This window comes from Telmatherina bonti (genome assembly GCF_933228915.1).
Source record: "Telmatherina bonti genome assembly, chromosome: 5".
Taxonomy (NCBI): domain Eukaryota; kingdom Metazoa; phylum Chordata; class Actinopteri; order Atheriniformes; family Telmatherinidae; genus Telmatherina; species Telmatherina bonti.
Window position 1 is genome coordinate 20,871,008 of NC_136623.1, and position 67,686 is coordinate 20,938,693.

The 67,686-nt window shown below is 38.6% G+C and overlaps 6 protein-coding genes across 7 annotated transcripts in view; 3 read left to right on the forward strand and 3 right to left on the reverse strand.

Annotated features, from left to right (window-relative positions):
- Window positions 1–8,234: 8,234 nt before the first annotated feature.
- atp8b2 (ATPase phospholipid transporting 8B2) lies at window positions 8,235–27,377 on the forward strand (the record flags this gene model as incomplete). The annotated part of the gene is made up of 29 exons (XM_079241082.1): window positions 8,235–8,343; window positions 10,985–11,043; window positions 11,170–11,283; window positions 13,337–13,435; window positions 13,573–13,634; window positions 13,762–13,834; window positions 14,148–14,218; window positions 14,318–14,397; window positions 14,947–15,105; window positions 15,211–15,299; window positions 15,522–15,718; window positions 16,920–17,040; window positions 17,665–17,752; window positions 17,842–17,876; window positions 17,964–18,123; window positions 18,212–18,400; window positions 19,255–19,370; window positions 19,624–19,788; window positions 20,051–20,162; window positions 20,547–20,652; window positions 21,106–21,343; window positions 21,537–21,720; window positions 24,342–24,565; window positions 24,673–24,756; window positions 25,071–25,316; window positions 25,420–25,562; window positions 25,874–26,000; window positions 26,596–27,195; window positions 27,288–27,377. 29 exons carry the CDS (start codon window positions 8,235–8,237, stop codon window positions 27,375–27,377), a joined length of 4,140 nt encoding a protein of 1,379 aa, XP_079097208.1.
- A 3,498-nt stretch (window positions 27,378–30,875) lies between these two features.
- Window positions 30,876–42,804, forward strand: il6r (interleukin 6 receptor; the record flags this gene model as incomplete). The annotated part of the gene is made up of 12 exons (XM_079241083.1): window positions 30,876–31,215; window positions 31,655–31,778; window positions 32,123–32,304; window positions 32,404–32,561; window positions 32,758–32,902; window positions 34,665–34,693; window positions 34,788–34,845; window positions 35,114–35,228; window positions 37,611–37,657; window positions 42,413–42,474; window positions 42,696–42,717; window positions 42,797–42,804. The coding sequence occupies 12 exons, from the start codon at window positions 30,876–30,878 to the stop codon at window positions 42,802–42,804; spliced, it is 1,290 nt and encodes a 429-aa protein (XP_079097209.1).
- Window positions 42,805–42,945: 141 nt separating this feature from the next.
- On the forward strand, window positions 42,946–51,678 carry otoa (otoancorin; the record flags this gene model as incomplete). Its single annotated transcript, XM_079241084.1, has 25 exons — window positions 42,946–43,004; window positions 43,321–43,423; window positions 43,708–43,761; window positions 43,851–44,044; window positions 44,136–44,269; window positions 44,693–44,811; window positions 44,920–45,059; window positions 45,402–45,507; window positions 45,625–45,840; window positions 45,915–46,082; window positions 46,193–46,333; window positions 46,501–46,550; window positions 46,888–47,008; window positions 47,346–47,464; window positions 47,568–47,709; window positions 47,943–48,136; window positions 48,221–48,311; window positions 48,438–48,564; window positions 48,683–48,885; window positions 49,338–49,487; window positions 49,565–49,707; window positions 50,068–50,204; window positions 50,342–50,439; window positions 51,109–51,268; window positions 51,596–51,678. The coding sequence occupies 25 exons, from the start codon at window positions 42,946–42,948 to the stop codon at window positions 51,676–51,678; spliced, it is 3,252 nt and encodes a 1,083-aa protein (XP_079097210.1).
- Window positions 51,679–53,062: 1,384 nt separating this feature from the next.
- On the reverse strand, window positions 53,063–61,425 carry znf687a (zinc finger protein 687a). The gene is made up of 11 exons (XM_079240921.1): window positions 61,390–61,425; window positions 58,998–60,938; window positions 58,438–58,690; window positions 58,140–58,309; window positions 57,308–57,492; window positions 57,016–57,192; window positions 56,767–56,929; window positions 56,420–56,641; window positions 56,203–56,315; window positions 54,465–54,567; window positions 53,063–54,376 (listed from the first exon to the last, which is right to left on the reverse strand). The coding sequence occupies exons 2-11, from the start codon at window positions 60,915–60,917 to the stop codon at window positions 53,762–53,764; spliced, it is 3,921 nt and encodes a 1,306-aa protein (XP_079097047.1). The 5' UTR covers window positions 60,918–60,938; window positions 61,390–61,425; the 3' UTR covers window positions 53,063–53,761.
- A 651-nt stretch (window positions 61,426–62,076) lies between these two features.
- On the reverse strand, window positions 62,077–66,354 carry LOC306755799 (26S proteasome non-ATPase regulatory subunit 4-like). 2 transcript variants are annotated; one of them, XM_079240326.1, is made up of 10 exons: window positions 66,294–66,354; window positions 65,214–65,354; window positions 65,017–65,131; window positions 64,569–64,655; window positions 64,359–64,454; window positions 64,061–64,276; window positions 63,803–63,911; window positions 63,562–63,699; window positions 62,941–62,996; window positions 62,077–62,857 (listed from the first exon to the last, which is right to left on the reverse strand). In XM_079240326.1, the coding sequence occupies exons 1-10, from the start codon at window positions 66,317–66,319 to the stop codon at window positions 62,687–62,689; spliced, it is 1,155 nt and encodes a 384-aa protein (XP_079096452.1). In that variant the 5' UTR covers window positions 66,320–66,354; the 3' UTR covers window positions 62,077–62,686. The 2 variants fall into 2 exon arrangements, with proteins under 2 accessions (XP_079096452.1, XP_079096453.1); XM_079240327.1 differs by having other exon boundaries at window positions 62,081–62,857; window positions 64,386–64,454.
- An 898-nt stretch (window positions 66,355–67,252) lies between these two features.
- LOC306756358 (phosphatidylinositol 4-phosphate 5-kinase type-1 alpha-like) overlaps window positions 67,253–67,686 on the reverse strand; it is a gene marked incomplete at its 3' end in the record, with an annotated part of 5,725 nt that continues 5,291 nt past the window's right edge. Inside the window, exon 8 of the mRNA XM_079241085.1 lies at window positions 67,253–67,270. Coding sequence (XP_079097211.1) covers window positions 67,253–67,270 — 18 coding nt within the window. The remainder of the gene's footprint in view (window positions 67,271–67,686) is intronic.

Sequence of the window (67,686 nt, forward strand, 5' to 3'; positions counted from 1 at the left end):
AACCATATTCATTAATGCCCAACACAGGGGCGTAGTCACAAGTACAAATCTTAAAAACATACAATACAGCTTAACTCTAAACACCACTAGAAAAAGACTAAATTACCTCACACCTTATCCTTTTACTTTAATAATCAAAACAAGAAATACTAATCAACACAAATAAAGATTAACTACTTCTTCCCCAATCTCCCCCCCCCCTCCTCAGGCCATATATTTTGTGCCAACCAACTAATTAAGCACACCAGGCCCTTGTCAGCAACATTCATGGGCACGCCTCCATGACACTGCTGATCTCCAAGATCACCTCAGAGAGATAGAGAGAGAGAGAGGTTAGAAGCCAACCAAAACATATACAGAAAAACCAAATTAATGCATCATTCAACTAAATAGGATCCATCTTTAGTGAACAAATACATCAACAGAAACAAAGAAATAAAGGGATATGTACATGTCCGAGAGACAAAACAGCACCTGATTAATGAGGGGATGCCTGCATCTTCCTCACAGTAACCCAGTGTCATTCATTGAAAGTTTAAGTTATGTCACAGAGACTGATGTATAAAATTGTGCAGCTTTTCTTAAACATACTGAAAATTATCAACAAGCTTGATTTGCCGAGGATTCATCAAGAGCTACAAATGGTTTTACACAAAAGAGGAAAGTAATGCTATCAGACTGGATCATCACTATTAGAATGAATGAAATGCTTAAGCTGAATTGAAATGATATATTTGAATATTTATAGTGATTATGACAATATGTTGCTAGTTAACTAACTTCTTAGCTTTTTTTACTTTTTTGTGAAAATGAAAAGATGTCTAAGAATATTTTTTAAAATGCAGCTTTTACTAGTGATTGTAAATAAACTGTAAAATATTAAACTGAAATACTGTAAAATTAGATCAAAGCTTTTGTCATCCTGTAAAACACCAAAATGCAGAGTTGGAATAAACTGAATTTGCTGCATTGAAAATTCCAGTAAAATACTGGTGTTTTGCTTGTATTTAATGGTGAAATTCCCCAGTGTTTTCCTCTTGAACACAGCCAGTGAGAGTGTAGGTAGCTCAAATAGATATTGATTAAGACATAAAGCTGTTTCCATCAGCATTGAAGTTCTTAAGCATATTGATTTTCTCTGAGTAAATTACAGAAGTAATTTTACATTCATATTTTTTTTTAACAAAATACCTCATGTAAACAATATGTACACGGTAAACAACAGCCTAGCAATTTTTCTAGTAAGTGGAAACCGGTGACGTACAGTTACAGTAATGCTCTACAGCAGAGTAATTTCAAGGTGCTTGTTTCAGTATTTCATTTTGAATCTGCTTTGTCCCTTTATTGCACATAATTTCTGAAAAAAAATCTCTTTTTTCACTGTCTACAATATTAATTTCACTAACTTTTGAAATGAAGATTGTACAAGTTTGACAAATAAGCTTTTCCGCATGACACATTAAGGATTACACCAGACTTCAGATGTCTAACATGAAGCAGAGTTCCAGCTCTTCCAGATCCATATTCTGAGCTCATCAAGTAGTCTTGTTAATAACAATGCTGAACTGAATAATAACAATTATAATAATGCTTAATAAATAAAATTAGAAAAGATATGTGTAAAAAAAAAAACAAAAAAAACTTTTTTTTTTCTTTTACTTCTTCAGTTTTATATCAGATATCACAGGCTTGTCAACACTTCCTCAATAATATGATAGAGGAGGACAAAAACTACCAGAGTATTTTTGTGAAAGTCTAAAGTCTCCATATGTTTACAACAGAATTAATAAATCCACAAATACAGTTTATGGTTACAGTATCATACTGCATTTGCATCCTGCTAGTAAATGTGAGTATTTTAGGTGACGTGGTATTAATCAGACAACAGGGGGCGCTGTTACTCAAAAAAGAAATGGACGCGGATACAGATCACACTGCAACACCACAAAGAGAGGAAGGCTTTAAAAGCAATTATAAAACGATGGTGATGAACATGTGTGCTCTTGTTTGAACGAGTATCAGTACATACAAGTAAAAATTAGTCATTAAACTAAACAAAGAAAGAAAGAAAGAAAGAAAATAAATGAATGCAGCCTATTTATGTGCTGCCGAGCTGCATAAATAAAATAGCACAAACATTTTCTGAGCAAACTGATTCTCAGTAGATGTATTTCCTGAAAACATAAAGTTCAGGTGATGGTGGAGAAGGTGAAATAGCTTTGCCTACACCTCCTTTCCCGTCTCCCCCTCCTCCTCTCTTCCTTCTCTCTCCTAATCGAAGCAACCCCTCCCTCATCGCTCGTTTCTTTGCATGCATGCATGAAGAGCATCTCCTACCTCAGTGGCCTTACATCACCTCCGACTGAAGCTGGACCTCGTTATGACCTCCACGTCAGGGAAGTTTCCTCCAGAAACATATTTCTAACACCAAACTGAGAAGGTATGACTGTTGTTTCCTGAAGTCTTGCAGCGGTTCACCTCCCACCATCAGTAGACAGGGTTAGGGTTATTGCTAAACCAGACGAGTTGGTTTCATCTGCACAGTGACCAGTAGCTCTTATTGATGCACCAGTGCTACTTATTCTAATGCAGAAATGATTACTTTCAGGGAATTTTAAATAAGTCACTGTATGAGTCAGGACATTACTGAACTCAAAGTGAAAGTTTCATATCACTTTAAAGCAAACAGACACCACTGGTTTATTTCTTATATATGTTATTATAGCGTGGAAATTAAGTTTTATTTTATTTAATAAATATAGGCTGCAGATCAGCTCTAATAATGTCTTAAGTTTGTTATAATTACTTGCTGACTCAGAAGTGACTTTTCTTCCAGGAACATAAAGCATAATCTTTGGAGGTCGTGTAGACCATGCACTGAGCTGAGTGCACAAGGCACAGGAAGCTGTTATTATTATCAGCAATAATATCTAAAGAAAACCAAATATTACTTACATGCTTATTGTAACTCAAAACAACGTTTCTGCTCTTGTTTTCTAATGCACATTACTTCTGCAAGCTGCAGCACATTGTTTCTCTCACTGTCAAAGGATCTTATGAAGATACTAGAAGAAGCACATTTTTAGGATTTTGTGTAAAAGATTTAAAACAACCTAACTTTAGTAGCAAAGACACACTTGCCTTAATTGTTAATAAGTATTTTGTGTTAATAGGCTGTAATGCCAGTTTTGGCTGTTAATATACCAGAACTGAATGTTGAATATTAAGAGGTGAGGATTATCCAAAGATGGTCTTTTTATTTCTCTGAACTATTCAGCCTGTCATTTCTGCGGATCTGTTTCTTGTACCCTTAATTTTGTTATTAAATGATTTAGTAATGTTTCTGTTTGATATTCTGTCATTAAACAACCACAGTGGCCTGCATTACTTGTGGTTTGCTCTAAAAGTACATGCAAATGAAGGAAAAGAATGAACACATTTTTACAGCATAGTGCACAACATAAAGACAACCATTGCTACGTACAGATGAATGATTACTCAAAACAAACAAAAAAACATTAATTTTGTCAGTACATATTATTTTCTTTTCTAAACAAACTTTTACTCTGAAAAGGCAAAAGGCTAGTTTTTTAATACCAATACTTTACATGGATACAATTATCTGATCATCCTGCAGCTACATCACTTAACCAGCAGCTGTCTGCACATATGCATATCTACAGTTCAACAGTGATTGTTTTTGTCATGCTTAAGATACAGTGCACAGTTGTGGGTAGCAGTTCACAGATCTATACATTATGGTAATGATTTTTGCCCCTCTGAATCCTGTCATGTCAGCCAGATTGTAAAGACAGTGATAAAAGAAAATCTACTTGAAGGCCAGGTGGTCAGTTATTGAGTGCTTTTCACTGGTGTTTTTCATTTACCTGGATGCCAGCTTTAGTTTAGGATGCTGGTGGTCTGTATGGGTTTGTACAAGATGCCAGCCACTGATTGATAACTGCAGAGAGGGAAGGCTGTGACAAGTAAAACGCTGAAGAGAGGAGAGAGGTGAGAGAACATGGCAAGTGACTCATTCTCACTCTCTAGTATCCATTACATGCAAAAGTGCAGTGGCATGCTGAAGGATGGATAACCCTGGTCAATAGCAAAGAGAGTGATAGATTACCAAAAAGCATTTTGATCAAATAGAAAAATAATATTTTGAGTGACATTACTTTGCTTCATTTCCCTAATTTAAAAAGGAAAAAAAGTGACAGACGCAAAGCATGAATATGCTTTATTTTCAGTAGTCTACTGACTCACTCAATCCCCCTTTGACAAATATAACACCTCGTTACAACTTGGTAGCAGCCAAAAATGGGGGATTTCTGCTCCCAGTTCCTGCAATAAGCCTCTAGTTTTTCAGACGCCTTAACTGTTCTTTTGAGACATTTTCATATTGTATAAATCAAATGTTTTCAGTTTCATTAAGCAAAATGTTTAGCTTTATCCATCGAAGTAGAACTCATCATTTTTTCACTCTTCATCATTTTTAAGGTGCTTGTGTGTAGAATGGACTTTTATCTTGCAGATAAGCTTAGTTCTATGATCTTCAGTCCACTGGACATGTTTTTATGCTGAAGCTTACAGATGCGCCATGTCATTCCACCAGAGGAAGCATCGTTTTTGAAGTGCTAGTAAGTATGCAACAAAGGGATTTATGACAGGGTAAAAGACAATGCTGGAACCAGTACATGAAAGCTGATCAGCCCAACTTACATGGAGAAAAGGCAGAGCAGCTCTTTTTCATGAGTATTGATTTGATCTTGGCAGCCTTTAGTCCCCGTCTGCCATGCTGTTTGTAGTATGCATTACTAAACCCAAGAGATAGATGCCTCATCTGTCATCCTCTGATTCTCAGCTTTTGTAATGAGCATGGATAAAATACAATGAATACAAGCAATGTGGTGTGTAACAGTAGCAAATCGACATAAATGCAGAAGAGAAGAGAAGAGAATATGTTTAACTATTACTTATTAATACTTTTCAATCCATAAAAACAAACAATTTAGTGGATATCATACCAAAAATCTACAAAAGAGAAAATGTTTTTCCATTTTGTGTAAACAATATGAAATGCTTAGCATCAACAAAGATAAGATTAAGAAGTTGAACGTGCTTCTAACAAACAATTTCCTAAGTCATTCAGATCAAACTTGAATGAAAAGGCCAGTTTCACTTTGGGAATCACCACATCTAAAACTCCCCAAATCTTGAGCAGTAAAGGACAGAAAACTGTCTTCTGAAGGAGAGAAGAAGAATTATGCTGTTCAGCTGCTCCATTACTGTTGTACAGCCTGTGCTGGAGGAGATTCAGAATCAGACGGACTTTATCGGAAATTTCAGTGTTTCAGTGTAACAGATATCCAGGTCAAAGATAGACAGATGACAGATTCAAGAAAATAGAAACATACACATTATTATACACACATACATACATACATACACATACATAAACATATAAATACTATTTTCAATTTACAAGTCACGATAAACAAAAAATGTCCAGTTAAAATCATGAAAAATGAAACTATGTGCTTCAAGATACAAGACAGGAGTACAGTGATGTATGAAGAAAAGAAAGAAATAAAACAGGAAAGTTAACAACCAGAAAAGAAATTAATTGAGCATTAATAGTGGATTGAGAGTGAATCTGGCTCATGTCTTTAGTCCCCTGACACTGTATTCCACAGAAACAGATACAGCACTCTGCTGAATGTCATTTCCTCATTATGACTTTAACAGGCCATAGATGCTCTTGTTTATGTGTGTGCGCGCGCGTGTGTGTGTGTGTCACGTTGTGCAGAAGAGTTCATGCTTATCTGATTTCGGCTTTGTTTTTCTCGCTCACTAACAGAAAATGAAACCACGACCAAAAATATGCCTTTAATGATTCTCCCCTCACTCGTTCATCTTCCTGTTCTGTATCAACTCAACCCCATGCAAACCTCCTATAGAGAAACACAGTTGGGGTTTTCAGTAAAAGTTAGTGCACAGAGCCATGGCCACAGATGTACATGTAGCACTTCGAGATCCAAGAACAGAGAGTTCCTGCATGGTCTGTCTGTCAGGACAGAGAAACCGTACAGCACCTCTGTGTGACTGGCCTTGACTGGTCCTCTTTTTATTTACAGTGACAGTGGTTAGCACTGTATGGAGAGAGAGAGAGAAGAATGGACCTAAAATGCACTAGAACATTTACACATAGTTTAATTTGCTGTAAATCTTCAAATGCTCAAGTGCATAGATAGATAGATAGATAGATAGATAGATAGATAGATAGATAGATAGATAGATAGATAGATAGATAGATAGATAGATAGATAGATAGATAGATAGATAGATAGATAGAAGGTATTACGTGTTAATTCTTCCCAGTTTATTTTTTACACTGACATTACTTGTCTTCTTCACCTTGTCTTCCCCTCTGCAGACAGTCTCATGGGCCATAGGAAAAGGACACCAGCAGAGTGGAGATGTTCAGAAAGAGACCTCCTCCAGGTCAGCATTAAACCCTTTTGTCATCCATCCATCCATCCATCTTCTGCCGCTTATCCGGGGTCGGGTCGCGGGGGCAGCAGCCTAAGCAGGGAAGTCATCTGTGCATTTAAACTGTTAACATAAAGTAAGCGTTCATATGACTAGATTATGATAAAGGATAAGGAAGAAAAGGGGACCTCATTTGCCTCATTGCCTTTTAGCTTTTGTGATCAAACATGTGGTGACTTGATTATAGTTGAAAAGTACAGTTACATGAGATATGTTATATGTTTTAGAGATATAAATCCACATAGAATATATGATCTAGAAACTCCCATCTGATTATCTTTTTCTCAAAATTATGGTGAACAAGTAAAAAAGCTAAACTAGGAAATCAGAGACCTGGGTCACAGTATTCTGAAGAGTAATATACTTATGAATTCTGAGCAAAAGTGGCCAAGCTTTTAAATTCTGCTGTAAAAAAAAAAAAAAATTTAAAAAAAAAAAAAAAAAGAAGCTTAACCTGCTTCATGAGGTAAACACACGAAAGCAACGTTTAAGTTAAAACTTGACCTTAAAATGTTGGCTTTACTCTTACTGACGTCATCAAACTGTGAGCTCAAGGTGTCTTTTTTTTACAGTCACTTTGACAAAAGGTGAGGAATTCGCTGTCAAAACATGCTTTGATTGCAGTTTACATGGATTTTCCTTGTAGATTTTCTTTTATGCACATTAGTTGTCTCTTAAATCTATCCTACATGCTATGTGATAGAAGCTGCGATCTTTCTCTGACAAAAAGGCTGTTATTCTTCACTTATGCACCCAGGTACACATCTGACGGATTTGCTGTCGGTGTAAATATGAATTGATTGGATTTTTTTTTTTTTTTTTTTTTTTTAAAGAAGAAACTAACAAACTAAACACGTGAAGTGCTTTCTGTTTGTTTGGTTTTATTTGTTTAGGATATCTATTTATTTGTCATCATGATTGGTGCACGTGTCTTATGTAGAAGTTTGGCAGTGAGTGTATGGGATCAGGCACGCGTCTCGCCGGATCAGCACGTGCTGAGGAGCCCGTCTGGCCCCGCCCACTGTGGCGCGCCTTCTTTTACTAAACACGCGTGAGGCTAGGCTGCAGCCCGGGACATTTTGGCTCTTAAACCAGATTTTTGTCTCTGAACATACACATCGCTCTCAGATCCAAAATGGCGCACAGTTTCCTTAGCTCAGTGATGGGATCCTTGCAGAGGCGGTGTCCATGGTAACCCCAACGTGGCCAGTGTGGTTACGTAATGCCCACATTGGCCAGTGTTTATGTTGTGGATGAGACTTGATGCAGCCCCAATCGATTTTTGAGGCTGCAGACTCACAGACACTGTGCTTATGTGCTTATGCGGTGGGTTGGACAGTTGCAACGTTTCGGCACCAGTGCAACACAAACTGGCCATTCTGGTGCATCGTGGTGGTGCTCCGTGGCGCTTTTAATAAATAAGCTTCGCGTTTCTGCAGACGGAGGGCAGAGATATCAGAGTAAGGCACACACCAAGTGTGCACGTGTGAGCATTTGGGTAGGGCAGAGAGCAGGCAGCAGAGAGGAGGGGATGGGGTGGGAGCTGCTAATCCAACTTGACTGAAGTTGGAACAGGATCTTCATCTCCTTGCGGAGATGTGATGCTCGGATTGTTCGGTAATGTCACTGAAACAGGGCACTTCCTACCAAAGTTCTTATGTGGTGACTTAAAGAAATTTAAGATGACAGTGCTGAAAGACATCCCGGAGAAGTGGTTTCCAGTCGTTCTGCCATTGCACAGAAAGAAAAAGAAAGGACTTGAAGGAAGGAAGTCGAAAAAGAAGCCGACAGGTATTGTGCGCGGTTCAGCGGATCATCTGCAGCTGATTTATATGTTCACAGCGGTGTAGTGACTGTCATCCTCACTAAAAAAAAGATGTTTGCACATTATTCAAATAAATTTAATCTCTTAGTTCCATCTCAACCGAGTCCAAGTTTCATTATGTCTTCATCTCACTCACTTCACCTTGTGTCTGAACAAACGTCATCATATTATACATCTGCACCAACCCCCCCACCATTCCCCCCATTCTGTACCACTTATATCATGGTTCTGAGTTCTGATTATTTATCATTATTTATTCAGAGTGAAAGAGAACATCATAGTTTTTGTAACATTTATGCATTTTAAATGACAATCAGTGTTTTGGCTCTGTTTATTTATTTATTTTTTTGCATCAATAGACATTAACCTGTGAAACATGATTCACTTTTTGCTGTTTTCCTGTCATGTGCTGATAGCCAGTTTGTACTTGAGGTGCATGTGTAAGCAAAAGAGTTTATCTGACTCAGAATCTTTTTGTAAATAAGTGGCTGATGTCCTTGTCTCTGCTGCTGGGACACTGATCAATCCTCCAGGCGCCAGCCTCGACTGCTGGATCCTTATTCCCTCTAGCCTAACTATCACAAATCACACTGGATGTGCACCTTCATTCGACCTCCGTTCCATCAGTCTGCCACTGTGTCACTGGCATTGTTTCCAACAAATTAGATCACTCTGTGAGTGTGCACACTCAGGTGCGTGCATGCGCATGACTGCAGATGATTCTTTTCCTCAAATCAGATCAGCCACAGAGAGTGATGATCACTTTTCTGCAGTCTGATCTGAAACTGACTTAACTTCAGTCATGGCAATGAAGTTAGCTTTTCTCATGACTAAGATCGACTGTTATTACATCATGACTGTTATAACTTCAGCCTCTGTTGCGAGTGTGTTGCCCATGGAGCTATAAGGTGTTTTAGTGCAGCAGCTTGTTGGCTCACATGTCTTGCCATGAAGGGAAGAGTGTTAAAGGGACAGGAGGGGGAGTGAACCAATGAGTGCTTTTGATACATTTAAATTGATCATAAATAAATATTTTCTTCTTTCTGCCTCAATTTAAATGCAAACCTTATGCCCATAGTAACCCTGCTACCGGTGCTTTCACAGCGATAAAGCTTTATAGATTTAGACAGACTTGCTGCATGGCATTAAGTCTGCGTCAGGGCTTTTTGATGCCCTTGAAGTTGTCAGAGATGTTAACACTTAGTGGGCAGTTTGCTAAACAGTTGGTCAGCTCGCTCAGGAGTGGTTTGGACAGACAGCCTTGACATCAGCTGCTTGAAGGCTTCATCCGGTGGGGGCATCTTGCCCTCTTCCCAGTCTGAACTCCGCAACATGATGACCTTCAGGTAAAGCAGAGAAAAACAGGAAAGAGAAGGACAGAGGAGAGAAAAGTGTACGATAGATTTTGATGGATAAGCACCAATGCAAACACATGCAATTTGATATTGTACACTAATCACAGTTTAGAAAAAACTGCAACCTCTCAAATGAAGTTTGGTCATGCAATCTAATGCCAGACAGCTGAAACCTCCAAACTCTTCTTCCTAAATGTTATTTTTTTTAACCCCATCATAATGCATACTTGTTCTCCCCGTGTATGCGTGGGTTCTCTCCGGGTACTCCGGCTTCCTCCCACCATCCAAAGACATGCATGATAGGTTAATTGGTCACTCTAAATTGTCCCTAGGAGTGAGTGTGAGCGTGAGTGTGGTTGTTTGTCTCTCTGTGTGGCCCTGCGATGGACTGGCGAGCTGTCCAGGGTGTACCCTGCCTGTCGCCCAAAGCCGGCTGGGGTAGGCTCCAGCTTCCCCGCGACCCTGAATTGGAATAAGCGGTTCGGAAAATGAATGAATGAATGAATGATAATGCATACTTCCATGAAGACAAATCCTCTGTAACAACAACACATTTGATCATCAGCCATCCATAATTCACCACAACAAATTCATCATAAACTAACAATGAACTAGAGCCTTTATTGGCTAAAAAGTCTGTGCTTGTTTGGTGAAACTAAGCACGGCAGGGACAAAGATTTAGGTTATGAGCTGTACATGGCGAGAGGCTTCACAATGCTGCAGATACACAGGAAACCACAGTGTCTTTGTTTGTATATGAGTGTCTGAGTGCTGCCGTGTGATGTCCTTTCCTGTGGCACCTCACCAACTGTCAGTCATCAACCCAAAGTCTTGAGGATCCTGTTGTTTCAGTGTGATGGTGTCTCTGTGCATACAACACATTTTGATCTTGACATTTACTGCATAGCTAGGTGTTACAGCCCTGTGCAAAAACAGGCCAGTTATGTGAGAAGCAACCTCATCACTGTTAGCAGAGAGTCTAGTTGCGAAGTTGGAGGGAAACCCCAAACCTAAATGCAAACTTAAAAGCAGAGAGAAGATAAAGTGCAGGGTCAGGGGGCGAGAGGTTCTCACAAATGAAGAAGAAATCTGACTTTCACTTTTATTTCATTTAAATATACAACTGGATTGAACCTGGGTTTGACCAGACTTAACGTGTCTAATATTGGAAGCAACAAATTATTAAGGATCAGAGGTAAACTGTTGTTATTATTTACTGTACTAATCCAGTTTGTGTTGTGTGTTTCTGTAGAGGAGGAGAGAAAGGTCAAAGCCAATGACAGAGAATACAACGAAAAGTTTCAGTATGCAGTAAGAGCACCTGCTGTTTTCTTTTCGTACATATCCAGAAATATGAACACTGTCGTAAAATTGTGCAACACTTAAAAAGAAATATAATTCGACTTCATAATCCTGTGTTTTCCTCTCTTCATCCAGAGTAACTGCATCATGACATCAAAATACAACATCATAACGTTTCTGCCTGTCAACTTGTTTGAGCAGTTTCAGGAAGTAGCCAATACCTACTTCCTTTTCCTGCTAATATTACAGGTGAGTAGAGGAGAGGGGTTAGAAATCCCTGCATTTGTGTCTCAATGTTACAACATAAAGACATAACGTAAAACATATTATGTGGAACAATCTGCAACATGACCAATTTAAACTGTCTTGAAAAGGGCATGTTTTGTATATGATTTCATACAAGCTGGTTATCACTTTTTTGGGCAAACATCAACTACTCAATGAAGTTTCTCATAAATAAATGCTGTTTTTTTTTCACCACTGTCACATTTAAAACCCTGCCAGCATAGGATGTAGCTTGGAGCTTTGCTGAAATCCAGCTGCGTAGGAAGGTCTCTTTGCATGTGCACATGCAGAGAGTAGTAAGGGTTTTATGTGGCAGGTTACTGTATTCCTGAAGGAAGAAGAGATATAAGTGATTGTTGGAGTTGTGATTAAAATGGAGACAAGCAAACAGATTCAGTCTGTAATTTCCCTTAAATCAGTTGTGTGGAAGCTTCCTGAATGAAAGTCAATAAGATTGTCAGTGGGTGTTATTTTACAGTTTTTTGTTTATGAGATCAGATAGAGGAAGTACTAAATGTGCTAAATCTTTCACTCTTACTTAATAACATTGTATGAACAAACCACTGAAAGTTATTTATTAGTTTAGTCACTTCACCTTGTGGTATGACTCGGAGGATGCATATTTATCATTCCACTGTCTACACTAAATGTTTTACAAGTATTAATGGTTTTCAGAAGCTAAATCTTACATGTTTTAGGATCCTTCCATTGTTTCCTTGTTTTGCTACCAGTATGGTGAAATCCTAGTTTGACCTATGCTTTCATATGTGACCAAATTCATACAAAACTCAGCATTAGCTCTGTGTTGTGCTATATATGAGCAGATAGCAGCACTCTTGCATGAGTGAAAACCCCCAAATCTGCTAAACATCACAACATTGTAGATGTGTTTCAGTATTGTGATGTTTTCTGCCATCTAACAAAGCCACTTGCTGTGGGTGTTAGATTTCAGTCCCACATTAAAGATAAGCAATGATCAATGAGCATGTCAATTAGCATCAATAGACACATTTATTTTTTTATGAGGCTGGTGACTTCGTTTCAGTACAGCATTAGATGTCACTGTCACAGTTTACACATTACGACACTGACAGCAATGGGATTTCGAAGTTTTGTGGGTTTGAAGTTATATTGTCAAGTAATGAAAAGATCAGTGTTTTCAAAATACTTCGTGCCAGCACAGATGTTACAATGTAAATTACAAAGACGGTGCCCAAATTTAAATAAAAGAAATCTAATTTGAGATTTAATGCTTTTTCAGTGTTGTAGGTTGTTTTTATTATTAGATCTTGACATCACCTTCTGGTGCATCGCCTACTGCTTCATGGGCTCAAGTCTGGCCATTAATTCATTCATTATCCTCACCGCTTAATCTGATGAAGGGTCCCAGGGAAGCTGGAGCCTATCCCAGCAGTCTTTGGGCGAAAGGCAGGGTATACCCTGGACAGCACGCCAGGCCATTGCAGGACGCCGTTGATATTAGTCTTTTAAAAAACCTTTAGTTACCAGTGAGTGATGGACGACTAATAAGATTTCACTCCCTTTAGGGGCTTGTCATCTACAGTCTATTTATTCCACAATACATGCACTTCTTTATCAAGTACTCCAGTGCCATAGTTCACAGAATGAACATGCAAAATGAAATTAAACTAATTATTATGTGGATTAGTTTCTCTTACAGACGTCAATAGAAACTTACTTTTTATTGCAAATGCAGGAGCTTCCTTCAGCTGTTTTTTTTAAAAATAAGAATGCATGGTTTAAGTACTTAAATGTTACATTTAATTTTAACTTAGCTACATCTGTCTTTTTCCGTTTTAATTCACTATATTGTTTCCATCATGCCAGTTTTTATTACCAATCAAAACTCAATATCTGTCCAACTTCAAAGTTCAGTGTGTTTAAAACATATTACTGACATAAAGTCCCAGCTGAGTAGGTTCTTACTAGGAGACACTGCATGTATCTTCATTCATCGTAACCTCCAAATGAACACAGTCTTTTGCTTTTGTTTCAGTTGATACCTCAGATCTCCTCCCTCTCTTGGTTCACAACCATCGTGCCTTTAGCTCTGGTGCTGAGCATCACTGCAGTAAAGGATGCAACAGATGACTATGTGAGTGTATTTCTCGCACCACTGTCACAGACACAAAGACTCATTATCTGTAGCAGTTTTAAGCAGCCTTTTGAGTGTAATGCATAGCCAAATTAGCTGTGTGAAAAGCAACTTTCTGTACTGCATGTCTGCTGCAGTTTCGCCACAAGAGTGACAACCAAGTGAACAATCGTCAATCTCAGGTCCTCATCAGAGGCTCGTAAGTCAAAACAACTGAAACCTACTTGAGTTGTTGCCTCTAAAGTTTCTTCTCTGTTAAATTTGATGTGTCTTGGCTTCTTCAGCTGTAATTTTGCAGATACTGTTCATATGACTTGTTTTTGCAGGCTGCAGAATGAAAAGTGGATGTACGTTCGAGTGGGGGACATTATTAAACTGGAAAACAACCAGTTTGTGGCAGTAAGTGTGCAAGAGACACAGTAACGTGCACCGTCCAGCAGAGTCAAGCTTTCTAATTAAACAAGATAGCTTTTAACATTCAATACAGAAGCAGTCTGAAAGCTTTAATGTTAAATAGATTTTCTTACATCATGTGCTTCATTCGGGTCGTGCAGTAAAACTGCTGCAGTTAATCACTAACTTCTTTCCAGTGCCTTCATTTGCAACTGTAAATATGCAGACTATCATCACTGTGTCATTTGTGTTGCCCGCTCTGCAACTGTGCTGTGTTGGTGACATGCAGCAGAAGCTAACCTCAGCTATCTGTTTTCAGGCTGACCTGCTCTTGTTGTCGAGCAGTGAACCTCACGGGCTGTGTTACATTGAGACAGCCGAGCTAGACGGGTCAGAAAACACACTATACATCAATGTCTACTCATAGTTCTTCACTTAGAAACAACAGGAAACTGCATCTAAATTGCTGTGTGTTGTGTTATCTTGCAGAGAGACCAATATGAAGGTGCGTCAGTCTGTCTCAGTGACAGCTGAACTTGGTGACCCAAACAACTTGGCTTCATTTGACGGTGAGATTTTCACCCTCTCATCTTCTCTCAGTTTCTCGCTACGTTCATCCTCCTCCAGAATAGAGAGGTTCATTGTTGCCTTTATGCGTACATTAAGCGTGTATTTTAAATGTCTCCCTCCTACGCAGCGTTGCACATAAATAATGCTAAATACACATAAAACGTTCACCCACACAAACTTTCTGTCCTTTTCTGCCACCGCTGAATGACAACGTATCATCGCCCACCCACCAGTGAAAGAGCTTTGAGTCAGCAAAGCAGGCTCACACACTCCTCACCTGCTGATGAAAATGCATTACTGCAGCAAATCAACACACACTTTGCCTCGTATCATCTTACAAGAGGAGTGTGTTTCTACCTCTGCAATGTGTGTGTGTGTTTATTAATGTATGTCAAAAGCATGTGGATAGGGATTTAAACTCTTCATCATATTTATACATATCTGAGTAATTGGATTTAGTGTTTAATTATCCCCCAGCAGATTTTAATTTAGGTTTGTGTTTTGTTTTTTATTTAATTTTTCATTGTACCACACTCCTTTGGGTGAAGGCGAAGTGGTGTGTGAGCCCCCAAACAACAAGCTGGATCGTTTTTGCGGGACTCTGTACTGGAGAGACAAGAAATACACCCTTACCAACCAGAACATGCTGCTCCGAGGATGTGTCCTTCGCAACACTGAGGCCTGCTATGGCCTGGTCATCTTTGCAGGTGTGTGTGTGTGTGTGTGTGTGTGTGTGTGTGTGTTTGTTTGAATGTGAATTAGTGTATGGGTAATAAACGTAACAAATCATCTTTCTTCTGATTCTGTCTCAGGCCCAGATACCAAACTAATGCAGAATAGCGGTCGCACCAAGTTTAAGCGCACGAGCATCGATCGCCTAATGAACACTCTGGTCCTTTGGGTAGGACACCCCAAACCTCTCACTTTCATGGATCAAAACTATTTTAGGACATGGGCTTAGTGGCTTGAATTCAGTTTCACATATCTGCTCTAGTAATACACTCTATGCTAATTTGAGCTTTAAACCACAGATCTAACTGTAAGATACTTGTTTAAGTGTAATACATACCCCCGTCTTGTTTACTCTGCTAACATTGTATTTCTGTCTGCACATCCCTGTCAGATTTTTGGCTTCTTGGTGTGTATGGGTGTCATCTTGGCTGTGGGTAATGCAGTATGGGAGAGAGAGGTGGGGTCGTTGTTTCAGAGCTACCTGCCGTGGGACCCTCCTGTGGACAACTTTCTATTCTCCGCCTTCCTCTCGTTTTGGTCCTACATTATCATTCTCAACACAGTGGTGCCAATCTCTCTTTATGTCAGGTATGGAAAAAAGGCAAATTAGTGTAAAACAAAAACAAAAGATGCAGGACAATCTTGTGAAAAAGAAATACACCCTTTCTCGGTTTTAAGATTTACATATTGCGACAAATAAAAAACATCTGGTCATTTCTAACCGTTTTTGAATTAGTGAAGATAAAGGATGAGAGATGATGGGGATCATGGAAGGATGGATGCGGTAGAGAAGAGAATACATGAAGGAGGGGGATAAAAAAAAAATGGATGGAGGGAAAGGTTGGAAGAATGAATGGGTGAGGGATGACGATGGATGGATGGATGATGGAGGGAAACATGATAAGGAAGCATTTGTCATTAATTTGAGGGAAGAAAGGATAGACAGATGAGAACGGGAAGGCTGGTTGGATAATGAATGTTGGAAGGAAGGGAAGGAAGGATGAAAGGATCATTTATTGACTTTTATTTAACCAGGGAAAAGTGACGCTGAGATTTGCATCTCTTTTGCAGGTGAGTCCTGGCCAAGTAAAGCAGCAGATAGTTACAAACAGATACAACATGCATCACAAACAAGAGATGAGATGAGATGAGACATGTCATAAGATACAAGGGAAGAGGAGGATAAGGGAAGGGGAAGAAGGATGGAAGGGTCAGGATGGACGACGTAAGGGAAGATGATCGGGAGAAAAGGGAGACAGAATGAATTAATGTAAAGGGAAGGCTGGATCGATGGATAAGGCAGGGGGAAGCAAATGGACAAAGGAAGATGAATGAGAACATGGATGAAGAGGGTGGGGTGAGAATCAATACTGCAAAGTGAGTGAACTAGGTAGATGAAGGCTCACCAGGTCATGGTGGTGTTGTTTCAATTGCTTCCCATCAAAATGGAAAGGGTTATGAAGCCATTTGCAAAGAATCCGTCATTCCACAGCATTTTTCACGAGTGGAAAACACAAAGTCAGCAAACCTCAGAGACCTTAAGCTGCATTTTAAAGTTGCTTGGGTTGTACTTAGGTTGATGATTTTGAATCCAGTGCCTAAGAGTCTCAACTACAGCTCTATTAAACTTAGATCTCAGTTTAATGCTGTTTGATCAGTGCATTGATATCTAACTGGAGGCTACAGTATTACATAGACTAATCAACAGTACTAACTGTGTTATGACCCCATGTTTTAAATTAACTTTAAATGGACTACATTTAGTCCTATCTCTCATCTGTTGGTACAGTGTGGAGGTGATCCGGTTGGGCCACAGCTACTTCATCAACTGGGACCAGCAGATGTTCTGCTCACAGTGTAATACAGCAGCTGAGGCCAGGACCACCACTCTGAACGAGGAGCTGGGCCAGGTGAGCAATCAGCTAGTGTACTGTGTCTATAGAAAGTATTGACCCCTGCAAGGTTTTACTCTTTTATTGCTTTTGTAAATCAATCATGTGTGACGTAATTTGGCTCTTGTGACTGAAACAAGTAATAAAAAATAATCCTCTTTAATGTCAAATGGAAAACTTTTTTCTACAAGGTAATGACAACTAAATAAAAAATATGCAACATAAAATTAGTAATTGCATAAATATTCAACGTGTTTAAGTCAGTATTTAGTAAATGCACCTTCAGCTGCAATCACAGCACAGTCTTGCACATCTGGACATACTTTTTTATAGACACTGTATGTTTGTGTAATGTTTCATGCATGTTACATGTTTTAGCTCCTTGTCTGATGTATATTCAGCACACTCCCATTCTTTTAAAAGGGAATCTAATGATTCTGCTGTAACCAAGAAACTAAGCAAACTAATTCAGTCTGGCTCTGTGCTGGGGACAATTCTGGAGCCACAGCAACTCACTGTCCAGAGGAGAAATTTGATTAAGCTTCATATCTTCAAAACCTAGAGTTGAATCAGTTATGAATGTGTGTGTGTGTGTTTTTTTTATTTTTTATTTTTATGTGGAACTGTATACTTTGTACTCAGGTTGAATACATCTTCAGTGACAAGACTGGAACTCTCACTCAGAACATCATGAGTTTCAACAAGTGCTCCATCAATGGACAGACTTATGGTAAGTAGACCCACACGAGCAAATGCACACACACAGTAACAAAGTGTACACAACAAGTCTTACGTATCTCGAATTTGTTTTACTGCCAGGTGAAATTACAGACCCACTGGGGACACAGCCAAAGGTAGGAGGGCATTTTTTTCTATATTCAACACTTATTGCCATAACGCGATGTATTATTATAATCCCGTGGTCGCCTGTTCATCTTCAGAGGCTGGACTTCACTCCCTTCAACCCCCTGGCAGACCCGGACTTCTGTTTCTATGACGACAAGCTGCTGGAATCGGTGAAAGTGGGGGACTTGCACACTCACGAGTTTTTCCGCCTGCTCTCCCTTTGTCATACTGTTATGAGTGAAGAGAAGAGTGAGGGTGAGCCGGAGGGATGAAGCAATTTAAGGCCAACGCTGAATCTTTCTGATATTTATTGTCTAAATATTGTTTTCATCTGTCTGCACAGGAGAGCTAGTTTATAAGGCTCAGTCTCCAGATGAGGGTGCTCTGGTGACAGCAGCTCGAAACTTTGGCTTCGTGTTCCGCTCTCGGACGCCTGCGACAATTACCACCACAGAGATGGGCCGCACTGTCACCTATTCGCTGCTCGCCATATTGGACTTCAACAACATCCGCAAGAGGATGTCTGTTATAGGTGAGGATGCAGGAGGCCTTTTTCTGTAAATTAGGGATTTTCAGTGTGAATTTCGAATGGAAAATGGAAAAAAACTTCATTTTAACACTGAAATGTTTAGTTTTAGTTTCTGAATTTCCCCTCGGGGATGAATAAAGTATCTTTTATTTGATTTGATTTACACACTGCAAAGGGACACCGTTCTATATGGTTTTGCATATATTTTCCTTTCTTGTCGCATTTTTATTTGAGGGCAAGGGTAAGCCAGTTTGCATAGCTGTGACAAAGAGAAAGGAGGGAACCAGAAAATGTGGAGTAGACTTCTGTAAATGACACCAATCTGAATAGAAGATTCGCACTTAGTACACTGCTGCCAGGAGACTCTGGGAAGTGTGTCTTGATCTGCATTTGTCCTGATTATTCATCAGATGAGAGTGTGGAACCTCTAGGTCAAAGATGGTTTAAATACTTTTGAGGAACCAAAACCACAGTAATAGCAGCATCAGTAGTTTCCTATTGAATGTTTAGAATAGGTTATCAGTTGTTTCTTACCTCTAGCGTTGTCTATAAGGGAACATAGTTGTTAAATCTGCTGCAGCCAGCTCTCACTTCAAGAGCAAAACAAATTCACAAGTTGAGATTTCATTGGTTCTTTCTGTGATTTGCCTTCATGCAAGAGACTGACGACACGTACTACCATTAATACTTTTAGCCTAACTGCATCAGTAGTGTGGCAGGATGTTGGCATCAGCGTCACATGATATTCCTACACTCGGGATCATACATTGTGGTAAATTGTGATGATGTGTCCACTCAGGATGTTTGAAGGTGATGTTTTTTGTTTTTTGTTTTTCTTTTCTGTCATTTGCTTTCAGTGCGTAATCCAGAGGGCAGGATCCGTCTGTACTGTAAAGGAGCTGATACTGTTCTGCTGGAGAGACTCCACCCCTGTAACCAGGAATTGATGAGTATCACCTCAGACCACCTTAATGTGAGTAAACTACAAACCTTTTAAAAGCACTGGTTGGAGCGTGACTGCCATCTAGTGTCTGAAAAGGAGCTTTTAACAGCGTTCATCTTTATGTACTTTCTCTGATTAGTTAATATCTACTTTTTACCACAAACATTTTTTAGCAAAAATTTTAAAGAAAATAAACTAGTAAAAAAGTTTGAAGTTAAACATTAAAATTAATGATGTCTATCAAAGATCACGGACATGTTTGTTTGCTTGTTTTTGATTTTAGGAGTATGCAGCTGATGGGTTGCGGACACTCGCTCTGGCATACAGGGACCTTTCGGAGGATGAGTGGGAGGCTTGGTCAGAGAGCTACCGCGTCGCTGACAAGGCCACCGACTGCAGGGAAGACAGACTGGCTGCAGCTTATGACAAGATCGAACAAGATATGATGGTTAGTCTCTCATCTTACTTTTACTTTCTTTCTCTGACCCAGTTCTTTCATACACATAGTATGCACTGTCCTATAGCTAAAATTAGACTGGTGATTTAAAGAGGGTTAGTTACAGTAGGTTGTATCTCTTCATTTTGTGAGGAATTCACTTTTTTTTTTTTATTATTTTGAATTGCAGAGAGTTCTCACTTTTAAAGTCATCTTAGATGAGATTTTAGTGTTGTTGCAGGAAGTTTCATAATCATGTCTCTTGTGTTTGTAGCTCCTAGGTGCCACAGCTATAGAGGACAAGCTGCAGGAAGGTGTCCCAGAGACCATTGCTGTGCTTTCTCTGGCCAACATCAAGATCTGGGTTCTCACTGGAGACAAGCAGGGTGAGATATGCCAATGTTCACACCTGTCTCCTGAACCTCAACTCCTTGCTGCCATTTAAAAAGTACTACAAACTGCAAAATTCAACCAAATTTGAACCCCATCTTTATGGCGAGGTTTTGCTGATTAAACAGTCGGTCATCTGTACCTTGTCACCACTTCAAACTGATTCAATGGACAAGGACTTTTGCTGAAAAAGGAAACAAATATTATTGTGCACAACCAATATTTAATGACTAAAGACACATATTTTGGGTCCATGTTTCAGAATTAACAAGGTAACTACTGTCACAAATACAACTAGAAAAAACAAATTGTCAATATTTTGAGCAGAAAATGATACAAAAGTACAACCTGAATTTATACATCTCCTTTCCTTCATACAGAGACAGCCGTCAACATAGGTTACTCGTGTAAGATGCTGACAGATGACATGACCGAGGTGTTTATCATCAGTGGACACACGGTTCAGAGTGTACGACAAGAGCTCAGGTCAGTCTTTCTCCATGGACAGTCATCCCAGTGTGTTTGTGCAGCTATATATATATATATATTTATATATACAAATGTATATATATATATATATATATATATATATATATATATATATATATATATATATATATATATATATATATATATATATATATATATATATAAAATTGGAGAAACTTCATTCTATCAAAATTCTGGAGGGTCCAACCAGAGACTGAAACTTAAACCACAGTCAGTCCTGAACTAAGTCCTGAAATCTTTTGTAAACTAGAAAAGTAAAATTCTTTCTCATTTTAGGATTCAGTTATTGATCTCCGAGGTTCCTGAAAGGAAAGGAGGTGTCACAAAGTGGCAATGTCCACCTATCCAGACTTTTTTTTATTCCAACACCTTGTGTGTGTTATTCTCACTTGACCACAGGACAATTTTTATGTGTGTTTTCTTCTGTAGGAGGGCAAGGGAAAGGATGATTAATCTGTCACGTGCCAGAGATGGGGGGAAAGAAGAAGGGATGGAGGGATGGGCAGAAGCACATTTCATGGGTAATGGGTACAAAGAAGAACAAGGAGGAGGTGGAAGTGCTGGAGGAGGAAAACAGCTGCAGTGCAATCCTATAGCTTCAGCTCCCACTCATATGATGGACAACATCTCTGGAGAATTTGCTCTTGTAATCAACGGTCACAGTCTGGTATGAATAGTACGCCCTCACACTCATGTACTGTTCACAAAATCAACAGGAAACACTCAAAAATCTTATAGTTATACATGCCATTTGAGCCACATAACCTTCTCTTATTATGTGCTTTTATTCCAATCTGTAAATTTGACCTTTTACATTTTTACTCATGGACTTCTCTCATCTTTTCTCTGCTTTCTGATAGGCCCATGCACTGGAAGCAGACATGGAGACAGAGTTTGTCTCAACGGCATGTGCGTGTAAAGCAGTGATCTGCTGCAGGGTCACCCCTCTCCAAAAAGCTCAGGTGGTGGAAGTCATCAAGAAACACAAGAAGGCTGTCACACTGGCTGTCGGCGATGGCGCTAACGATGTTAGCATGATCAAAAGTGAGTTGTGCAGAAAGGATCAATGCATAAGGGATTTATTTGCAAGATTTACTTTAATCCAGAGTTTGATTAAATTTTCACCACTATCTTTTATTGATAATGGGAGAGTCCAACCACTGCACAAAGCCCTGCTCCAGCACACCACAAAGACACTGAGATGGGGTTTCTGGTGGCCAATCCATGTGTGTTTAGGACTTCACCGAGCTTGAGACACCAAAGTCCAGGCATTGCTGTCTTAAAAATGCCATTACGGAAGAAAAATAAGTCCATTGATGGAATAACTTGGTATTTTCTGGTAGTCCAATGACCTCAGCATTTGGACACATAATGTTACTGAACATAGACCTGACCAACTGCCTTAACCCTAGATCATAGCACTTCCTCCACAGGCATGAAGGTACTTCATCTTACGCTCTTATTACCCTGATGCTCTCTGCAGTCTGAACCAGGATAAATCTGGACTCATCAGACCACATGACCTTTTCTTGCTCCAAATCTTTATTTTCCCTAGCAAATTGAAGCTTTTTTCACCAATTAGCCTTATTGCTTAGTGGTTTTATTATTCTTACACAGCTGTTCAGACCCAATCCCTTGAGTTCCCACCTGATTTCATCAAACTTTTAAAGAAGAGTACACACATAAAGATTATTGGGTGGATTTTTCTCCTGATTTTCTCCCTTCCCAGCCAAGGACACCTAAATAGGTTATTTTGTAAGAATAGACTGTAGCTGGGGTGTTTTAAGAGTGAATTTGCCTGACAATCAACTCCAGAACAAGTCAGGGCAGAAAGTCGCAAAGTATCAAATGATCACTATCATCCATCATGTCTTTCTGACCAAATTTCTTTTCATAGAAGACCATAGTTTCGAACTATCCTTTCTGTTTTTAAAATGCATTGGACAGTTCTTAACTCAGTTTTAGTAGTGTCTGCAGTCTCCTCACATGTTTTCTCCGCTTGATGCATGACGCATCAAACAGACTGACATCTTTTCCACAAGCACGGGACATGTCTTTCAACATGGTTGTTTAAGAAATGAGAGCCTACACATTGCATCAGTTGGGGTTAAATAACTTGTAGCCAGCTGAAAGATAATGGCCCTTCAACAATTATCCAAGAGAAGGTTCATACTTATTTACTGAGTTAAATCCATGTGGCGACTTTATTTTTGGCGAGGTAGTGTAATTGAATTGGAATGGAAAGAAAGAGGACGGGTTCAGTCACGTGTGTGTTGTGTCTACCTTTAAGCAATGGAAATTCTCAGCAGAAGTAGAGGTTGTTTACATACTGTTCAAAGTTGTGATAGTGGTTGTGTGGAAACGTTGCGCTGGTTGCAATGTCCTCATAATGTGTTGTGGATTAGTTTCTTTTGTTTTCAATGTGACGAGTGTCCTTTAACCCCTCTATAGCTGCAGACTGATCTTTCATTACAAACACACTTGTTGAAAACATCCAAATAACTTTCTTTTTAGTTTTTAATTCTTGTGGTCTGTTTTTAAACATTTCTATTTGTGTTTTTATGTAATTGCTTTATTAGGGATTGAAAAGTAATAGATAATGGTAGTAAGATACTGGATTAATTAATTTCCAGCCATACATATAATTTGATGGAAACCTAGTGGGAACACTTAGTGTTAACAGAGTTGTTCTTCCCCCATCATAATGGTTTGTAAGGGTCTTGTCACTTTTTTGTCTGTCTGTGTGCTTTCACAGCATGGCAACATGTTTACCTGCATATTTCTTCATATGACTTTATGGAATCACAGAGAGGAATGCAACCAGTCCAATAGTTATAGCGGCAGAGTATTTGAACACATTTTCCCTCTGTGCCATACAAAAAGAGCGAGGAAGGGAATGAGAACCCTGAATCAGTAAGGAGGTGTTCATTTGTTGAATTTGAACTCATGTATTTACCTCAAGATGCAAAAGACCAGTGTGACCGTAAACTGTGAATGTAAAGAATTAGTAGCAATGTACCCTTTGATTTAATTTGATTTGTTTTTATTTGATTTGATTTCATTTCATTTCATTTCATTTGGGCAGCACAGTGATGTGGTGGTTAGCATCATCACCTCACAGCAAGGTCACTGGTTTGAGCCCCAGCTTGGGGGTGGAGGGGTCAAATAAGTTCTTTTTGTGTTGTCTTTGCATGTTCTCAGTGTTTAGATATAGGTTCTCTCTGGCTTTTCTGGCTTCCTCCAACAGTCCAAAAACATGCATGTTAGGTTAACTGGTCACTCTAAATTATCCCTCAGAGTGAGTTTTAGTAGGACTGGTTGTTTGCCTCCCTGTGTTGGCCCTATGACAGACCGTGTGCTCGGCCTCTTGTCTGGTATTTGCTGGGACAGGCCCCAGCCCCCCCATCACTCACCCCTCTGAAATGAAGCGTAAAGTAATTGAGATGTTAAACTGAATCAAATGAAAATAATACTGTCTTCCTATAACCCTAATTGTACTGTAATGTATAAATTACATATAAAAACTCCTATAATATGTGTGCTCTATTAGATTGTGAGGTAGTTTAAGCTCTTCTATCAGTAACTCTCGGTAAAATCTAAAATAAATGTACAGTTTTCCCCATGACATCACAATTTGACTTACTCTTTCATCTTTCCAACTTAAGGTGCTCACATTGGAGTGGGTATATCTGGTCAGGAGGGGATCCAGGCCGTGTTGGCCAGCGACTACTCCTTCGCACAGTTCCGCTTCCTCCAACGCCTCCTGCTGGTCCATGGCCGCTGGTCCTACCTGCGCATGTGTCGTTTCCTTTGCTACTTCTTCTACAAGAACTTTGCCTTCACCATGGTGCACTTCTGGTTTGGCTTCTTCTGTGGCTTCTCTGCCCAGGTCAGAAGAAAACTTAATCTTAAGATTGGAACATTTAGAAACCATTTTTGTGATTTTTGACTGTGTGAGCATGTGTTTGTTTGTTTGTGTTTGTCTTTTTGTTGTAGACGGTGTATGATCAGTACTTCATCACACTCTACAACATTGTGTACACCTCCCTCCCTGTGCTGGCCATGGGGATATTTGATCAGGTCCTTTTCATTTAATACAATTGGAAATATTGCTAGCCTGCACCTAGATTGTTGGCAGTCTTGTTGTGAATTGGAGACTTTCCTCTTTAATCTGTTTAGGAACAGCACCCATTGTTCATACAGTTATTGCATCCATCTTAAGAGATTCTCCGATATAAATACTCGTTTGTGAATAAGACTTCTGTTCTGGTGTTATTTAGTATGACTTTTAGCATTTTGCTCAAACTACCAAGTCACTTAGTTGACTGCTTGCATCGCTTCTCTACATTCTTCTTTTAGCATTACGGATCTCTCACTTCCGCCTCTTATTGCAGGATGTTCCAGATCAGAGAAGTTTGGAGTATCCTAAACTCTATGAACCTGGGCAGCTCAACCTCCTTTTCAACAAGAGAGAGTTCTTTATCTGCATTACCCAGGGCATTTACACGTCAGTGGTGCTTTTTTTCGTCCCGTACACCATGCTGTCCGATGCCACTCAAAGCACCGGAGTGCCCCTTGCCGACTACCAGACCTTTGCTGTCACCACAGCAACAGCGCTGGTTATAGTGGTGAGTGTACAGGTGAGAAATCCCAGATTGGTGATACCTTTCTGCAGACATCGTGGCTGTTGTGTTATAAGCACTCCCCATTGCTGTGGCTTGACATGTCTGTTTGGTTTTGCAGATCGTTCTCGACACTGGCTTTTGGACAGTCATTAACCATGTGTTTGTGTGGGGGTCCCTGGGCTTATATTTCACCATCATGTTTGCTCTGCACAGCCAAACCCTCTTCAGGATATTTCCCAGTCAGTTCCACTTTGTAGGTTAGTCACCTTGATTTTGTGTTTTCAAGCAAATATAATAAATCTTCAGCTACACAAACACTGTATTTTTGTGTTTTATGATCCCTCACATGTGGCAATTAGTGTTATCCTATTCAATAAATCTGTAATGCTGATTTTAAACGCTGTATGAGTACAGTGTATTTTAGCAATAAACTTTGCTGTAATGTTTATTACTAACAAAATTCTATTGAAACTGTGTGTAGTTTAAAATCATTTTCACTCCACTAGTGACACTATGAAAGTTATTTAAACACTGACTCATGTTTGTGTCTGTATGTTTGTGAGTACAGGTAGTGCCCAGAGCACATTACTGCAGCCAGTTGTGTGGTTAACTATTGCGCTGGCAGTAGCAATATGCATAGTTCCAGTTTTGGCATTCCGCTTCCTCAAACTGGATCTCAAGCCTCAGCTCTCAGACACGGTGAGAAAACACAACATTTGTAATACTGATGGGTCTGTGGTGTTTATTGCAACATGTGTTTTACTATCCTTCCAGTATGTCAAGCTAGAAACAGACTGCAGTCAGTGATTAACTATACATGTAAAAATCTCTTCATATAAGTGTAATGGACAAGTTCATGAATACCATTTACCATTTAAATGCTGTGTAAAATATGTGTAAATACTAACCTAATCGGTGTACCTAACTGGCACAAGCTGCTTTAGACATATACATTTGAGATCAGTGTGAGGGTGTGTCAGTCAGTCAAGCGAAGCCGCTATGAAGAGGGTGTGAGGAAGTTCCTTTTTGATTTGTGTGCAGTTTCTCTACACATTGAAATGATTTGGCTTTCGATGAGATGAGCATCAGATAATGACTAATATTCTATGTCTAGACTCAACTAAGACTTAATGTAGCTCTAAAACAAGTAGATAATGTAGTAGCTAATGAATAAAGATGATTATTTAAAGGTCATATGACAAAAATGCTAATATCTGTTATAATTTGTGTGATAATTATGTAAATAGATCTTAATAAAAAAAAAATCCTTCCTCTCCGTTTTGTCCATTTTCAGGTGCGTTACACTCAGCTGGTGCGGAAGAAGAGACGAAAGCTGGTCGGTCGCAGCGGCGGAGGTGCCTGGCGAGCTGCAGGCAGTTTGTCAGAAGGCCGTCTGAGTGCTCGTGGTGGCTCCAGGAGGTCAGGTTATGCCTTCGCTCACCAGGAAGGCTTCGGAGAGCTGATCACTTCAGGAAAAAACATGAGACTCTCCTCTATGGCACTGGCCACATTTGCCTCCAGACACAGCTCCGGTTGGATCGACACACTCCGCAGAAAGAAAAATATTCAGACTCACACACCCCCCTGTGCTTCAGGGGAGTCCAGCCCAGTGCCCAGCAGTGTCACTGGGTCAGTTCCACCACTTTCGAGCTCTTCTTCTGTTCTGGGCGGCTCACAAGAAACGCCCATTGAGGAGGAAACGGTCACACCAGCTCAGAACATGCAGGCTGAACCTGCATCCTGCGTACAAACCTCAGCAGCTTTGGCGTCATCTTCAGAGGCCGCTGCATCTCAGGGCTCAGCTCAAGCCATTAGTACTGACATCTCAACAACTGCTGCAGTGAGGCCTCATGGGATAGACTCGACTAGAAGCTTGACATTCTCTCTGGTTCAGGTCAGCTACTAATACAGACGTTTTATCCTGTTTTATCCATGTAACTCTTTTTACACTAAGCTAACGGTTTACGTCTCCTCATTGTCCAACAGGAAGCTCTTGGGGGTTGGAGGAGTATCACCTCTCGTACCGGTGCAACCAACAGTCCAGAGTCATCCTCTGTTGCCAGGGAAACCAGCTAGATTGAGTAAAACTGAAGCAACAGATGGACGAATACCATCTTTACTCTTGTCTACCAGATGTTCGCATAAACTTACAAGACACACTGTGTGAAATCTAGTGCAATTACACAGACTGTGAAAAAAGTATTACCCACACAGTGCTCTCGTCTCAAAATAAATGGATTAAATCAGAGATATCACAAGATCACAAGAGGAAGCAGTACATTTTGATGACATGGACTTTCCCATTTATAAATTAGGATTTTTAGGTTGTGAAGAGCAATCCTCAAATGTACAATGTGCTGTTAAGGCAACTTGGGAATTACCTTGAATGAGATTTATATATATATATATATATATATATATATATATATATATATATATATATATATATATATATATATATATATATATATATATACATACATATATATATATATATATATATATATATATATATATATATATATATATATATATATATATATATATATATATAAATTTAAGTGAAGATCAGAGGCAAATGAAGAAACAGAATGTAAGGTAATTAGTTACGAAAAGACTGATATTTTACAAGCCTTAAAACTACAACTCACAGACTCAGCTGTTGAAATCAACAGTGAGACGATGAATGACATAAAAGTAAGAAATGGTGAGGTGCAAGCATTGTTATCTGTTGACAAATATTGTGTTCATTGTAGTTCTCAGTGAGAACGCTGTTTTACTTTACAAAAGACTTGCAGGATTTGGATCTTTTTTTTTCTCTGACTAATCTGCTACCTTCCTTATATGTACTTTTGAAATTGTTTCAATATTTTTTATTTTGCATCATATTGATGTGCTACAATGGCCTGATTGAGTTGCACATTCAAAATCAAGCTTTTGGTGCTTTGATTTAAAAGTTAGGCCTTTTATTTTCAGTTTTGGTCTGACCAAGACAAATTTATTTTAATGTAACCAAAACACAAAGTGAAAATACAAGCTGCCCCCAAGTTTTTGTGGCTGACCTGGGAAGGCTTCAGAGAAGTTTTGAGAACATCCAAATGGCAGCAAATAAATGTTTAAAGGTGGTTTGTCAAATTCAAATGTGAAACACTGACATTTTGTGAGTGAATTGGTTGTGCTTATTGACACTCACCAGTGAAATATTTAGCTTTTTTTCTTCCTCAACAACAAAGGCAAGGTGGTAGTGGATAATCACGCCTTAATTCTCTTGGTCACTATCTGAATTCTGTTGCATCACGGTGCATTTTTCCTGCAAATGTTCCTGTCACACATTGACCCATTGTGGGCTTGAACAATTATCAAGTAGGGCTACCAGAAGAACTTGCCTTCAGACATCACCCACAATGATCTGGTTGCACTGCATACCTTTTGTTTTTTGCTATTTTGTTTTGGGTTATTTTGGAAAAAAAAAAAAAAAAAATCAGTGTATAGCTCTGGGCTCCCATCAGTTGTTCTTGCAGGATCAGCTTTTTGCTGGAGCATTTTAGTGGTGATGAATAAAAAATAAATATAAAAAATAAACAAATAAAAAAGTTTCTTTCTCATTAAAACACGCCGTCCATGCAAATGTCATTTCATAGCTTGGGCTGAAACGATACTGCAGTATGAAGTGGAATGTGAAAGTGAGACGAAACTAAACATATGATTGAACTGGGGATTTTTTTTTTTTTAAATTCTTTATCTAATGGGATAAATAACCGACTTTGAATAGCGGCTGTATCTTCCATACTTGCATTGATTTTACATAACAAAAAAATATATACAATAAGACAGAACTGAAATATTTATCAGGAATCTGAAATAATGGGTCTATGTTATAATAGCATGACAATGTTCAGGTCTCGTGGAGGTTTAATTCTGACACTTAAGAGGATTTCCTCTGTGTAACGTTGCTGAACAAGGGGAAGAGCGCTGGGATTTCACAATAACGGGTCTTCACAGCCGCCTGTTGCAGCCGCAGGAACTGTTTTTACCCTGCTGTGTGTCTGGAAGCCACGCAGTTGTCTGCTCACAGTTCAGTGTGGAAAACAGCTTCAATGGGAGTCAGCCACCTGCGACTCTTGCTGTTTGTTTAGTGATGGTTTCTGCACGAGTTGAAGTGAAAAATGAGCACTTTTCTCCTTCTGCTGTGTGTTCCGTGGGTCTCGTCGGTTCGTGGATTTTTTGACGGAGCGTGTCCCAGAAAAGGTGAGATTTTAGAATATCAGTCAATACAGTCAGAGAATCTGTCATAACTAAGTTAGTTCAAAGTAAACCTATGATCAAAGAGTAGGCTTATAAAGATTTATTTGTCTGTTTACTTTTTCACTTATTCTTTTTTTTTTATTTTTTTTTTTAAGTTAATGAAATCACAAAGCAGTGATTTTTGTGTAAATGCACCTTGTCCGCCAGATCGTAGTTTCACATTTTCAAATGATTTATATAAAAGCATAAGGTGTGTGTCTCACTAATCTCAACAACATACCGTCTAAGGCCGTTTTATGCCTTAATTTGCTTCTATTCTGGCTTTTGTTTATGTAATTCATTTTTGCCCAGTCCTGTGTAGGCAACGAATGTAAATAAATCTACAAAATACAAAGATTATCCTTTTTAAAATGATAAGAAAATTAATTGAACAGTTAAAGGTTTGTTTTTTCTTAAAATTGCAATTTCTTGCTCACATAAATAAAGTATTTTTCATTTATTTAATTTTTATTTCATTTTTGCCAAATTATAGTCCATATGTTTATATGCACTTTATGCAATTCTTAACATACAATATATAAACACAAAATATTGCCCTCAATAATTTTCATGCCTGATTTTACAATACAGTTTAAATGAATAAGGGTGGCGGGGGTAAGGCACATTTTAATACCCTATTGATCCTACTAATGACTATTCACATTTTTACATTAAGTAAAAATCTTACACAACAAAACCAAAAAGATGTAAAAAGTCAGGGGTATTATGTGAAATGTAAATCTCTGAGTGATGATGGGTATGATTATTGATATAAAAGAAACTGTGGAGTGACTTTTTAAAAGAGGAAGTTGAAAGAGAGTTGATCTTTTTGGTTATGCAACGCTGCATCCTATCATTCTGTACCCAGTGTACTGTGACCAACATTCAAGCTTAAAGTACAGAAATGAAATAAACTAGAGCTAAATTAACACTTAAAGATGTTAGAATAGAGAGAAATCTTATAAATGTTTTGTGGTTTTTTGGGTTTTTTTTTACGCAGACCCTCCTCCTGGTGCGGTAGTTTTATCCCTGGGAAGCAGGCTGGATCTATCCTGCAATGGCGATGTGAAAGTAAATGGAGTAAAGGTAAAAAATGACTCAAACTTCAATAAAAGAAGCACATTGGTTGCAACCCCATCCACTCCAAAAGTTGCAAGCAGCAGTGTGAGCTCAACTACAAGCGATAAAACCTCTATTGCGAATACAGTAAGTGAAGAATACCACTCTGATACTACGAAGACAGAAGTCAACACAGTGTCAGGAGAAAACAAAAACCTCAGTCGTGAAAACATGGAATACACACCTTCCCCTTATATGGACCAGTCAACCACCACAAGCAGCACACCAGCGAGTGAATCAGACTCAGAGGATGAAGAGATGGACACTGAAGGGGAATACGACGATGAGGAGTGTTTAAAAGAAAACAGGGTGAAAAGAGGCATCATGTTGAGGTTTCAGTGGCAGTGGGACAAGAAGCTGGTGAGGAAAGAAGACAGAGACTGGGGGGAAATCACATTTCTCCAAGGTGGAGCTGTCCTCTCTCTGGCCTCAGTGAGACCGGCAGACACTGGAAAATACACTTGTCATCACAATGGCAGAGAAATATTTGCAGTTAAAGTCATTGTTGCTGGTGAGTTGCTGTGTAATGGTTATGGATTTGTAGCTGAGGAGTGAAGTTACACAATGCTACTGACTGAGTTTAATATAAATAAAAAGAGATAGAAGAAAGATAGAAGGTAAATCAACACTCACAAAAGTTTTGAATGATAAATGTAACTTGTAAAACAGGATGTAAGTCAGCCACAGCCTACACACACCTACACAAACAAATCAAAGTAGCTAAAGGGGAAGAGCAAGGCGTTTAAAACTATTCAGGGTTGAAATGACTGTTTAAATATTTAAAAGGTTTTTTTTTTTCACAAGTTAAAGTCATTAGATAAAGAAAAGCAGGGGTGTGATTAGATAAACTATCAACAAACCACTGTTACTTCACTGTTGTACATCAAAAACTACTACTAAAAGTAACCAGTATGTATAAGTATGTCTCTGCATGTCTTCTCGTCTCTCAGAGCATCCTGAGACTCCCAGTCTGTCCTGCTACAAAAAGTCACCAAGCAGTAAAATTCGCTGTGAATGGAGGCCTCAGAAGCCTATAATTAAGCGGCCTAGCTGTTACCTCTTACTGAGCACAAGGTAAGGATGAAAAACAAAGTGGGTTTATTATAAATACAAAGCTTTAACCTGCACAGAGTTGTGGGGGCAACTGGATTATCTGTTGCAAGGGAGAGAGGAGTAACATGTTTAACAAGCCAATAGCCTAAACCACCATGAAAACCTACAAGCCTGTCATTTAGCAACAATCCTCATTTAGCATAGCCAAATTTAAACCAGAAACCCTCATGAAATAGTAACGATACTAACTGCAACACCTCACAGTTCCAAAATTTCAGATTATTTAGTGCAGAACTCATTTCTTTGTGTCAACATGGCCATTAACCATGTTTGTGCCATATTTTCCCTGTCCCTCTTTTCTTTAGTCCTTTCCATACCAACACACCAAAGTTCAACCAAATTCCATGCTCATACTCATCCCACTGTTGGTGTGCCCTGGACAACAATGACGACAAGCTGAGAGTCTTTCATACAGCCTTCTTGTGTGTTACAAGCATAGTAGGCAACACAACCAGCTCCCTGAAAAATTTTACGCCTCTAGACATTTGTAAGTGTCAATGCCACTTAACAATTGTTCAACTTTGCTTTAGTTTTATTCTGATATAAGCTAAATCTACGCTAACCATGTACTTTCATACTCCCTCAGTGAAGCCCGACCCCCCATCAAACGTGTCAGTCCAGTTGGAGCAAGGCCGGGAGATGAGGGTCACCTGGAACTTACCGATGTCCTGGAAGCAGCAAGACAATTACTACAGAATCATTTATGAGCTCAAATACAGGCCTTCAGTATCATCAAATGACCAGGTATGTTAGAGCGGTGGTTCTCAAGGGTTTTGACCGACAACCCCAGAAAACCCGTGTTGGTGTTCAACCTTCCCCCAACTTAAGACAAGCAATATTTCTTTCAGTTGGTTTGCAGGACTCAGGTCTGAAACAACAAAACAATCTGCTGCTTCAGTAAAAAAGAAACTTTTTTGTTTCGTTGTATGTATCCATACAGGTGATTGGAATTAAACACAGGTGTTCACACACAATAACTGATGTGCTGCCTGGTGTTGAGTATCTGATTCAACTCAGAAACAGAGAAGAATATGATGGTCAATGGAGCGAGTGGACCTCACCAGTCTATACCAGAAGTTGGACTGGTAAATATACATGCACTAACTTCTAAAAAAAACAAAAACAAAACAAAAAAAAAAAAACTATTCTATTTATGATGATCATACTTTTTTTTTTTTTCTATCTCACTGGTCAGAAAAAGTGTGTTGTGGTTATAGAGACATGTAAATGATCGTGGTTCCTTCCCTAATGCACTGGATTTTCCCAATAAGCTGAGCCCATAAATATACATTCACTTTTGTGTCTTCCTGTTTCTCTTCCTCTTTCAATAAATTTACTGACAGTGTGCAGCATACAGACTGTTCTTTATGTCCTGACATTATTTATCAAAAAATTGCATGCATGATTAAAGTAACTGGTGGTAGGAGATATGATGATACAGCTTATAATTCTGAACTGACAAGATGGTCATTTCTAACAGGTTACCTTTATATGCTTAACTAAGCCTAAATGCATGCAAACCTTGCCCATCATTTACTACACAGATATGGAAGAGGCAAAGATCCTCAAAGAATTTCCATGTGTTTGGAGGGTTTGGTTGAGCAGTAACAGTAATCACAACTTCCCCTGTTTGAGCTCAAGTTCCACACTGTCCCATTTCTATCCTCTCTCATTTCCTGTCACTTTCCTACTGTCTGCGTTTGCCTGTGAGGCAACTGTGCAAATGGTAGCTTAGAATTATTACCTCAAGAGACTTGAGATCAGGAATTTTTTTCACAAGTCCTGTAAACAGGGCGATCTTGGCCAAATCTACTAATAATGTGAAAATGAAAAGAAAATATTCAAAGAGCTGACTTGATTAGATCCATTTTAGATAAGACAATGATAAAAGAATTTCAAAATGTCCAATGTAAATCTCTGACTGTGAGGTTTTGTTTTCCAAACCACTGCGTGCTGAATGCTGAGAAGTCAGACTGAGTTTATGAATCTGTGCAGCTTATGTTGAAAACACCATCTGCAGAAGATTTCACATGCAGAGTACTCATGTGCAGCTTCATTGTGTGTTGAATGTGGGGACCCAACTGCAGGACTGAGAGGTAGACGGTGCAGAAATAAAGTTTTAATCGCAAGAGCTGGACTAATAGGTGAAAACAGGAAACAGTGATGATCAGAAAAAGACTAAAAAACCCAAACCAAAACCCACAGATCATGACAAAATAGCTACTTCCACAAAATTATTTTATCTTTATGACCTTTGTTGAGCTTATTCATAATAAGAAGATTTTTCCTTTGTTCTTCTTTTACTTTCTTGCAAACCTACATTGGACTAAAATTGCTTTTTAAAAAAATCTTTAATTAGATTCTGCTTAAATCCATTTTTTAAAAACAGCAACAAATGAAGTTTTATATGCAAATCTGTGTGGGCTCTTTTTCTTCTGAGTGGCTTTTCAAAAAGCTCTCACAGCCCTTAGACTCATGTTTTCCACCTTCATGTTAGTTATCCTTGTAAAGTAAGCAATGCTCAATCTGAAATGCCCTTTTTTTCACTCACTGCTACCACTTCAACTTAAAACACTAAATATAATCCAAAAATTCATCATGACACAAGCATACAGAAGCAGTATTAAACTATAAGTTTAGAAATATGTTTTGTTCTCATATTGATTGGTTTTCAGGTGTATCTTACTACCACTTAAAAAAAAAAGTAGCAACTTTGCTTGATATTGAATAATCCAGTATGTCTTGAATTGATATCCTATCAGTGAACATTCTGTTAATAAGACTCTTCCATTGTGTTTTTAATAACATACTCAATGTGGCTGTCTTCCCATTATGTACATGTTGCAGAGCCCCAACCTGTTGAGCCAACTGAAACGGTAGGACTTCGAGCTGTCAGTCAATCATCATTTCTGTGCTTTCAGCTGTTCCTGCCCTCATTTTCTGTTATGTCATTTTTTAAAAATGTTGCAGTACGACTCAAACAGTCTGGAGTTAGGATCTGGTTTTCCTGCAGCGTACTATCCTGATGGTAAGATGGCTAAAAGAAAGAAATGTCTTTTCATGCCAATAGAAGATGGGGAGCTCTTGAATGCTGTTTAAGCTGTACAAAATTCAGTTCTGCCTCACTGGGCTTGAACAGGAAACCATGTTATCATAATAACAGAGGCTCAACAACGAAACACACCACAGGAGACATGGTTCCCCACACCCCTCACACACATTCAGTTACACTTATATCTATACTTGCATGGGTGCCTTGGGATTTCTTAGTCTTCCTCTCATTTTTTCCTCCACAGATCCTACAACTAATCCAGTTGATTATTTAAACTCTTCCCACGAGTCGCCACATGTCTTGTGGATTGTTGTTGTTTTTGCCATTTTGTCAGTCATTTTGGCTGTCTACATTTTAAGGTAAATTTTTAATACGACAAAACACGTTCTACACAAATTAGTTCAATATCTAGTGAATCTATTCCCATTAATTGCATGCTACTGTCAGTATTTTGGCTCTGGATCTTCTTTTTCTTCATTTCAGACACAAGAACCAATTAAAGTCTAAGCTCCACAGTCTTGGTGTCATACCCCCACATCGGGACTTGTCTCCACCTCCACCCACAGTCTCAGGACCCCCAGAAGGGGAGGCTCTAATTATTTTTGTCCCTCAGCTTTACAAAGATTCCCTGCAAAACAACATACACGAGGAGGAAGAAAATGAGGAAGGACAAACTGCAGTAGAAGGGGTAGAGGCCATGCACTTTAATAACAAAAGTTATTTCTTCCTGGACCAGGGGTTGTAAAAGTGCAAAGCACAAAAAAACTGTTGACGAATTTGTTTTTGCACATAGAGCCAGTGCTACAAGCATGAAGAAAAGAAAAGACTAGAAGAAGAAAGAAAACTCCGGCAAAGTTTTTTTTAAACAGGACAGACTGTATATTTTTCTTTCTAACTTTATGCCATGCTTTATTATTATTATTATCATATTGTTATGTTTTACTATTACATTTGTGGAAGTTGTTGTGATTTGTTACAAGTAACTTTTGTCTGTTCTACATCTGTGATAATTTGACATTTACCTTCAGTTGAAGATTAAAAGTAAGAATTTGAGGGGTTCAATCTCAATTCATCACTAAGATTTACCAAATATTCAAGTGTTTTTGTGCCATATGAGACTTGCATAAGTTGTACAATATCTGCCTAGTTTTATGTTCCTTTTTAAGCTCATTTGTAGATCTATTTTTTATACATTAAAATTACACGAGTTATGTGTTTTGCCCTCTTGAAGCTCTAGTCTATCCTGAAAAGGGGATCTGTTTTGAAAACGAGTGTAGAGAATTCATGTTTTAGTTTTGTGTCTTTAAACCCTGTCAGGCAGTAGTTGGTTTAAAAAAAAAAAAGAGTTAGAAGTGTACACATTGTATAGCATAAGTAGTTTAGAATGAAGGCTGAGATAAAAAATACAAATAAAAGAAAAGACTAAAGTTGTAAATCCTTCTTGACCTATGCTTCCACCTCGCGGTCACAGCGGCTAGTTGCAGCTGTTTCCATGGCAACACATGTTGCCAGCATAGAGGTTGCCAGACCCAGACCACAGTGAGCGCCGCTATAGTGGCCTTTACATCCTGAGAAATAATTCGCTTTGATACATAAGAAATGGATGGAAAAGGTGGCTCTGCAAAACCAGAGGTCGGCGCATTAAATGCTGAGCAGCAAGAGAAGCTGCGACAGTATAAGGTAACACATTGCTGACAAAAAAAAAAAAAAAAAAAAAAGGACGAAGAAGAAAAGCTAGTTATTAGCTTGCAAAAAAAACAACAACCCGAAATGTATGTAACACGCATATTGTTTTGACTCAGATTAAGACAAGAATCGACAACGAGAAGTATTTGAGGTCCCATCCTGAAGTAGAGGAACTGATTAGTGACTTCATGAGGTTTGTGCTTTGTTTTTGTTTTGTTTTGTTTTAGTTTTTAAACCAACTATGTAGGTGTTTTTGCATTCATATGCTCGCGTGCTTGTCTGTACGTCAAAGAATATGTGCGTATATTCTACTTGTGTACTTATATTTCTTCTTATTTTTATGTAAAGCACATTGATTACATTAAATCAAATTTAGGATATAAATAAAATGGTCATTGTCCATTTCTATTGCCATATTAACCAAAATGCTCCACCGGTTGTTTGATTATTTACATAAAAACAAAAGAAGAAGAATGTAAAAACAAAAGAAGAAGAATGGAAAGCTAGAAAGTGGATGCTTAGAAGGGATCTTGATGTAATTGGGCTGTATGTGAAAAAAAAAAAATCAAACTAAACAGACATAGAAACAAATCAAATGCACAAAAAAAGCAAAGTTACGGCAATTACAAGCTTTACAATCTAATTATGAAAGTCTAATAAATGAAAGATTTATATTTAGCACTGGTGTAACTTATCACTACTTTCATTTGAATGTGATTTAACTTTATGTTATTCAGGTTGATAAAGTACATCAAATTTGTCCGTTTTACAAGTCAAAAACAATGATATTGTGAAAAGAACATATTTGCTGTATACACCGACACACATAAAAGATTGTTCTTCTCCGTATGTAGCAGAAGTCAGCATCTATAAGATATAGTATTATACAGAATATTTGGGTGGAATTTGGTTGATAAATGCTTCCGTCGTGTTTTATGGGCCTCAGTTAATCACAATATGAACCATTGAAAAGCATTTTAGAGCATTGTAACTGTAATAGATGTTTAAGTTCTACTTTTAACATTTTTGCTCTTCTTTTTTTCTCTTCTTTACAGAAACGTGCTTCTTAAAAGACCAACTGACATCCATGAATTTGCTACGAGTGAGTTATTCACACACAAACTCACAGTCACAAAGCTTTTTTCCTTTTCTTTTCTTTTCTTTTCCCAGAGAGGACATCACATCAATATTGTGTTTTCTAGCCTTTCTCCCTTTTATTCAACATCACAACTAAATTAATAAGTCCAACCCAAATCCTTCTGACCTGCACTACAAACCAGGTTCGACATATCCAGGATTTTTTCAGGTGATCTGATAATGGAGATATCCGCAGTATTATGCTGCCACAGTTTATTTGAAAAGGACACCACATTATGAATTTCTTATGGTCTTTCTAGGAGCCTAACTTTTAATTCTGTAATAATAGTATGTACTTGTATACACTATTCACAAAAAGTTAGGGATATTCAGCTTTTGGGTGAAATTTCACAACAAGCCTAAAATGCATTCAAACCTGTACAGGTGAACTTAATGTGATCTTCTCTAAGCTTTTAAATGCACATGTCCAACTGTTAAATGTTTCAATAAATTTTGCACAAGTTGCTGTTCTCTAACAAGGAGCTTAACGGCAAAAATCACAGCAGGTGTGTGATCCTTGAATTGACCAATAAATGTCCTGGTTCAGTTAGAGCTGGTGTTTAAACAGTTGTCCTCATCATGCTGTTCACATTTTGACATCATGAGACCAAGACGACACCTAACAATGGAACAACAGTCCCTTGCCATTGCGATGCTTCAAACAGGACGTTCTCAGACAGAAGTGGCCACTGAGCTTGGAGTGTCACAGAGTGTCATCAGCAGGTTGCAACAGAGATATCGAGGGACTGGAAGAGTCACAGAAAGGCCTAGAAGTGGACGTCCTTTGGCCACATCCCGTGCTGATGACCGCTACATTGTGAACACTGCCCTGAGAAACCGGATGATGAATGCCACTCAACTCCAGGCACATTTAAGAGAGGTGAGAGGTACCCAAGTGTCACGTCAGACCATTCGGAACCGTTTCCATCAGCGCGGTCTGCATGCTAGACGACCTGCACGGGTACCTGACCACACCACCAGGCACAGGCATCATCGTCTTGCATGGGCCAGGGAGCATTTACGCTGGACGAGGAACCAGTGGGCCTCAGTGCTGTTCTCTGATGAAAGTCGATTCACACTGAGCAGAAATGATGGCCGGCAACGATGTTGGAGACGTCAGGGAGAGCGCTATGCATCAGCCACTGTTGTCACCAGGCGAGCTTTTGGTGGTGGCGGTGTTACAGTGTGGGCAGGGGTGTCCACTTGGTACAGAACTGCCCTACACTTTGTGAATGGTACAGTGACAAGCCCATACTACCTGAATAACATCATTAATCCAGTGATTGTGCCCCTACATGAACAGCACAGGCCTAATTTCATCTTCATGGACGACAATGCTCCTGCTCATCGAGGCCGCATCATCAGGGAACGGCTGTTGGAGACTGGTGTACCTCAAATGGAATGGCCTGCACTCTCTCCAGACCTGAATCCCATTGAAAACCTGTGGGATCAGCTGAGCCGTCGTGTAGAGGCTCGAAACCCTGCACCCCAGAACCTCAATGACCTGAGGGCTGCCCTTCAAGAAGAGTGGGATGCCATGCCTCAGCAGGCAATAAGTTGCCTTGTGAACAGCATGACACGTCGTTGTCAAGCTGTAATTGATGCTCAAGGGCACATGACGAGATATTGAGACGTTCAAATTTTTTGTTGTGGTGTAACTACCATTGTTGTTACCTTTTGTGTTGAATGAATTTTTTGAGATGAGGAAATCAGTAGTGCATCCTTCTACTTAAATGTCTTACTTTTATGATATTATATCACTGTAGCATAAACATATTGCATTTTCCATAAATTTCACCTGAAAGCCAAATATCCCTAACTTTTTGTGAGTAGTGTATTTGTGATCATTTATATTTTTCATGAGGGGAAAGATAACAGAGTGCCAATGACAGGATACATTTGGGATTAATTTAAAGAAAAAATAGTTTTCTTTTTTAAAAAAAAAAAAGAAGTATTAAGAAGTGTGATGTTTTCTTGTTTCTTTTTTTCCAGATTACTTCATAAACCTTCCCACTGCCCCTGAGACACTGACAGAATGAATCATCCCACTGCTTCTACTTCATGCCTGCCTCTATTCACATGAGCAGATCTACAATAATGGCTATGCTGATTGCTATATTCACAAATTTTTTTATCTATAAATTGCCACGAGACTCTTTCTAATAGGTCTGATTGCATGTAGAGGCAGAAGGATCCTTTGTGGGCAGTACACTGTGCTGTTTGTTAAATCTGCCACTTAATTTACAAGGGAAATGTTAAAGAGTTTAATGATGTCCCATGAAACTTAACATAAACATTCTTCAGTGGTCTTTGTAGTTACAGAGCTGCTGTTCATGTTTGCTAGGTTTTTTTAAAACAAAAATGTGAATAAACCTTTTAGTTGGTGTTCAATGTCTTGTTTATTTTGGTTGCGTAACATATTTGTTTGATTCACCGGTAGGTCATTGTTTGTATTTCGTCGTCATCTTTGTACTTTTCATTTACATTGCTGTGTTGTTTCAGTGATAATGTAAATAGTAATGTTAATTTAACATAAACCCTTAATAATATTTTTTAGCGTGTCCTCCAAATTCAATCTAATTATCAATGTACCGATAATTAAATCATTTTTTCATTTTTACAAATGACAACAGGATTATTGTGCAATTTACAATGGTCTCCACATATTTAATAACCTCTGTCAGTTTTATTTATTTCTTTTTCTATTCTCTCTTTCCCTCTCTCCTTCTCTCTCACTCTTGCTCTCTCTCTATCTATCTCTCTCTCATGGACACTTATACAAAAACAGTGTCATACACCTGCTTTGCCTAATCTCAGGAACGGGCAACCACCCACCAGCTCACATCTGACGAGAGGCTAAGGTGGAGAGGAGACCGATTTTCTTTTTGTCTTCATGCTGTCTTTGAATCTTTCATTTTCTTAAATATACTATTGAGAAGTCACAGAATCTGTAAGTACTAACAAAATTATACATAAATTCGTGAATTTTAAGGGTTTATTCTTGTTTTCTGTAGTATTTTTTAAGTATTTTAAACATTCTGTCAAATGTTTAAAATATTTTGAAAATACATTGAACCTTTACAAAGAGTATATACTTTGTGTTTTTCTGTGGGTATTGTCATTAAAACTGTCATGTTACTGCAGTATCTTCCTGGCAAATAAGTAATTTTCTGTTAAAATGACACCTAAGTTTATGCGATGAGTATTCACAACCTGGGGACAATATGAAACTATTCATTTTTGTCCTTACATTGTTGGCACACATTTCCTGGTGTTTATTGGAGATATTTAAATGAAAAGACAAATCAGTGGAAAGCAAACAAATTGATGCAAGTCAAAATACCAACATGCAAATTTCCCAGAAAGGGAAGCCAGCATTTGAAAGGCAATGAGTAAGTTAAGGATGTACAGAAGACGTGAGTTAAAATGTGAGAAAAGCTAAAAAATGATGTACGGCTCTGAACCTGTTTTTCACCACATGTTATCCTCAAAATTCCCCAAAGTCTCCCATTGGATGAACAACAAAGAGGGTAACCAGGTAGGTAGGATTGCTAAACCTCAGAGGAGGAAGCATATCAGTAAACTGGAGGTGTCTCACATGGAGACAGATTCCATAGCAACCATATCCCTAAAACATCTGATGTCACATCTGGAAAACCTGGAAAAACTAGTCTATGCATTTCAGTCAACTTGATTACTGCAACGGTGTTTTAACGGGTCTTCCTAAAAAATCTACCTGACACCTGCAGCAAATTCAGAACTCTGCTGCTCACATCCTCACTAAAACCAAGAAAGTGGACCACATCAGTCCAGTTCTGAAGTCGTTACACTGGCTGCCTGTCCGTCAGAGGACAGACTTCAAAGTTCTGCTGCTGGTCTGGAAATCTGTGAATGGTTTAAGACCAAAGTACATCAGAGATCTCATGTCCCATTATGAACCTACCAGACCCTTCAGGTCATCTGCATCTGTTTTTTTTTTTTTTTGTTTTTTTTTTTTTTAATCACTTCCTAGACTCAAAACGCGACATGGAGAAGCTGCATTCAGCTTGTCTCCTCCCTATGTCTGGAACACAGTCCCAGGAAGCCTCAGATCAGCTGAAACACTCAGTTTATTTAAATCGAGGTTAAAGACCCCCTTTTTTCAGCTGCATTTCAGTAGTTTTTGTTCAAAGTTATTTTGTTTATTTCAATTCCAAATCTGCATGTTTCTTTACTTAATATAGTTTCTTTTACCTTGCTTTCTTGTTTTTACTTTTAAATTATGCTTCTTATTTTCTAATGTTTTACTGTCTCTGTGAAGCACTTTGAATTGTGCTATAGAAATAAACTTGCCTTGCCGAAAAACATCTGATGTCATTGACATTTTAGTGGCACTGATGTCAATAAAAGAACAAATTTCAGGTTAAAATGATACATGAAAGCTTTATTATAGTGTGTCGTAAAGTTAACATCCACTTTCCATCATGTCATTATGTTTCACAGACAGACACTTTTCTCCATGGCTTCAAATGGAGGAAAATATTTCTTTATTCTCATTGTGGCCGGCGCAGGTTTGGGTTAGTAATGAAACCATCACATCCATTATGTCCTCAGCTTACAGGCTTGTTGTGTTTATTCTTTGTTTACTGTGGATGGTTTTGTTAGCTTGCATGCTGTTAATGTGTTTGTGTAACGTTTGTGTGCATACTCATAATGACTCCGTACTATTGTGTCTATGCAGCTAAACCTGCAGATGTGATGCCAGCAGAAAAGGCTCGCTTTGAGGATATTGCAAAAAAGCTGGTGAGAATTTTCAGAATACTAAAGATGAATAAAGACATGTTTTTTATTTAGACTCATTATCAAGTGCCTTTAAGAACATCTGTTAAAGGGAAAAGACAAACTGGTTTTTCAGTTCCAACATTTTTTGAAAAAGTTGGATTTGTAAAATAAATATAATTTTATGTATAAAAATGTGTAACCATAAACATCTAAGGAGGATTTTTGTCTTTTTTTTTCATCAGATGAAGAAATGCCAACACGAGGGTGAGAGAAACATATTTATATGTGTGCATGTGGATGCATTTTTTCAAACTTAATAGTAACATTGAATTCTTCTTTTTAGGCCCTTAAAACAATAAATATGTGATGCAAATACTTATGTCTGAATGTTACAGTGGGTATTTGCACTGAATGGTGGCTGTAGTATGATACACAACTAATGCAATGCAAACAAACTGCTCACATGGTGCTTTGAATGTACAGCATATTAATATGGCTACTGTTACAGGATACCCAGTGCCTAAGATGCTGCCAAAAAGTGTCCCCAACAGGTAATTCTGTGTTGATTGTTTGGCTTTTTGTTGTTGTTTGCCTGGCTGAGGTAAAGTTGTGGTTTGTGAAATAAGACTGATGTGTACTAGCTGTCCTCATGATTGAGATTTTTGCACTTGTTTATTTTAACATTTCAAACCTATTTACAAGCACAAATCTGAAAAGATCAGAAAGGTATAGATTTATTATTTAAGCATTATTTCTCTCTCTTTTTTTTTTTAAACTTATTTAATGATCCCATGATTCTATTTTCTTCTACGCAAAATAATATCCCTATTCACTGGCTTTTATTTCCAATCTCATTTCTTTTTGTAGTGAACTGCCTGCGGACAGCAGAGCTGACGACCAGTCCAACATCTTCCTGTCAACTTTTCTTGATGTCCTGAATTCAGTCACTGTTGACACAAACAGAGATACTGTTAGTCAACCGCCTGTGGAAGCCTCAGATAAAATGGTCTGAAAACATACATCCACATGCTTCAACACACAGTCAATTCCTGTTTACACTGAGAAAAAAAACTTAAGATTTAGTGTTTACCACTGGGGGTAAACACTAAATGTGTTTACCCCCAGTGGGTAACACTTTATCCCTTTTTTAGACCATTAAAATGATTTTACTCGTCGGTGTGGTCTGTTTCCAAATATTTAAATGCTGCATTTGATTTTCACACATCTCACATTTTCTCTGTGTTGACCTTAAAGATGTGGAATTGCAGCAATCTCCCAGCCATGATCAAGCTGATGAGGAACTCCTCTGTAAGAATGAGCCAAAATTGTGCCAAATTAACAAATGAATGATGGTCTGTATCCATTTAACTATCCTCCCTATATGTCTGCTCCTCCAGGAGCCATTTGCATGTTACATGAAAGCATTTGTAGCACCCATGTCCTGGGCAGCATTAACCACGCAGGGTGAAAGCAACATCAATTCCAGTGACTATGACACACTGCTGTGGGCTGCCAAACCTGTGCTGCAAGATGTACCATCTGCAAGAATGATGCTTCCCCCTAAAGTAGGGGGACAAAACATGAAAAGGATGTGCGTATGCTAGTATTTAATTAGCATATGGACTACCTTTATTTATTTTTTTTTTTAGCACTTTTAGGTTTAATATTATTGTTTGTTTCAGGATGAAAATGCTGCAGGAAGTGTATGAACCAATGACTAATAATCAAAGAACTCAGGTGCTAAATTGGGCAAAAGAGCAGATCACCCAAAACCACTTCAACTGCACAATGAAACCACCTTCTGATTCAAAATCAAGTAAGAAACTTAGTTCAAACTACACAGTAGACTAAAATCTATTCATAAACACAAACTTTTGTGTGTTGGCGTCCTTTTTGTCTTAGGAAACACTGTACCTGTTAGATAAGTTTGTGGCGGACACATTGCCAAGCATGCGTGCACATTTGCAATTATATTTGTACTTGCAAATGTGTGTTCTTAAGATCAGATTACAGTCAAAGAAATCATGCAAATGATTGATGAGGTTTGGTGCTAAAAACCAGGCAGTCTCCATCCGTCAGTATTCTATGGTTTGGAAAGTCCAAGATTTACTCTTACCAATGCTTGAAATTTAGATTTATCAGTGCTTTAAAAGCTGTAACGAACACATCAGTATGATATGCATAAAATGTTTTGTATTTGGGATGAATGTATATCATAACAGCATCACTAATTCTATAGTGCTGATGGATGGCTGCAAGCCGTCTCTGAAATGGCTGGATTTGGATGCCCTGACCATGATGGGGCCTTACCTCTCCCATTTACCACCAGATGATGTTGATTCTTCTCCCAGAGAAAATGTGAGTGGACCTGTAAAGATGGTTAAATGGCAGATTTAACTGAAAGTAAAATTAACACGAATGTAAATTTTTTTCTGATATGTTGTTCCTCTTTATGTTGTCTTTCAGTTGTGTGAATTTTTCCAATTATCCCAGTTCAAAACCAACATTACCAGTGCAACCAGAATGAGCCCAAGCCTCGCCAAAAAGTTTCTCCAAAGAATTCAAGAGTGCTTCAGTGGAAAAGAGTTCCCAGAGCATGTTGGCAAGTGTGTAGTCTTATGTTAGTACATAAAAATAGAGATTTAATACAAAAGGATCAAGAAGTGCATAACTTATTTTTTTACACTAATCAAATTTTTTAATACTTCAACGACATTTTATTTCCTAATAACAGAGAAAAGGGCAACTGAGCATACAAGTGTTATGACTGTGGTTTAAATATTGCAATGCTTTACATCTTGAATATAGTGTTATTGATTGATGTAGTTTGGAAATTAAGAAGAGTTGGAAACTTGAGACGTAATAGAGACAATCAAAAAGTGATTGATATGAAACTGAATTTAAAGGATGCAGTTCTCATTATATTATTGCCTTTGACCTTTTCTCAGACTTGGTCCGCTGGCTTGTTATTATGATGCTCCAGATTTGACTCCTAACATCAGCAAGAAACTCCTCTCTCAGCTGGATGGCTGTGACAGCCCCGCAATGTTAAAAGTATCCTCCACCTTTTTACATCCTTACTTTTAACTCCATCAGTGGAAAAAAGTGACAGATGCACATCTTAACTGCCTCTTTATCACTCTCTGTCATTTTACCCTCTCCTGACTGAAGCTGAAGAAACGCCTCATCAACAGCATGACGTCCAATTCCACCAGCGCTCAAACACTGCATGATCTGGGGACGAACATTAACCTGTTGTCTCCCAAACAACTGTCCGCCATCCCTGCAGGCAATCTTAAAGACGCTCTGCAAAATCTGGGACACAATGTCAAATGGACGCGGAGCCAGCTGCGCACTCTGGTCCAGAAACAGCTCAGTGATAAGAAGGTAACAAGAAATAAAGTATTCTGCGGTAGCTTCCCACCACCCTCTGACACTCACCTCGCTCTGCTCTTCCTTAGTGCAACGTGTCAGATAAAGAACTGGTAGCACTTCAGTCAATTGCAGCAGGCTTGCCAAGCTGTGTACTTAAGAATATAAAAGCTCAGGAAATTCTGACTGACAGAGAGGCCTTGAAGAGCATCTCCAACCAAATAAACAGGGGTCAGTCGAAGGCCATGCTGCAGGGGGTAAGTGAACACAGAAAAGCGGATTGTATTTCAACAAAAGAAATTACTTTCATCATCCATGTATGCAGATTATAAGTACCATTTTATATGAATTTAATATTTCCCTGTAGCTGCTTGGGAAGATAAAACCCTCAGAGCTGGTTGAGAAGTTGTCCGGTGCGTTGCTTCAAAGAGTTTCTCTTGCAAATCTAGACAAAGCAAACATCACTTCTTTAGAGCAGGTGGAGAACAAAACCTGGAGTCAGTCGCAGGTAACATGCCAGAATGCCTCCACTCTGCTAAGAGGACTGACATATTATGTCACTATTGTTGTTTTATTCATCGTAAACGCTGTGAAATATATATACTTTTTTTTTTTTACATGTAATCAGGGGACACACTTTTTTCTTTGTGTTTTCTTTTTCTTGCTTTTACTTAGGCAGCCTACCTGGCAAAGAAGTTGCATGACCTAAAGCAGCTTCAGTACAGGTGAGATGCACAGCTGTGGACAAAACTAGTTGTGTGGAAGATATTTGTGGATATTTTCAGGTCAAAGTAACTTCTCAAACTATGATAGACTTACTTAACAGGTATCAAATGAATTCTGTGCACTTTTACTCGCAGCAACTAGATACTTAATTTGCCTTCAACGAAACAAAAAAGCCTAACTTATGATTAACTTTTTAAAAAGAAAATGCTTTGTAAAATCTGACCAATTTTAACCAGTTCTTCTGAAGGTCAGACCACTTTTAAATTGTTTTTACTGCATGTATATTTCTATCCTTTTTTAATCTGCTCACATTCCAAATATTCATGTGTTAAACAGGAGACTGCACTCAGTACTTCAGGGCCTCACCTGTAAGATGATTGACAGAGTTTCTGACAACAACACACTGGACATGGCTCAGGCCATAACAGAGACTCCACAGTGGCTCTCCAAAATTCAAGCAAGTATTTATGCACACAGTACACACATAGTGTGTTCTCTCTCATGATATATGTACAATAAACTGTTAATTCCTCACACTGTAACTTGTATTTCTACTTTAAGTAATTTCTTTACCTCATTTTTCTCTCTGTTCTTTTTTCCACTTAAACTTCTTTTTACAGTTTGTTTTTAATGCTTCCTGCACCTTGCTGTAGCGCTTTTAATGTTTTTATGTAAAACACATTGAATTGTCTTGAAAGCACATCGAAATAAACTTGCCTTGCCATCTAATGCATAAAGTATGCCGAATGATAATAAATAATAATACAATGAATAAATACACTGTGTGTTTTTAGGCAGGATGTGCTGCCAGAAAGCTTTTTACGACTTTGGAGAAAGAGAGGACTGATTACTTCAAAACCATCAGCGAGCAGGAGCTGGATAAGATTCCCACATTGTTACTACTTTATCTGCCGTGAGCAAATTGTTTTTTTCTGAGTCCCTTTGTTGTTACTGTATCGTGTTTCTTACATTTAAAAAAAATCTGATGAAACCTGCTCTTATTACTTTGATCCCAGGCCTCTGAAAGTGAAGGATTTGCCTGACTCTGTGTGCTCCGTCCTCCTGGACAAGATGGAAGCAGCCAATCTGAGTTTACTACCTCTCCAAGCCCCTTCCCGTCCCGCACTCGCCCAAAAAGCCCTGCTTTGCCTGACCAATGTAAACACAAGTAGAGTAAATGTAGACTGGTAGCAAATTAACAGTGGGAAAGTTTTATGCCACCAAAAACCCAGTTTGCATTTTCTGTGTTTCTGACACTGCTGGAGGGATGAATCACCTGCTTATAAAATACATCTACTTACTCAAAGCTCTGATTATAGCCTGATGCTGAGGGTAAATTCTTATATCCATATTTCAGAGTTTTAACATTCAGCTTCCATGTGTCTTTGCAGGAGAAAGATTTATCTGAAGTGACCGTTACAGATGCACTGAGGATGGGACCATTTTTGTGTGAGATGGCACCTTCCCAACTGCGCCTCATGGCCCCTGATGTCATGAATTTCAGCCTCCAGATCATGGCTTCCTGCCAGCATATTCCACAACGCCACAGGGCGGATTTACTTCAGCTGGTCAGCCAGACCTTTGGGTAGGCCATGCTCCCAGTGAAGACTGGAGTTACTGAAAAGAAAGTGCCTGATGAATCTGACACATCATTGCTTATTACCTGTAGGGATCCATCTGACTGGCCACCTCAGACCATGGAAACACTGGGTCCTCTGATTCTTTTGGATGACAATGCCACATCTGCTCTTCCTCATAAAGTATGTATCTCCTCTCTACGTAGGACTGCATCAAGCCCAAAATCTTGTTTTCCAACATTTTCTTCAGTGGTATATATTTTGCGCTTACCTCTCTGTGTTCACATGATTTTTTTTTTTCTGTCTCAGCCTTGGATGAAAGATTTTTTAGCTTTCCTGAGGTCTCGCCTGACGCATACGTCAGATGCCCTGAAAAAGAAAATCTTTGACCTAACCACCACCACCATGTCAAACACAGCACGTAAAAAGAGAGCAGGTGAAAACAGCCATGTTTAAGTTGCTCAGCTGACATCTGAGTAAAAAAATAACTATGATTATATTGTAAATATTCATTTGCCACACTCCCAGTACTTCTCTCCATCTGCCTTTCTCAGCCCCTAGCAGTGGAAGCAGTGCCAATGCTACTAAACCCACAGAGACACTGGTTGAAGAACTGGGAATGGACAACATCTACTGGACTGCAGCAGAGCTGGACATGATGTCAAATAGCACTTTCTTGGCTACTGTGGAAATACTTGGGGGAATCCCTGGATATAGTGCAGAGCAGCTGGATGTGCTCAGTAAAAAAGCAATCGAGGTAAAGTGGAAGAAGTGATCCTGCAGAAGAGCAGAGAGGGAGAACGTCATTTACATGTCCTGTTTTTCATTTTGATTTCCTCATCTTGACCCACAAGAGCTTCTAACATAATATTTAATAGTTATATTATGTTGTTGAATTGTTATTGCTTGTTTAATCAGTCAAACTTTACAAACTTTAAATAAAATTGAATAGTTATTAGTAGTAGTAGTTTATTAATACCACGGGGAAATTGTAGCTTTAAATTTGAATTAATGTTTTTTATCAATGCAACATTTTAAACTAATTTCAGTTCCTCTCTTTTTGACTGAAATTTGTCTCATAAATACTTAATCGGTTCATAAAGCTGTAAAACTCTTGTGAACATCACAGTAAAATAATTTCACAGGTGTTTTGGCACCTTAAGGAGTGTAAACTGCTGAATAAAAAGGCATTTATGTGTGTTTCTGCAGATCTTTGGCCCTGTGCCTCAGATGACTGAGAGCGTGGTGGTGCAGTTGGGATGTATAACTCGGGGTTTTTCTAACTCCGACCTGGAGAAGCTTCCTCTCTCTCTGGACACTCTGGAGGAAGTTGCCCACTGTGGCTGGAAACATTCTCAGGTGGATTATAGAAACGCCTCCACATACTTGTGACTAAGACATTGAGAACGCTCATAACATGGTGCATATCTTAATAGATGGAGTCAGTGTGGAAGGGTGTTGCTAAATACAACAACCTGACAGTGCAGCAGCTGGGAGCTGCAGACATGGTGACACTGAACCAGTTCATCTGTGGACTAAGCTCCAACGAGATCAGCAAGCTCAACATGGACGCCTTCAGGTTTGTGCACACTCACGGGTTTGCCACGTTTCTTTTATTCTACATCTTCACTTCACAAATGGATTTCTTCTCAGTTAAACCTTCCTTAACATCCAAAAAGAGGTTTAGTCTGACTAGGATAACCAGGAGAAAAAGAAAGATTTTACATTTTTCTTCTGCTTTAACCTCGGATCTCAATTTGTTCTAACATAGCTAATAAATCATTTAAGTTCCTTTTACAGTTTCTTTAAAAAGTAAAGTATGCTCCTACTAAACCATTACAATATCCTCACTGTTTCTCATACAACAGTGTATTGATCCTGCAAGAGTGAAATAATGTCACAGCTTCATACATTTGTGTGTGGTATTTGTTTCTCACAGGAATGCTGTTGGGTCCATGGATGGTATTCAGTGTCCCTTCAAGGTTATGCAGGATCTCAAAAACTGTGCTGTGTCTGTGTTTGGAAATCCCAGAAACTGGTCTGAAGCACAAGTTTCTGACTTAGACACCATCATTGGTGAGATCACCACCTGTGATTAGTTATTAGTTTAACCCGATAGTAGTTGTCTCCTGATGGTCAGCATAGAAAGTTACCACCCCGTTTTTTTCTTACCTGTATTTTAACTTTGATTTCACATCTGTCCGCCTCCTTAGCTGGGTTAAATGCAACTGAAATGGCCTCTTTAGACCCATCTGTCTTCCCATTTCTCAGTGAGCGTTGCATCTCACACATTCCTCCAGACAACTTTGCTGTAAGTAGCCTCAACTAACGTCTTCTCTTTGCCGTCTTCCACCAGGTGTGAGCTAAACCAGAGATGGAAAACAACCTAATAGATTCTCATGTTCTATGTTACTTAAAGAAGTTATACTACAATATTTAGCCACCAGTTTAAAACTAGTTTAGTTTAACCAAAGCCCTTACTAGACAATTAGAAACCAGCTTGTTAGAATAAAAGAACATTTGCAGCAACAGAAGCTGATGTTTTCTCCTTACAGTATGTAGAAACCAAAATATAACTTCATTCATTCATTCATTTTCTAAACCGCTTAATCCAATTCAGGGTGAAGCTGGAGCCTATCCCAGCTGGCTTTTGGCGAAAGGCAGGGTACACCCTGGACAGCTCGCCAGTCCATCGCAGGGCCACACAGAGACAAACAACCACTTAACATGAAAAAATGTTGCATTTACGCTCATCATGTGGAAGATGATTTTTGTGAATTCTCTTCAATATTTAGTTATTGCTACTTGATCCTAACTAAAAAAAAACAAGCATTTCCAAAAACACACGACTACTATTCCCAAACCTATGATGACTGATAGTTTGCAAAACACTTATTGTACATTTATTATATATCTATTTGAATCCAGGACTTTTACTTAATTAGATGATCTACTTAAATATGTCTTATTTTCCTACCAGCAACTCTCTGTTGCTCAGCTGGAGGCTCTGGGGCCTGACAACGCTGAAATGGTGACCAGCAAACAGCGGGCTGCCCTAAAAGACGATCAACTGGCTGCCCTTGAAAAGGCTTCAACTGGTTCTCCTTATGAACCACGAAACTCCACAGTTACAGAGTCAGGTACAAAAACTGGAGTTCGCAGCTTTAATTTACATTTTTATCTCAGTTTAAATGCTTCCCCCCATGTTTCAACATATTAAACGCGTCATTTTCACTTTATTGCTGCTTGAAACCTGAGAATGATCGTTCCAGTTTGGGTTTATAGAGCAACAGTGAGTTTTGGGATGCTTACAATATGAATATTGATAACAGCCAGACTTAATGTAGGGACAGGAGGAATTAGGTGTTTATGACTACCGTGGATAGACATACTTAAGGATCTGTATTTATTGTAACCTTTGATGTTTGTTGTTGAGATATTTTTACTTTTGTCTCTCTGATGTGCAGGAGCTCCTCAGCTGAGTGTGGAGGGAATTGGTGCTGTCATGAAGCCCTTTCTGTTTCTCCTCATGGGGTTCCTGCTGCTGTGAGATCAGTCATCCCTGCCTGCTACTAAAGCAGCCAAAGCTTTAGCTAAATATGTACAAGCAGCTTCTGTTTCCAAGAGTTTATCCACATAAAGCAATTACCACATGTAGTCCTTTTAGGTTTATCGGTTTGTGGGAAAGATTTTTGTTCAGTAAAATGCATGTTATTTTATTGATCACTTTTAAATAGTCTATATATCATCCATTATATATTTGTAAGAAAGTATATTTTGATAGAATGAAGAAGAGTTTTTTATGGTTGAAATATCAGAGATGAAAGAGAAAGTTAGTCTTTTTTTTAAATGTACTAAATTCCCCGTCGGGCGTAGCTTGGACAGACTATAGTCCTATTTAGGGTCATAGCCGCCACTGCAAGACCTATTTATGTCAAACTATATTTTAATTTGAAAACATAACATTTGTAGAGTAATAAACCATTACATGGTCACAGCCTTCATTCTTTAGCTGGAAATTTATATCATTGTACCAACTTGTAGAAACGTTATGCTCTAAAAATAAAGAGTTAAAGGACATATTCCAAGTCCCTGTTGCTTCTCATCAAAGCCCACAAGGTGTGATCGACAATCATTCTGACACTTCTATTTATTCTACTAATTCTGTGTAATTTGATTAGTGATTTTTGTATTATTTTGTTGATGGATTAACAGCTAAAGTTAAACTAAACATTGTGGAAATGCTGGAAATCCCGTGAGAGAGTAAAGACGCAGCTCACTGACCTGTGTGATTACTTTTGAAACATTAAAACATTGCATGAAAATTAGCTGTCTATAGATATTGTTGAGGTAGTCAGAAATATTAGAGAACCAGCAGTTTATCAGATGCAGCCTAACAAAATCAAAATGTCATAAATGTATGAAAAAGCCACTTGACACATATCTAAATCAGTCCCATAAAAATTTCATAGTTGTGTGGAAGATATTTGTACAACTTCATCTGTGCTGAAAGCAAAAAACAGGAGAGCCTTATTACACATTTATGGTAAGTTATCTGTGATTTTAATATTTCAGCAGTGCCCAAGACTAAAGAAATGTAATGTTAAACATACTCTTGCATTTTCTAATCACAACAACATTGTACATACAGAATTTTGTTTACAGTCATCTGTTGAAGCAAGACTTAGAAAAAACATTTATTGTTTATCTTAACTTTTATCTCTTGCTCACTGAGAAGGAAAGATAAAGGTTAATTTTAATGTAAACAGAGTATTTAAAATAAGCATTAAGTGTTAATTATAATGATTTTGTGAACTTCATGCTATTATAGTGTATCTACATGTCCCATCATCTTTCACCATTTTCCAAAGCTTGAACTGAACGTGTGTTTTCCAGAGAATTACTCCAAAACATTTTATTACAATATAAAAATAAATTTGCATCAATTTCAACTTGAAACTTGCTACAATGGGTTACATTTTAGACAGATGTGCTTATTATTAGTCTTGTTCACTGAGCACTTGTAAGAGCAATCTGCCCGAACCAAACAACTATAGTGTCTGACTGAAAACATTAAATGAAAACCTAATGAGCAACTGATCTGAAGTTAAGCTTCAGTTCGTTAACATTCATACTCAAATACACAAGTCAGTGGTCAAAGTACAAACAAAAATATTACGGTAGCTGGAAAACAGCTCCCAAAATACTGAAAGTACAATTAATAATAAGTGAAATAACAAATCCCAAGCCAATGCAGTGATTCTTTTATATTTCAGCTTGGTTGCCTTATTCCTCTGCGGTTTCTCAGAACGGCCTCAAAGATTCTTCTGTGTGGTCACAGCAGTAAGTTAGGTAAGTATTCACTAAACAGAAAGGGTCATCTCACTAGTATCATGACTAAACAAAGAGCTGCAGCAGCTGATCCTGAGTATTAGAAAGTTAAGGCATATCTTGAACATTTACAGTGTGATCACTGACAGTATGTAGATTATATAAATCTTTGGTTAAGTCAGTGCATAGGTGAATGACCCAAACATGAATGACAATTCGACAATGACAGGGCACTTCGAGATATTTTATAAACCAAATTTAGTTTTCTGTTTCTTGTTTTTTTTTTTAGTTTTTTTTTTATCTTAGGTGGTTTTTCCAGCATTCCTTGCAATGATAAAAGCCATTCCATGAGTTCTGAAGTGTGTATTTAGATCTGTTGCCTTTTCAAAGTGTTTACCGCACACCTTACAGGCCAGTACACCCTCCTCTTCTTTGCCCTGACCTGTGGAGGGCTGACTGGAGGGAGAAGCTGGTGCTGAACCATTTAGAGAACCTTTATAATCATGCATACTGCCAGGTGAGGATGACGGATGCATACCGAGGGCCTGTTGGCTGTCATCTTTCACTTTGTGCATAATGAAGCGATGGCGGGACAGAGAGGAGGGGGATGTGAAGCAGGCGCCGCATTGCAGACACTGCAGACCCCCGCCGTCTGTCCCTCCTTGTCTGTGCTGACCAATATGCTCCAGGAACGCCTCCTTATTCTCTGTGGTGAACCCACAGGGAGCACAGACAAACCCTGACTCAGGCAGTGATGAAGAAGCAGGAGTAGAAGACGAGGTGGTCCGCGGCTTCTTTACCGGACTTGCCTTGTCTGGGAACTCGTCATCTTGCTCCACCTTCACAGCTGCTCTGCGTCTCCGGCGAGACACCAAACTGCAGTCCTGTTCTGAGGAACTATCAGCCTCATCACCTTTCTGTCCACAAGATGAGAAAACAACTGTTCATAATGTGTTAAAATATTAGTAAAGTTATGTCAGTGTTTCATAAGAAGAAGTGGCTTACCATCGGCGTGTCCTGGCTTGTATTAATCATGCTGTGTCTCAGCTGAACGTGCCTTTCCAACATGGCTCTGCTGCTGAAAGTTTTCTTACTCTCAGAGCAAAACCTGAACACATTCAAAGACACAACTTTTAGTCGCATACACTCCTAGGATTAAGTAATGACGCTGGATGTTCAGACACCAATTACAAAAAACAAGTATTATGCAATGTAAACTCAATATTTCAGAATCTACGCAGTCCTCTGTTTTTGAAAACAAAGTATAGAAAATTATTTTTTTCCCCCCTTTATGTACATTTTCATTTTGTATTTTATGATTGAAGTAGTGTTGCATTTTTGCTTGACACAATTTCTGCACCTGAACATCTCAGGCTCCGTTTTTTATAGACCACATGATTTCTGGGAGACAGTTTCGGGCTGCAGGCTGGCCTATTTAGCATTTGAAGTGCTTTACTAAACATGCTGGGATATGTGCATAATGTGGTTTGGCATCTTTTTCTTGTAAGAAATGAGGCTTGTCAACATCAAATGAGAGTTTCTGCCTGATTTGAAAAGTTGATAAAGAAACACAGTCAGTGTCTGCAAACACTCATTAACTGTGTCATAGGGTGTGAAGATCACATGTCATCATCTTTATCAATGCTTAATTCAGTGTTAAATCGATCTGAACTCAAGGAAGTGACATTCAGAAAGAACATCAGCTCTGCCCACAATCAAGCAGTCAGTATGATACTTAATTTCTCCCATTTTTTAACAAGAAAACTGTATAAAAGTTGGTTAAAAATAAAGAGAAGTGCAACTGTTTTGACAACCTGATGCGTGAGAATGTGCATCAGAAGTAATAAATAGGTTTTTTACATCTAAGAAGAAAGAGACACAGGAGCAGGTTACGTCAGCATACTGCATGCATGCCTTAAAGCCCTTCCACAACAGGACTGATGCGAACAAACAACACAAAATTGCAATAAATTCTATTCACACAAAATTCGATGCAAAATTGGGAAGAAATTGGGAAAATTCTAAAACAACCTTGCAGGATGGATTCCACATCAAGCCACAACAACAGTGTGCTGATGCTGCAAAAGACTAAGAGAAGAACTTGAGGAGTTCTGTTGTTTAATCCAGGTGCTCTGGACCTGGACAATGATCACTTCATGGTGGACTTTAGGACGTCTGCTTTAGCAGCTAGCTGCTTGCTTTAAGAAGCAAAGAAGAAATAACAGAGACACTCGGCCATGGTGATACAAAGTTTGAATGAACTAACAGCAATAGTGACACCTTCACAGCTCGCAAACCGGTGATCTATCAATCAACTTGCCTTTTCTGATTGGTCGATATATATCTCTCGGATGGAATATTAAGAAAAGTCAACCTAAGTTTGAAAAAATAAAACTTTCAAAATCGCTTCACAGAATTTCGATGATATGAACATTCACACTGATTTGACACTGATTCCATAAAGAATGATCAGATAGGTTCAATTATTTAAGTATGCGGTCTTTATTTGTCCCTTAAACAAAATGTAAAAAAAAAAGTAACAACATTTTTTGGGATATTTACCATTAATTACCATGTGGTATGTCAAAATTCTTCTAGTGTACTCTTTCTTCTGGAATTTCAAATTCTATTTCTCCAACTACAGAACAGTGTTGTACTTTTTGTAAAGTTGGCACATTTTTGGAAATGGGGTTGCATTATAATACATGTGAGGAAGTTAATGTGTGCAGATTAGTAAACTCACTGGCAGCGGAAGCCACGATTCATGACTTTGTGTTTATCTCTGATGTGACGCCTGAGACTGGAGGTGGTGGTGAAGGAGCTCTCACATTTGTTGCAGGGAAACTTCTTCAAAATCTACAATACAAACACATACAGTCAGATGCTTTCTTTTATTTATCTGGAGTTGTGTGTGAAACCAAAAGCAGTTAAGAAGTCATGACTGTAAATGACGTTTAAACCTTGCCATGCTGTTCACCCATATGGGTGACGTAGTCCTCCTGTTCAGTATACTGTGTGTTGCAAGTTGAACACTTCCACCTTGAAGGAATGCTCATCCTTTCTGTCTTCACTTTCACTTCTTTTTGTTTACCCATCAATTCTTCTCCTTCTGAGTTCTCAAACTTTACAGGTAAATGTGAAGAAGGGGATTGCTCTTTTTTTAATGTGGAAGTCTTGTGGGTCTGAGTAACAAAGAGCGCAGAGAGAAAATAAAATAAAAACAAATATTTGTCAGAAGACAACAATGAACTATAATAATAAATATATATATATTATTGTCTTAATAAATAAATAAGTAAAGACATACCTTGAAATGGTCCAGCAGGGAATTCCTCTGAGAAAACAGCTTGGAGCATTCTGGGCATTTAAACACATGCACCTTCTGATTGGTTAAATGTGTGTCAAAGTGGGCGTACAGCAGGGGCTTGTGTGTGAAAACTGTGTCGCACATGACACATTTATAAATCAGCCTGAAAAGAAATAACATTTATATCAGTTAGTTGAAAAGGAAAGCAATGTGTAAGTATATACATGCATAATAACGTATTGCATATACATGGACTGTCCATCGGTTAGCGTTGGGTGTTGAGAAGTTATGTGGTTCTGAATGCTGGGGGCAGATTTGAAAGCCATGGGACAGCTAGGGCACTTGTGGAACAAGTCGCAATGTGCCTGCTGGATGTGAGACTTCACTGAGTTAAGTCCTCCAAACACCACCAGGCAACTGGAACATCTGCAGAGAGAGAAATATGAAGAGACAGAAAAATGAGAGAAACATTATTAGCTTAGTTTTAACAGCAGAGCGTAACTTTGTTTAATTAAACAGCCACAACAGGGTGAGACCTCACCTGTACCCAATGCGGCGCGAAAAGTGCAAACAGGTCTCATGCAGATGTTTCTGAAACAGCGACTGCTTGACCGAACCTCCGCACTCTGGACAAATATGTGGTGAGCAGCTTTGGTGTATGCGTTGATGCGCTGCTGCACTGCAGCTGTTGGGGAGGAGCATGGGAGGAGAGCACTCTGTACACGGCTACCCAACAGAGGAAGATAATAAGACCCAAAAGTAAGAAGAAGGTCATTTAGCAAAACAACAACAGAATCACACAAAACCACGTTTGAGGCTTTAAAGCTTTCAGGAGAAAAACATGTAAATAATAAAAGCTTCAGATCTACAATAACATAAAAATGAACCCTACAATATTGTTTGTTATCATACAAATCACAACGCCAAATTAAGAATGTTCAACCTGTAAGAGAAAATTAAATACAGACTTGTTATGTCAGCCAACTACCTATAAAAATCTGATTTCAGAGCACAGATAGTGTCATGATGCTTGGCTTTTCCACCACCTGCACTACTTAGATCCAACTTGTGTGACAATTAGCTGGAGTTTGCGCGAATTGTTGACATATTTCAACATGATGTGTGATGCCATTTAATTAAATGTCCCTGTTGAGAGATATATAATTATAATCAATAATAATAATAAATGAATAATGTTGGAATAAAAATTCTTACTTTGTGAGCATTATATGATTTTCCTTAAACACATATTCAACCAAGATTTCAAGAGGCCTTCGCATCATGTGTGATAATCATGGCTACAACAGAAACTTCAATGTTTTAAGGCATTCAGAATTCCACACACTTTATCGTCTCTCACACACAAGACTTACAGTGCTTTGAGTAGGTTTGGTTTCTTGAAAATGGTTGAACATCTCGTCTCTGATACCAAACTGAGCCAGACACTCAGGACATTTGGCGCTTGTGTTCTGGACCAACTCTGTTTCTTTCTTGAAAGCTACTGAAGGATGTGCTGGGAGTGCTGGCTTTGCAACAGCCTGGCCTAAAATGGGAATTATTGAAAGCACAGAACACAGAAGAGTTGAAAAAAGTAGATGTAAGAAATCAAGGAAGAATTTACACTATAGTCAAGTTTCAAAACCAAAAGAGCAGCAATCATGATTCCCTAACCTGTTGCTGATTCTTGTTGGCTGATCATCTGCTCCACAGGTACAGGTTTCATGACCAGATGGGAACACTGCATGATCAGGCCTTTCTCCTTGTGCTCTCTAGCATGTAAAAGCAGGCTGCACTTGTTGAAGAAGGCCAGGCGTTTGGCACAGTGATTGCAGGTCACCTCAATCCTTAGTGATCGCCGATCGTAGTGCTGTGCCAGACTCTGTTCCAGGGCAAAGGCATCACCACACTCCAGACAGCGGTAACCCTGAAGGAGATCAAATTACCTTCCTCTTAGATAACAACACTACTATAATTTCAAAGAAACTGGGATTCAACAATTATTTTCACTATACATATTCAGAGTGATGATAGCCATTCTGTTGTTTTACATCAGTAATGTCACAATACAATGAAAATGTCTGAACCCAGAACCTCATATTACTTGCTTTGTCTAACCATCAAGTCATTGCTCGAATTTAGTTAAATCTCATTTAACAACATATTTTAGGAGATGGAAAACAGTAGCAGTATGAAAAATTTAGAAAAATATTGCACATGACAAGTCAGCTCACCTGTGCAGGAAGAGAAATTCCCCACTCAGCAGGAATAGGCGAAGTCAGATCTGGTTTATAACTGGGCAGCAGGTTCTTGTTATTGAGGATTTTGTTGAAGGCTTCCACCAGGCTAGTCTGAGTCTTTGAAATGATTGCCCCAGAGCTGTTAACTATGGATGCTGGCCTGCTGCCAGCTTGAGGAGGGAGCAGAGGTAAAGGTGCTGGCAGGGTCATCCCGCTGTTTATGGTTTTTTGACCAAGGCTACGGAGGTTGATTGCCCCTTGGCTGACTCTCGAAGACAACACAGAAGGTAGTGCTGCAGTTTTTGTGATGCTCACTGCTGTGGGGGAAACTTTGGGTTTTGTCTCCACTGAGTTTTTCTCTTTCACTGAACTGGCACTTTCAGGTGTTGCTCCAGCAGGCAACTCGGGCTGCTGCAGTAACTCCTTTTTGGATCTAGTGTTGTGAAATTCTGCTGAAGGTTTTTGATTCTCAACATCCTTTGTAGAGGCCTTTCCACTTCTTTTAGCAACCCCACCTGTTAGAGTCCTTGTGATGCTGCCAGTAGGCATTTTGATCTTAACTTTGAGTGGTCGCAATGGAGATGAAGCAGTCTCTGCAGCACTACAAGTCTCTGTGCCCTCACATTCTGCATCACAGTTCACCTCATTTGGTTTATCCCTATTTGGAGCCACCTTTTCACTCACTTCATCCATGTACCCTGTCTTTTCCTCATGACTGTGCTCAACTTCCATGAGCTCCTCTTGCTGATGAAGTTCCTTGTCATTCAAAGCTGGACCTGCAGATGGATTCAAATCAGGACTGCTTTTTCTGTTGGTGAATACAAGACCTGTCTCACTGGGTGGGGGACTCTCAGGTGAGTCTCTCTCATCAATCACATGCTCTGGGTATTTCTCCTCTTGGACCACGGTAGGGCTTTTAATATCCTGAGAATTCTGGTGTTGTGGAGCTAAGACAGGAGGGCTGGCATTAGTAGGCTGTCCATCTTCCTTTTGTTGGGGTCCTTGTGATGGTGCCGAAGTGAAACTGACATTAGTAGGATGAGGTACAAGGGAAGCATTTTCAGGAGACCCCAAAAGATCAGTATTTAACTTTGCTCTACGTTTAAATTTGGGAGGTGAGGATGTTACAGATTCTGGGCTCTCCTGGATCACCAATGGACTTCCTAAGTCTGGTTCTGAATCATCATCTGTGTCTATAATATGCATACTTTCATTTTTAATTCTCCCATTTTGTGGTAAACTAGAGGACAATGGATTATCATCAGGACTTGCTTCATTATCTGGGCAGGGGTGAGGTAAAAGGTGTGTAGTAAGAGAGGGTGAAGAGTGAGTAGATGATACAGTGGTACCAGTATTGGATGAAGATTGTGGGTACAGGAGGGGCCTTATACTGTTAATGATATCAGTTGTGCACTGAATGGATCCAGGATCAGCTCCTTTATCACTGTCATCATTTAATGTAGATCTGAAAGGTGGTGACTGGGACCATGGTTGTGGGTTGGGCTCTTCTTGATTGGTGGGAGCAGCTTCTTCAACTCCATTGGACACCTGGGGCTCCTTGGCAGCAGTGGAAGACAGTTTGGGACTAAGCTGCGAGGTTAGGCTGGGTATCTGAGAGACTAAGGCACTGCTCGAAGGACTGTCTGATTTATTCTTGATGGACTTCTTCTCTGCTTCCAAAGGCTCTGAGCGCACCGTGTTCTTCACAATGACACTGACAACAGGGGGCTCACTTTGATGGGGTGCAGGACCAGGAAAGCAAGGAGGAATCCCACCTTTGCTCTCAGGAGCATTAGTTCCCATCTCATCCCGTTGTTCCTCTGGATTAGACTGAATGGCCTCTTTTGCATCAATGTCAGGAATGTCAAAAGCTGCCAGCAAATCATCAAAGTCAGGGGTCTTCATGTCCCCCATTGCCAGCGCCAACCTTACAACCTACCGAGGCAAGAAATGAGTAAAACTTTTAAAATAGCATTTGTTTACTAATATTAACACAGCTGTGCTACCAAAGTTAAAGCGTTCCGGTTGCCTGAGATTGTTTTAGCTGGCATTAAAAGGTTGGAAAGGTAAAAGCTAAATAAACGACGACTTGCAAATGTAAATATACTTTACTACAGTGGAACAAACACAACAAACTACTCAAACCTATCACGGTGAAACATGTCAAACTTGAGTCATGCAACAAGTGGGGGGTGCTGCTGGTTTTTGCTAATAGCTAACTGTTTTAGCAGCTGACTGCTAGCTGGCCTTGCCATCGTAACCAGCAGACTCCTAATGAAGCAAAAAACGTATAAATTAATCCGTAAATAACTCCTAAATAAATGTCTTGTATATCGTGATGGATGTAGTGTTTGCTCCAGATGAAGTCGACAGTCATTTTTGTTACCTGCTAGTTAACGAAGTTGGTTCCTGACTTTCTTCTAGGTCGCCTAAGTATTCCGTCATCAACACGCGCGAAACACTGAGCTCCCAGCAGTTTAGTTTGATGCGCTACTAAAGAAAACTCGCCTCGTGTCTATATTTTTAATTTAATATAATTTGTGTTTTTTAATATATATATATATATATATATATATATATATATATATATATATATATATATAATAAAGACCATATACTATATAATTGGACTTATCAATTTTTCATGGGTTAAGTCTTTATAGATTCAAAAGGTAATGGTGAGGTAAATTATCAGAATAGTTCATACTAAACTTTGTTATTCAAACGAACATTTTTTACCTCTACAAAGAACTTTACGTTTTGTAACATGAAATAAAACTTCATAAATTGTAATTTGTACATTTCTTCCATTTATTTCTTCTATCCACTTATTCCTATGCAAGCGGGTTGTAGCCTATCACAGTTGCTTAGAGATAAGAGGGAGAGTACCACCTGGAAAGGCCACAAGTTCATTCCAGCCTAATTCAGGGGTAGGAAACTCCGGTCATCGAGTGCCACAGTCCTGCAAAAGTTTTGAGTTTCCCTGCTGCAACACACCTGATTCAAATCAATGGCTAATTAGAAGACTTGCGCAGTTTGATGTCAAGCTCTGCACAAGTCTGCTAATTACGTCCGATGTGTGCCAGGTGTGTTGCAGCAGGGAAACTCCTAACATTTGCAGGACTGTGGCACTCGAGAACCAGAGTTGCGTACCCCAGGCCTAATTTGTAATCCCAGTGACTACAAAATTCAAAATCATTAATAGTCAATACTCCAACTTTGTAATCGATACTATTTGATTAGATTTACTGACAAATATTCCTGACAATATTTCCTAAAAATTCAGGAAAATAAAAGAAAGTTTTTTACTTAGACAAACAAAAGAATACCAGTTTTTAATATTAGAGAACTACATCTTGGCAGTTAGAGTGGACAGGACTGTATCTAAACATTTAACAAAGAAATTTTTTTTTCCTTTAATTGAAAAAAACGTCCATGCTTGAGTTTGAAGTGGATTCTTTATGTGACCGAATATTCCAAATTAAGCACATGTGCTTGACACAGATAAAATGTAAATAGGTACTAAAATAAAATAAAAAAAAATAAAAAAAAGAAAGAACAAAAGATGTCCTTTTCAGAGGAGAAAGTTGTATCATCACTGTGAACAACATGTGAACACATGCAGCGCAATTCTCAACTCTTTATTTTAACATACTGTATATCAAGCTTTTCTCTCTAGGGGTTCACTTCTTTTTCTCCTCGTCCTTCTTGGTGTCGGGTTTAGAGCCCGTCTGGGATGCTAGAGAGCCCATTGCATTACGGATGGCCTCATTATTGGGGTCGACTCCAGGGAGGTTTTCCAAAACGCTCTGTAGAAATTCTGGATCTTGCATAACATCATAATCCTCTTCATCCTACATGTATAAAGATGCAAGTTTTTATTTTGTTTTTTCTTTATTTATTTTTTCAAACTAATACCCCAACAGCTGGTGCTTACCTTGGCTTCAACAGCATCCATGTCAGCACCTGTGTCCATGTCCTCAGCACCAAACTCTGCCAGATGGAAGAGTATTATTGTTTAAGCAAAATAAGATAATTGAAAAATCCCATTAATTATGGTCTATTTTTAATTAATCTTTGAAATACTTGTTCCATAATCACTGCAGAAATGCCCATTAGTTTTCATATTAATTTTCATGCTGCATTCACAGCACATTGGAGCACAGTAAATGTGTCCTGCAGAACAGCAAAACCTAATTAGTAAATAGGATATCCTGGAAGGTTTTCCGGGCTTCCCATACAGGGGTGAACAACCCTATGAAAGTAAAAAGTACAAAAATTTGTTATTTTCCTACAAATATATCAGGTATGACAAGGCTACCCCGTTGAGGGCAGTTTTAAGTGACCCTCCTTTTTTTTTTGTACTTTTCAGTTATGCCTCATTAGCTAAAACATTCTGGTTTGTGTTGATCACCCAGTTTCTATTAAGTTTATGTAAACACTGCTCAGTACAGATTAACACTTATACATAGAGGTAAAATAGGAGAAAATACTAATAAAAGGGTGTAGATTTGAAATTCACAGATAAATTCAGAAAATCAAAAATCAATTATTCAACCTGCTCCGGCACCCTGCATGGACATCTGCAGAGCGTAGGCGATCTGTTCATCCTCTGTCATACGGCTGAAGTCTGGCAGGGCAGGTGTTTCGGAGTCTGTATGCGGGGCAGACATCTTCAATAAGACATCCTCAGACTCTGAACCAGGATGGGGAAAAAAAGGAAATATTGAAACATGAAAGAAAATAAATCTGAAATCTGGATCTGTGACAGCAACTATAACAGGTGTGTGTTTTCTCACCGTCTATAGCAGAAGAGGAAATGCTGGCTTCAGCTACTGATGCAACAGCTGCTCTGCGAGCTTCATCCTCCTGCCGTTGTCGTTGCTCCTCCATGGACACACGCAGAGCCTAAAAGACAGTCAAATATGAGTTGGTCCTGCAGGAAAAAATAATAATTTATAAACTGAACAAAAATATAGTAATAAAATAAAAAGGAGAATAATCCTTAAAAAAAAAAAAAGAAAAAAAAAAGTCTAAATTCCATTGTTTTCTCTCACCAGGGCCAGCTCAGGGTCTGCACTGGGATCCACTCCAAACTCAAAGTCGCCAGCTCCCAGACCCAAGACAGCCCCTCCCTCTCCTGCCAATATGGGTGAAGACAGGAGAGCATCAGCCAAGCTAGGTCCTGGAGGTACAGTAACCAAGTGAGAGCCTGCTCCTTCTTTCCCATTAAGTGTGTTGATGAAAGTCGTCAGCTTCTCTGTGTTCTTCTCCTGAAGGGTACAGAAAGAATTATGATGAGCACCAAATCCACACACCACATAAATACAAACAGCTGCATGTCAGAAATCCAACCTGTTGTGTGCTCTGAAGAAACTTTACCTCTTCTCCAAAGTTAATAATATCCACATTGACTTTTTCTTTCTTGAGACGCTTTGCCATTTTTACCAGCTACAAGAAAAAAGGACTACTTTAACCAAAAAACAGTCACAAATCTTAAGTTTGTAAAAAAAAAAAAAAGTAAACTAATTTCAGAAAAACATAATTATTTAGTATTTAACTCACCTCTTTTTCATTGTCCTCTACTGGGCTGCCAACAAATACAATAATTCGCATCTTGTGGTTTTTGCCCTGTCTGTGTTTTAGTGCCAACTGCAGAAAACAAATCAGCAAACGTGAATAATGAAGTTTAAGCAAACTAATTAAATTTCATGATAATAGGTTTTCTTTTAAAATATAAAATATAAAAGCATTAATTAAAAGATATTTTTAATGTAAACATTCTAATATGTTGCAGCAGGTCAATATATCAACTCAAAACATCAAATCAGATCTGAAATAGTTATGCTGTATAATCAGAGTAGGAAGGAAATTAGAGGCTGGAACCCAAAGCTAAGTAAACACCACTTCTGTATTTGTAAGTGCTATTTTTTCAGACCCACAAATAACCCCCCCCACCCCAACTATTGCAGCTCCTCCATTGTTGTCACTGTGACCAATATCACAGACTCACATGTGCCACCCTGATCCCAGTGCAGAAGCTAATGTTTCCTCGAGGCTGGACAGCATGGAGCTTGGACAGTATCCTCCCTGTATCTGGAGTCAGTGTTGTCAACACCTCACAGTTGCTGCACAGGGACAGAGCACCCACATTGTAATACAACCATGTATTAAATGTCAGGTTACTGATTAAATTAAAATGCCTCATACTTTGCCATGGTGATAAGGCCCACATTGTTTTCAGGATTACTCCGGGTCTTAGAGTGACAAACAATATTAACTGCATCCTGCTGGGCCTGCAGCCTGGTGGGCAGAAAGTCTCCATTTCGCATGTACTCACTGTTGTCCACACTACGAAAAGAAAAGGAGAAGAATAAACTCTCTGGATCCATGATAATAATCCTTAAATTTGACTAAATTAACAAAAATTGATTGAAGATAGCAGATGAACAAAATAAAGAGAGAAAACGTAAAAATAAAATAAAAAATAAGCAATGAAAACCTAAAGATGTTAAAGCTGAGCATCTGACACACAACATACTTCCTTGACAAACTCAGAAATAATGACTGATTATAACTTTAAAATGTATGTCAAGGACATTCACTGACCTGCCTGGAAGCACCGAATTTGCTATGCATCAAATCTACTTACTTTTAAATGTGATGTCTTTTAAATGTAATGCAATATTTTGCATAAAGTTTGCCTTTGAGAAAATGTACTAATCGTCATTATTTTATGACATCCAGTCGACAGTAATTAATAAGACCTTTGTCCTTGCAAATACCGCGTTTCTTTTTATTATCTTAGTTAAAGTTTATCAATAGAGTCAATATCTGAACCCCACAAGTGAACAGTATCACAATTTTATTTATTACAGTCATACTCCATTTTGGCTTTGTTAGCAAGCTAATGCTAACGTAAAGTAAAGTGATGATTTTATTCAACGACAAAACACAACCAAAATTTCACAGAAAACGGTTTAAAACGTTATAAAATCACAATGGGAAAATCGTCTGCAAACACTTTCATTTTTAAATGACTAGGTCTTGTCCAAAACGAAATCCTATAGCCTACGTTAGCTATCAACATTGACAGGCTGCTGGCTAGTTGGCTGAGGAGTGACTCAGGAGATAGCTGGGCCACACAAAAGAAGAAGGCAAAGCAGGTTTACGGTATAATCAACTTAAAAAAGCAAGACACATTTAAATGGTCTTTTCTTTTGAAATTTCTCTATATTAACTGAGTTAACATTTAGATTGTTGACAATGTACACTTTTAAAATTCCTTACCAGACCATAGTACTTTCGAGCACCATCTTGGTGGATGTCGTGTTTACGTCTACGTCACCGTGATGACTTATGGGTAATGAGGTTTTTTCTTTTTTTCAAAAGGCTATCCTCTTTTTCCTATTTTATTTACATATATACATATATATATATATATATATATATATATATATATATATATATATATATATACATATATATATATATATATATATATATATATATATATATATGTGTGTGTGTGTGTGTATGTAAATATATATATATACATATATATATAATATATATATATATATATATATATAATTATATATATGAATATATATATATATATATATATATATATATAATATATATATATTTATATATATACATATATAATATATATATATATACATATATATAATATATATATATATATATATATATATATATATATATAATAATATATATACATATATATAATAATATATATACATATATATAATAATATATATATATATATATATATATATAATATATATATCTATTTTTATATATATATAATAATATATATATATATTTTTATATATATATATATATATTTATGTGTGTGTGTGTATTTTTTTTTGGGGGGGGGGGGGGGGGGTAGTGGTTTTTATTATTTATAAATTTCCCCTTAAATATTCAAATAAGGAAAAACCTTTACCACTTAACACTAAAATTACTGAAATGTTAATTCTTTCCCAGACAAAAATGAATGATGGATTCAAAAACATATAAATTACCAAGACTGTGTCTTGCCCAAGGACACTTCAGCCCAGACTTGATCTCCCAACTTTTCAGTCGGACAACTGCTCTTCCTGTAGAGCTACAGCCACCAGTTGTATCTGAAGTCTGAATTAGTGGCTGGTCTTATAAGAGTGGCTGAGGTTGCAAACCTCTACATCAAATTCACAGACCTGGTTTTGGGGAATATTTGGTCATATGGTGGAGGGGGGCTGCACGGTGGCGCAGTGGTTAGCACTGTGGCCTCACAGCAAGAAGGTCACTGGTTCGATCCTTGGCTGGTTTGGTCAGTGGCCTTTCTGTGTGGAGTTTGCATGTTCTCCCCGTGTATGCGTGGGTTCTCTCTGGGTACTCCAGCTTCCTCCCACCATCCAAAGACATGCATGTTAGGTTAATTGGTCACTCTGAATTGCCCCTAGGAGTGAGTGTGAGCATGAGTGTGGTTGTTCGTCTCTCTGTGTGGCCCTGCGATGGACTGGCGAGCTGTCCAGGGTGTACCCTGCCTGTCGCCCAAAGCCAGCTGGGATAGGCTCCAGCTTCCCCGCGACCCTGAATTGGAATAAGCGGTTCGGAAAATGAATGAATGGTGGAGGTTTCGATGCTAAAGAGTTTTATGATTTCTGAATTG

What these genes read in the sequence shown, in the direction of transcription:
- znf687a (XM_079240921.1), bottom strand. Translation starts at nt 60,917, where the DNA reads ATGGGGGACATGAAGACCCCTGACTTTGATGATTTGCTGGCAGCTTTT. An exon ending in GAATTTCTCTTCCTGCACAG is followed by an intron (nt 58,691 to 58,997) that starts GTGAGCTGACTT and finishes GATCTCCTTCAG; the next exon opens with GGTTACCGCTGTCTGGAGTG. An exon ending in TGGGTGAACAGCATGGCAAG is followed by an intron (nt 56,316 to 56,419) that starts GTTTAAACGTCA and finishes TTTGTATTGTAG; the next exon opens with ATTTTGAAGAAGTTTCCCTG.
- LOC306755799 (XM_079240326.1), bottom strand. Translation starts at nt 66,319, where the DNA reads ATGGTGCTCGAAAGTACTATGGTCTG. An exon ending in TTCTTCAGAGCACACAACAG is followed by an intron (nt 64,277 to 64,358) that starts GTTGGATTTCTG and finishes TGTACCCTTCAG; the next exon opens with GAGAAGAACACAGAGAAGCT. An exon ending in CAGACCCTGAGCTGGCCCTG is followed by an intron (nt 63,912 to 64,060) that starts GTGAGAGAAAAC and finishes ACTGTCTTTTAG; the next exon opens with GCTCTGCGTGTGTCCATGGA.